General features: G+C 36.3%; 1 protein-coding gene across 6 annotated transcripts; it reads right to left on the reverse strand.

Annotated features, from left to right (window-relative positions):
- Positions 1-8370: 8370 nt before the first annotated feature.
- LOC121302445 (casein kinase I) lies at positions 8371-59662 on the reverse strand. Of its 6 annotated transcripts, XM_041232438.1 has the most exons (13): positions 59422-59662; positions 42537-42577; positions 41071-41140; positions 29517-29665; positions 28846-29080; positions 27188-27273; positions 25308-25392; positions 24822-24970; positions 24390-24488; positions 20622-20717; positions 18810-18916; positions 14128-14151; positions 8371-10987 (listed from the first exon to the last, which is right to left on the reverse strand). In XM_041232438.1, exons 1-13 carry the CDS (start codon positions 59600-59602, stop codon positions 10933-10935), a joined length of 1377 nt encoding a protein of 458 aa, XP_041088372.1. In that variant the 5' UTR covers positions 59603-59662; the 3' UTR covers positions 8371-10932. The 6 variants fall into 6 exon arrangements, with proteins under 6 accessions (XP_041088372.1, XP_041088398.1, XP_041088381.1 ...); XM_041232464.1 differs by lacking the exon at positions 20622-20717; XM_041232447.1 differs by lacking the exon at positions 14128-14151.
- Positions 59663-72089: the final 12427 nt, after the last annotated feature.

The raw sequence follows: 72089 nt of genomic DNA on the forward strand, positions 1-72089 counted from the left end.
AATCGTGAAAAGCCAAGAATGGAGACCGTCACCAGGCAGAAAAAATAAATAAATTAAATGCTGTCCTGTGAGAGCCTTATGAGAGTATATTTAATGACCCACCTAAGAGGAACGTGCTTCAAAGGAGAACAGAGTCACATGCAATCCAAAATATGGAACTGGTACTGGCATTAGACTACAAAGGCATCGCACACATATACACACAAGAAAAAAGACAAACAATACTGAACATCATTTTTCTGATAGAATCCCTGTGGGCTGTATAGATAATCCGATGAGGATTTGCAGCTTACATAATAACTGATATATTGTGCAGAAAGACCCTCTGGTCTGAAGTGAAAGAATTAAGATGAGACAGGACCTGCAGCCTCCTATAACCCAGTTCTGCTGTGTCGGTGCGTTGCTCTGAAATCACAGTGTGTGTTTTTCCTTACCAAGTCGATGCACACAATGTCATTTCTATTCTATTACACTTGAGGTATGGCTGGGTGTTACTGCCGCACCTCAGTATGTGTGAAGTCTGATATCTAAGATATATCCTATGGATTTTTGGTTTACAATTAGGTGCAATTTCACCCCATGGACACAATAACTAATTTTATACACAATAACAATTTTTTTTTTTTTTTTCCTTCTGGCATGTCTATATATATATATATATATATATATATATATATATATATATATATATATATATATATATATATATATATATGCAAAGCAAGTTCCATATGAATTCAAAAAGATGACCTTCAAAACTACGGTTTCACCGTCAGTGTTTAATGCACTCTATTATAAAATTAGATTAACAATGTAACAAATCAGGAGTTCATTTTAAATGACAGTAATACATGGATTTAATTGCAAGCTACCACGCAATAAAGATCAATGCCAATTTTGTCATACTATGTCATTTCAGCCAGCGACAGTAAAAGATGTTCAGATGTTTAGCTAATAAGATAAAAGACATTAACACAGAGAGCACACGGATATTCATTTGGATCTAGCACCATTTACAACACAACAGATGCATTTGTGTGTTGCACAACGGCTTAACAGATTGCTCCTTTTAATTTGGGATTCCCATTTGATTACTATGATGCTAGAAGTTATTATCTTTAGTACGAAAGTCTGACTTCGGTGTTGTATTTTAGTAAGTGTACAGTTGCAGGAAAATTAAGTAAGGATATCCTAGCTAGTTGGCTGGACACATGATTTATTTTGAGTGCAATAAACCTGTATTAATAGATTCAATTAATGGTTCCTGATGGTTAATTTTATTAACAGGTACTTTGAGGTCTTTTTTTTTTTTTTTTTTTTTTTTTTTTTTTTTAGTTCAGGAACAATTCATTTTATTAAGCATGCAAATTGACTGACAAGGTAATTATGTTTTTAATGCACCATCTGTAGAATGACCAAATTACATTATAAAAATGAAAATCTCTACAAAATGGAAGGTGCTTGAGTTTGAATATAAAACATATGAAGTAACAGCAGAGCTATTATAGCTATACATAAATTCATCACTAGAGAGAGAGAGAGAGAGATGCTTGTTTCAGGGAGAGATTTCCAATACGCATCAGCCAGAAGGGTACATTTTTCTTTGCCTGCCCTGCAGTTAGCTGTTTTCACGCTAGAATGGAGAAAGGTCAGCATGAACGAGCTGAAAGAAGAAGGTCATTCTTCTTGAAGACTAATATTTAAAAGCCGTTCCCCTTTGAAATCAAAGCTAGGACACTTACACTTTGCAGTTGTCTGCAGTATTTGGCATTTAACTACAAATATCATAAAAAAAATAAAGTAAAATGTAAAATGGATGCTCTAGTTAAAATGATTTTATAATACAACCTAGACAGGATCATTACACTTGTCACTGACATAAAAACTCATGGTGGAGAATTTATAAATTTGGTAGTATGTACTTTTAAAAAATATACTTAAGGAACAAGTGATCAATATTCCATCTGTAAATTGATAATTGCTTGTATTTTTGGCAAGACAAATGTAAATATTGAATGAAAAAAATGTTACTGTACACATCTTTCTTCTTTTTCCAATTAAATGTATTTTTAAATACAGCTTATGTATGATTGTTTTTCCTTTGTCTTCTCCTGAATGTGCTTTGTAACAAAACAAAATAACCTTAGGTAGAATGGAACAGTCTTCAGCAGTAATAATACGTTTGTTAAATACAGTCAATCTTTTTACAATTACAGAACCATTGCAGCTAAGTTAAAGCATGCTGAGACACAATGACGTCATCCTTTAATAATACAGTAGCCAATGCTGCCCTCAAGTGGTTAAGTAATGGAAAACATTATTAACAACATGAAACATATTTTATAGCAGAATTTCATATAATTCTACACAATATTATGCACGTGGAGAAAGAATTTGGCCATTGTGTTAAACTCTCTATAAATTTGACTTATCTTGTATCACATTTAATGGTGGTGAAAAAAACAAGAGCATCTCATTGCATTACCAAAACAATAAAACCAAGCCAACTTCCCATACATATATATACATAAAAAGATTGATCTCAATGCAAGCAGTGTTGTGGATGCAATAAGCATTATCCCTGGAAAGACTGCTGAGTAATATAAAAAAATTACTTTTCTAACCTTTTCTAACTGGTTACAGATGCCAGCGGTGCACCTGTACTGCTTCAGGCCTCTTCATAACAAAGCAGTTCTGAGGGCTGATTATATATTATTAAGGTGCTGAAAGGGCAGTCTCATAATCATCACTAAAAGCTACTTGACTCATGCTGCTTAAAGGGCTATTTCCATTTTTAGCTTTGAGGAGAACAGAGCATTTTCAGTGAGGGGTGACATTGGTTCAGAGCGGATCGTATTGTATTTTAGTCAGTGATCTAAGGCTCTTATAATAAAAATAAGTGAAATTCTGTATAAATTAAAGTAAAATGTTAATTTCTGGAGTCTCACACTGGGATAAGAATTTTGAAAGGATGCGGGGGGGGGGGGGGTAATTGGGTGCAATTCTATAGCAGTGTGTTAATATTCCTTAAATAGGAAATAAGCTGAATTTTGTACACCAGAATAAACCACTTCCATTTAGCTTGATTTTAAAAGCCACAAGAGGACAGTGAGATGAGAGACAGTTAATTAACCTATTTCCCCATCACCAGGTTCCCACTGAGCAACAAGCATCTAAATGTAGATAATTTGTTACATACTGTAAAAAGAAAGGTCATTTCATGATTCTGACAAATGGAACAAGCCAACACATAATGACTAATTTTAGTTCCTTTGTCAGATTAGAGTATTTCTGCATAGAATGAGGTAAAATGTATTTTACGGTTGGTTAATATTAAGGATAATTATTTATTTCCTTTTTTGTTAGATATGCAAATAATGAGCCATTTGTCTGTTGGCAGTAATGTTATTTTTTTGTTTGCTTTTCACACAAGATAAAAACATACAGAACCGATGTTGTCTTAAAAAAATATACACCATGTAAAAGCCCAGAATGAGGAAACAAAAGTCCATTGATACATTTCTGCAGTATGCAATATTAAACATAATTTGAACTACAGTCGTATATTGTGAATGGGCAGTGCTGTGGTGCAGCCTTTAGGCAGAGGCAAAAGGCGGCAGGTTAAACACTCTTGTGCATTTTTATTTACAAAGTGCAATGTCTCTTAAATATTTTACAACTATATACACTAGAGCCCAGGCAGAGCAAGAATATAAACAACTGGTATCATTTTAACAGGTACAGCTGTCGTACATCAATGCTGGACTGGCAGGTAGTCATCTTTTGATAGTCTGGAGGTATGTTCCTGCTTTCAGACTGAGGAGTGAAGTGGAATTGTATACTTTCCTTTCTGGTCTACAATACAGGTTCATCATATGATAGATAGATAGATAGAGATATATAGTTTTCTGTAAACAAAATGGTAAATTGGTACTGACAATATATTATAAAAAGGTTGTTTAAATAAAGAATAACACTTAATTTTCAAACAAATTTGAGCAACAACAAATAATGGGCTCATAGCACCACCTGCTGGCTAAATTTCAGATACCAACAATAAATATAATTTAATGTCAAAATTTCAGAATTATCACTGTGTAATACAGTATCATACAGTGTAAAAGTGAACTGAATTTAATATAAAACTAGGATTTCTGATTTTCAATGGTTTTACCCTGACTTTTATACTCTCCTTTAAGAATTAATTTGATACCTGTTAAACCATTGGTGTATCTCAAATCACAACTGAGAAACAATGTTAATAGTAAACATGTTAATAGTAAAACTGATTTAATTTACAGGTTTTTCCTGTGAAACAACTAAACAGACTTTTAAATCAGCTTATTTTTTATTTACAAGCAGAATGAACAAATGAGATCACAAAGCAAAAATGTTAAAGCAACTAATCTTTATTAAAGCTATAATGAAAAATAAAGTATTTTATGCTGGACACAATCGTTATGCATAACTGTATTTACATTAAGATGAGTCGCTTCTGCTTTTAAATGAAAAAGTAAAACTTACAATTCAAAAGTCCATTTTACTATTAAAACGTTTCTCGGGTGTGATTGAGATAACCAAATGACTTAACAGGTATAAATTGAATTTTTAAAAGGAGAGTAGAACAGTCAAGGTAAAACATTGAAAACCAGAAACCCTAAATATAACATATAATTTTACAATTTCAGAATGCTGTGGTTTGAGAAATTAACACATTATTCCACCAAGTGACACATGGGAGCACTAAAGGATCAATCATACATCTTGGTGGATGAATTACACCACTCAAGTCAGAAGTGATTCATTTGTCAAATCCAGTGGGAACTTCATCCTGCTGGATATCTTGATACACAGTACCCCACTCCTGTATGCACAACTAAATCTCTTTTATGTGTATAATGTAATGATTTTAAGCAGGAATCATAAACACAGTATGAACTGCAGAAATTGTGAGCACAGGCAGAGATTCCAACACTGGAGTTTTGATTTTAATAAGCAATGATGTTCAAACACAGAATCATTTATTAACATCTCCCTAGATGACATCCATTATTGCTAATTTAACATCTTATAATCAAAGTACGTCTTCTTATTAGAAGAGTTTGGTATGTCAGTGCCCTGTGGGTGGTGGTGACACATTTTAAACATCCTAAAAATACACTGTGTGCTATAGCCATTACCTTAGAGTATGCTTCTGTACTGTATGGGAAATCAGAACACAGCTATGCAGAGCTGGATGACTTGCACTCTTTACACCAGCATCAATAAATAAATAGATAGAATAAGAATGAAAGAGTAAGTACCTTCAAATGAAAACAAAGCTATGCAACAGTGGAAAACTTTGCTAGGCCATCTAGAAACTAGCATGACACCTGCACAAAGTTAGTTAGAGTCAATTATAAGTGCTGTTATTGTATTTTTTTATATATTCATCAATTGTTGAAAGATCCAGGCACATAGCTGAAGTCTTTGACAATAGGAGCACTACTGTATATTGGCATCATGTCTTCATTCCTGTTCTTACTCATTGATAATTATATTGAGTCAAACTGGTCTACTACCAGGCATGCTGTTTACTTCTCCCCCCTACTGTTTTACTGGAAAGGACACAAGTCTGTGTGAGATAAGTACAGATCAAAGACAGACACTCCCAAATAATAGCATTGGTACACGTAACTTCTCATTTCATATGAACTGTTGTACTACCGCTCCCAAGACTCTAAATATGCTTTCTTTGAGTTAACCAGCATGACAACAAAATGCTTCAATTTATGCTGGACAATCCTGTCTATCTGAGAATTGTCTTCAAAACAGAAAATGTATCAAATATGTCAATCTACAGACTCTAAAAACCAAAAAGTGTAATTAGTTATGCTGCTGTTGAAGTGACAGAGATGACGATTATTTACATTCACACACTTTAAATGGAATCTGAGTATGACTATGTAAATAATTCCAGTTTACTAGCACACAATGAACAGACGCATATTGTAAAAAATGTACTGACCACTTTTCAATCTGCTTTAATTTGCATGAATGCAGTCAGGAAAGATATACGACACCCCACATATCAACTGGGAAGCAGTCCCTCAAATATGAACAAAATAATCCAAAGCTGCCCGGGATCTAAATGACAGTCACATCATACAGATTGATGAGGACTGGCTCTGATAAAACCCTGAATATTAAAATGAATGGTTGCTGGTTGAAACACTACTGGTTGCCACATTCCAAAAGTCAAATTAAAATTGAAATGTGAGGTTTTAAAGTGCACGCGTGTAGAGTAACTGTAACTGTGTATATGAATAAAATATGTTGAAATGCAGACTACCATAAAGCAGCATTCGCTCCTTGTATTTGCACTTGTTACTCCTTAATGCTTATTGATCTTCAAAACAGAATACTGCAGTACTTTCAAGGTACAGTAAACGTCTATAGTACTAACTCATAAAGTAATTAAGATCTTAAGGCTATTCTGAAAAAATCAGCTTTACAGGTGTTCTCTGTAACAATTGACCTGTATAAAAAAATACTATAAGAGCTTGAAGAAGTAATGTTTAAATCTTATCTATAGCACTGCCGATAACATTAGCAGGACCTTGTCTGTTTGACTAACATCAATGTTGTGGAAAGATTTATGAGGAACAGAAATGTCTACCACCGAGAACAAGCTACTACAAAACCTGGTTTCTTTCTGATTAATTGTGCACACAGAAGGCTGAGCGATAGAGCGATCTTAACAGGTATTGTAAATTATATATTAGCGTACAATTACAAATGAGTGTGGAACCCTGCAGTTTGCACACAAAAGTTAATTCGGCACCGACAAAGATGTCTAATATTTTAAATATTCAACACCCTTGAGTCTCCCTCCCTTTTGCACAAGGGTGGCAGAGCACACTAATGTTCATGAAGTGTGGTATTTACAAAACCACATAAGAGATGCATATTGAAGGTTTGTGGAAAATGGACAATAGTAATATCAAAAGCTGTTATGATAGTAATTTAGAACACACCCAACTGCAGTGGTTTTTTCTCCAGTGTGGCATGGGAACTGTCTGATAAACCTGAAAGCCATTTTGGGTATTATTTTTATTCCGCAATCTCTTGTGTATTAGGTTGGGAAGAATTTAAAATGTTGTTCTTTTGAATTTGCTGCAGAAATAATGCTCATAAGAATAGTACTACTAGAACATAGGAACAAATTCAAACAGCAAAATACAAACAAGTGTTGTATATTGGTTGTATATTCATTTGTTTTTCAATACTAAATGGCCTCATTCCCAGGTAGATAAGACGTTGGTCTATACAGTTAATGCACTTTTGTAATCAGTTCATCCATTATGAATGGCTGTTTCCACAGCAGATCATATGGTAGCTGAGGAGACAAGCTTCCTGCCTTTTCTGCTTTCCCCAAGGATCCAATTTGCTGCCAACAAAGCAAAAGCATGTGTCTATATGTAACATGGACGCCATCAGCTCTCCACAAGGCTAAGGCTAATATCAGCACAGCTACTATATCCGGTTACTTCATGATTGTAATGCACAGTAATTGACTTGTAACTGCACTAAGGATAAAAAACGTAATATACAAATTGAAACGTTAGACAGTAATGGTCTTAAAAGGAAAGGTAAAAGGTCAGGTTTTTTTTTTAAGCTGTGAAGAGAACCCCCCCACCCCCCTCATAATTCTAACAGAATGTACTGTTTGTGCAATAGATTACTCTTCAGTAATCAGTTTAAACTATTAGTAAAACCCATCTTCTACCATGACGTAAGCAGGTTTCAACACTAGTGGATAAGTGCTTCTAAAGATACCATAAGAGCACACATTTATAATACAATTGTTCTGTGCTGATTAGTTACATCATGTCACATCCAAGTTTTCAGTTTTGTTTTTCTGAAAAAAATGACTATTTTCTGTTTACTGAAAAAAAAAAAAAAAAAAAAGGATTTAAGAGTCAGCATCTCCAATACTCGGGAGGTAGGGATACTACCCCTACTTATTTCCCAAAGCCACACAGTAAAAAAGTTTAAAAAAAAGTTCCGCTCTACTCAAAACACTGGTGAAGAAAATAAAAGTGCCATACACTAGTTTGATTGAAAACAACTTAAATATAGGGTTAAGATGTTTTGTGACACACTGGTGTTAAAGATACATCTAAAAACAACATTTGTTCAGGGGATATATCATTTTGTAAAAGTCATAAGGTTGTCTTTTCTAGCCTAAACTTAGCCTGCAATAAAAAGACAATTAGCAATAACAAACATTTATTTACACCAAATGGCAACCACAGCTATTTTCCCTTGCTTTAGGATATGAAATGGTAAGAAACATCTCATTTTTTAAACTGAACAAAACAGTCTGTGTTTAAAAAAACTACTTTTATTAATTGTTTCCTCAGTTACATATTCTTAAACAGGGACGTATTACATTACTTAGACAGTCAGGCATATTTGACTTCATTAGTATGCATAGGAAAGCAATGAATGCACACTATTGGTCGGCCTAAACGAAACACAGCTGCGTTACCCAATCATGACCAGTATGCAATGCCAGAAAAACTTCCTGGGCATACAAACACATTACTTGAAATATTGCTAACAAGCAGGTGTATATCCACTGGTTTCCACTGCAGCAAAATGAAAAGATTTATTTTATTAAGCTTATAGTCCATAATTAGATTAATTCTACACAGAGAGAGAGACACACACCTTGCTACCTGTGACAAGTCCAGATTGCATAAACACTGTACAGGCAAAAAGGGGGACCTACCCCAAAAAAAAAAAAAAGTATGACTGAATACAGAAATCATACTGCACGTATTTACACACAATTAGAAGGTAAAAGAAAGATTTGGTCAAATACTGCAGAGACTGAGGTGGTTTCAGTGTGGTCTATTAAGCGCCCCCCACCCTCCCAACTATATCTTTTACATGTTTTATTATTTGTAGTCCAAAAACAGGAATTTACAGCATAACAGCTTTCCAAAGTAAGACATTATTAAACATTAAAATGAGCTAGTTCTGACATTTCTGATTAAAGGACACAAGAAAACACTCCATACAGACTCAAAACAAAGCAATGTAAGATTTCCTGAAAGATCAAATAGTGTGGAGTGAATGCCACAGAGATGGAGGACTATTAGATTACAGGTTAATACAAAAATCATAAACCCACTATTAAACCAATCTACTGCATGGCTGGCTATTAAAGGGGAAACAAAAATCTACAAAGCGAAAACAAGGATCCCTGTAATCTAAATACAATAATGAATTCAAAGGACAAGGATCCCTGTAATCTAAATACAATAATGAATTCAAAGATGTGCGTGCATAGAGGCTTCAGCTCATCGTTTTCTGCACTCGAATGGCACAATACAAGTGTTAACTAGTCTGTGTCCCCATTGGGTAAAAGTTGTAAATATTGTAAAAATATTAAATTTGTGGTCTAGTTGTTTCAGGACCATTTCAATTTTAATTTTACAAAACTCTCAGCAGTCAAAAAAAGAAAGGTCTATAACCTTTTTGCACACATTTTTCCATTATTGTCCAAGTCATACCACAGAATTGAAAGTGGAATGAATTGCCTATTATCGAAGAAGAGCTGGTTTGTTCATAATGCAGGCACTTCAAGGGACTGTGTGGGGGTGGGGGGTACCAGGCCCATCTTTTCTGTAAAGCCTCTTGACGGTCAATTCTCCCTGGCAGCGTCAGAGGTTTAGAGCAGAGCTTAGGTACCATACATAGTGTATGCAGAAGGCAGTATTATCTGACCCACTTCCATTGTGTTCTTGGTATGCCATTCACCAAAACGCAAATTATTGTACAGGCGGAGTTAAACACCATTTCATGGCACATCCAGGTTGTCATCTAACGGAGGGTAATCAGTGTTGTCCAGCAACAGGCATAAGCTCCAGTTTTAAAAGACATTTTGGTCTAACGCTACGCCAACATTGTCCAGGTATACATTCATTAATGAATCCCAATGTTCCTTTTTGCTCCAAATCTCAACTTCATTCCCTAAAATGTGTAATTGATTCATGTATTTACATACTTTTTTTTTTTTTTTTTTTTTTAGTCTTTTTAGTCTTTTTTTTTTGTTTTAGTCTCTGTTAACGTACTGTATTGTTCCATCTCAAAACAAAATTCTTCAGGAAGCACAAGTCACATAAAACAAACAGTTTGTAAAACTGTACAAGCACATGCTGCTGTTTCTACTACACTGTACTTCCACTCGAGGTACAACTGAAGCACGATTCGAGTCCAGGGCCATCCCATGCTATGTGTACTGCAGAAGACGCACTAAGGTCCTCCATCTGTTGAAAAGAATCTGCATCTCTGTTCACTTGTTCCTAGGTACATCTGGACAGTGACTGTATCAACTGCATTGCAGTAAGAATAAAGAATGTAATGCTTCACCAAAACACAAAACGTACAGTACCACAATACTGAAAAAATCAAATAAAATCAGTGCAGTAATGAAAAACAAAAGAAACTGGCAATGAAGATGGAAATCTTTATATCCTCCTGCTCCTCCCCCTCTCCCCCTCTGATTGTTCTTACAATCAGTTAGCAATATATCCATGGATTTTATCATTGTAAAATTCACTGCAATGTTCCCCCTACATATATGACTGGGAAATATATAAATATATCCCCTTATGCGCTTATCAAATAACGTTGCCAAATGCCAGAGACACAGCGCGCACTGTGGTATTACAATTTAAATTCCAAAATAAATAGTAATATCTCGATGAATCTTTAAAAGCTTCCAGATGACTGGGATGAATTTATAAAAAAAAAAAAAAAAAATTAAGGAGGAATCCTTTGAGAATGTTTTTTTTTTTCTCACTGCAGAGATGGATTTAGTTATCACGAGACAGCAGATGAACATGCAAGTAATTCCCCATGGTCTGCGCTCTTCCAGAGTCATTTGTGACGTTGAATTGTTTTCCTTTTTCTTCGCTTGAAAAAGCAGCAGCACCTGTAAAATAAGGTTACAATATAAAAGTTAGACATTCGTAAATACATATGTATGCACATGCATTGAATACACATACCCGATATCCCTCAAATTATGTTCAGCATTGATCCTCAAATCAGAATCTTTTTAGTTTATCAGAAATACTATCTATACCCCTGAAAGAAATATGTATTACATAACCCATGAGGGCAAGCACCGCACCAAAGTGGGGCACATGCAAACTACAACAGGAATGAATTGCATGAATTTCATTCCCCTAAAAACCTAAAAGTATTCTCCAGATGCATGAAGAGAACAACATCACAACATTGCTTTGGTTAAAATTGTTTGAATTAGTCTTGATGGGGCCTGTTGATCTTCATCAGGTTGTTCATCCTCTGCTATCTGAACACCTGAACAAACATGTGATTTATATAAAGCTTAAAGGCACTGTGCATAATATCCCATGACCTCTAAATTAGCAACCGAAGTTAAAGAAAATACAATTAGCAACAAATAAGTTTGAAACACAGAAGTCAGAAGTACAGGCAGGCAAAAAGGTTCCTCAACAAGGTGGTGTATGGGTCTTGAACTGCTACCCCAGCCCATCCCTTAAATGATATATTATACACACACACACACACACACACACACACACACACACACACACACACACAGTACCAGTCAAAAGTTTGAGTACACTTGCTGGAAACTAGGTTTTTTTTTCATAATTGACAATGTTTTACGTCATATACGTTTCTGTAAATACTTGAAAATGAAAACACATTACAACATACAAAACAAAACATAAGGAGTATCAAAGCAATATTCAAGAAAATTGAAAATTGTCTCTAAATCTTGGATTCCTCCAACTAGCCATCATTTGCCTTAATAACAGCCTCACAAACACGAGGCATTCGGTTAACAAGTTTCAGCAGGAAATCACCCGACATGTCTTCCCAGCTCTTCTGCAGCAATTCCCAGAGATGTAGGGCACTTGTGGGTAGCTTTGCTTTGACTCTTCTGTCCAGTTCGTCCCATAGAATTTCTATGAGATTGAGGTCTGGAGACTGGGCAGGCCAGGTCATTAGATTGAGTTGTCCTTCACTTTCCTTCTTCACCACATAGTTCTTGTACAACTTTGAGGTGTGTTTCGGGTCATTATCTTGCTGAAGAATGAAGGACTGCCCAACTAGCCATAATCCTGATAGCCATTCTGGTTGAGCTTGCCATGGACTTGGTAAATATCACCAACTCTGTCACCAGCAAAGCAACCCCAGACCATGATACTGCCTCCTCCATGCTTGACAGTGGGAACCACACATGCAGAACTCATGCGCTCACCCTCTTTGCGTCTTACAAATACTCAGCGGTTGGACCCAAATATTTCAAATTTTGACTCATCGGTCCATAAGATCGACTTCCACTCCTCAAACATCCAGTTTCTGTGTTTTTTGGTCCAGGCAAGTCTCTTCCTCCTATTCTGCGCTCTTAACAATGGTTTCTTTGCAGCAATTCTTCAGGTTAGGCCAGCTTCACGCAATCTCCTCTGAACAGTTGATGTTGAAACATCTGTACTTCTAGAAGCATTTAGCTCAGCTTGTATTTCAGGGGCAGTTGATCGCCGGTTTCGCAGACTTGTGACTCAAATGAACTTGTTCTCTGATTCTGAGGTCTCCCTTGGCCTACCTGACCTTGTTCGGTCCTCATGAGTGCCAGTTTCTTCAAATCATTTGATGATCTTGGCCACAGCAGTTACAGACACTTGCAAAGTTCTTGCGATTTGTCTTAAAGATTGACCTTCATTTCTTAAAGTAATTACAGACTCTCTCTTTTCTCTTTGCTTAACTGAGCGTATCTTGCCATTTTCTGCTCCCTTACATTCCGGAGTGACAAATTTGTGCTTATGCTACCTATATTTATAGTAATCATGGACCCTCACCTGTTAACACTAATTGGTTACAAAAGGTTAATTAGGTAACAGGCTAGTTAACTTAGAGAACATCTAACAAAGACACTTTTATACTTAGGCCAGTGTTCTAACAACGTGTTATACACATTTCAGACTTTTAACGGACTTGGGCTTCAGACTGAAATCCCCTTGCTTTGGGTGACCATTTCATTGAAATTGACAAGATTTACATTTTCATTCAAAAATAAAATTTTTGAATGCAATTCACTTATGATTATCAGCTTATATAAGTACACATATCATATAATGAAATATTAAGTATTTATAGACAAGTTTATACAGCTAAAAGCATACATAATCATGAAAAACCTGGTTTCAAGCAGGTGTTCTCAACCTTTTGACTGGTACTAATATATATATATATATATATAAGTGGTGCAATCAGCAATCAAATTTATTATTTTAGGGTATAGGCATTTATCAATGATAATTGATGCACTGACGTTTTATTTAAAAAAAAAAAAAATTCTGATTATAAAAAAAGAAATACAAAGTTTACTTGAGTTTTTAACAACTGAAAACAATCTGCGTGCACCCACATCAGATGTCCTTTTAACATTGTAATAACAAAAAATACTACATTTTAACAGAAGTCATTTCTATCTGAACTATGGTTGTTTATTACTGTTAACATTTTATGTCCAAAGCAAAGCAAAACATTTTAATATCAAAAATCCTGACTAAGTTAACTACTGTACTAAATTCAGCTTCTTTTTAATAACATTGTCATATAATCCAAACACAAGGTACTGTGAAACAAAGGTAAACTCGGTAGATTTAATACTGTCATGCTTTTAAAATGATTACACATAAAATAAAAGGTATATTCTGTGTTCTTGTAACTTTTTTACATAGGGTATATCCAACGCGAATCTAGAGGCATAAAGTGTATATCCCAGCAACGCGCAGACGTTGTTTATCTACCGTAATTGCAATAAAAGAAGCGCACTCGAAGTTTTAATGCAAATCGGCAGCAGAAGGCTTCAAACTTGGTTCTAATTTGATGCATCAATTTTGTAAAAAAAATAAAAATAAAAAAATCTATCTATATCTCTAACTCTCACTCTACACACACATACATAGTTTATATATAAAATGTGTGTGTATGTAATTCCACAGAAATACAAAGACCAAGAGACCCCCTTGTTGACAAGCTAATTCTACTTTTATATAGGCTAAAGCAACTCACCACATGTTCAACACTTTCTGGCAGCTATACAAAAGGGAAGACAAAAGGAAAAAATAATCAGAAACAAAGCCCAGAAGAAAAAAAAGAAAATTTAATTCAAAGTTATACTTTTTGCAAGTAAAGATTCAATTTAATATAGGAGCAAAAAGCAGGATGTACAGCGCAGGCAAAAAAAAATCTTCCAAAAACCACGCAAGCTAAAATCATTCTGGCAAAAAAGCATAATTTTAGTGCAGCCAAAAATGGAAGGGGATATTTTAGCACAATATAAAAAGGAAGATTTTTAATGGGTAACCGACATTTGGAAGTCAGATATACACAGGGCTCATTTAAAATTCCAGTAATACCAGCCGGGGCCCACTGTTTATGCCGAGTTTATGTTACAATCCAAAATCTGATCAAATCAAGACTGTGGAACTCTTAAGTTCAACTCAGTGTGAACTTGTGTTGGAGACCTTTTCAATCGTAAATATTAATACTGTCATAATATATCATTGCTGCTCTTATAAAAACAGCAAGTTATCCTTTCTCCCACATATCTTGAACTCAGACAACTGCTTTGTTTCCCAACATTGTGAGACACGAGACGAAGTCGAGTGCCTCCACCCCCAAGAAGTCTGTACATTCAACGTAAACTGGCACCCTGAAGGGCATTATTGTATTTATAATCCAGGTCAAACTGTGGATGTGAAGAAAAAAAAAATCATTAATCATGTTTAGGGCAATTTTTTTTAAATTTTATTATATATCCTTACACCAATAAAGCAGTGCAATTTATAACTTTGAACTACACACTAAGTTAAGTGGAGTATATTAATTTTATTGGAACATGCAAAAGAAAGTACATCTGTACTTTTGATATTGTGGACACTGCCATTGAAAAAATACACCAGGGCGTGTGGTTGAGACGGCAATGAGTTATTGTTTCCCTGTCACTTTCAGTGCAGACCCACACTGTTTGCGCATAACAGATGGGTGGAATAAAAATAAATACAACGGTGTCTCGTATTTCAGTAATTTTTCAAGGTCTGTGTCTGAGAGGGGTGGATAATGTGCAGAACTGTCTTTCTGTAGGTGTTTACAAACTACTAAAAATACATTATTTTAAGTGACAAAATTGGGATGACCGAGTATAAAGACAGCAATTTTTTTTTTTTTTTTTTTTTTTGCTATCTTCCAGTTCATTTAATTGTTCTTCATCCAAATCGACATGTCTATTTACTACTTTGGGATTTTTTTGCAGGTTATTGGTCACTCGGTTTCATAGCAACAGCTGTACAAGATGGCTACTGTCCGATACTTTAAATTCTATTAGGCAGCGCAGCGAGTGACAAGGATCCAACTGTCCGTATTCATCTAATCTATGGACAGCTGGAACCTTGCTCAACCAATCATATTGCTTGTTTCACATTCCATTGCCAGCCCTGGATGGATGGAGATATATATAAAGTGGTTTGCAGAAGTATTCACTCCCCTGCAAGGTTTTCCCAAATTTTTGTCACCCGAGCATACTCCACGACGCTTTCAAATTAGACTTTACATGTAGAATCTACACAAACTATACATTGATAAAGTTATAAAAAAGCATATAGAATATAAATAAGTAAGATTTACAGAGAAAAACAGACTAAGCTCAGTAGCATAAGTATTCAACTCTTTGCTAATGCAGCCGTAAATCAGCTCAGGTGCCAGTTATTTGATGGAAAGGTCACAAAATTAGTGAAATGGTTTCAGCCTGTGTGTACTCAAAGTGGTTTAAGCTGTAGTTAATTTTCCTCGGTTATATAAAGACTTTCAAGCTGTAACTCAGATAGTGATCCAACAAAGCAACCATGAAGACCAAGGAGCTTATGAAACAAGTCAGGGATAAAGTGGTAGAGAGGCACAGAGCAGGAGATGGGAGCAAGAAAATGCAAGTGCAAGAAAGGCGCCGATTATCCCTCTCGGAGCAGTGAAGTCCATCATTAAGAAGTGAAAGATGCATCATACCACCCAGACACTACCTAGATCAGGTCGCCCTCCCAAACTGAGCAGCTGGGAAGGCAGGAAACTGGTTCGGGATGTCACTCTGAAGGCAACGATAACCTTGAGAGATCTGCAAAGTTCTGTGTCTGAGATGGGAGTCAGTGTTCACACATCAACAATAAGTCGGTCCCTACACAAAGTTGGCCTACATGGACCGGTGACGAGAAAGAAGTCACTACTCAAAAAGCCTCATCTTAAAGCATGTATGGAGTTTGCGAAAAAGCATGTAGATGATACTGCAGACAAGTGGAAAAAGGTTTTGTGGTCAGATGAGACAGAAATTGAACTTTTCAGACAAAATTCCAAGCGTTACGTCTGGCGGAAGCCCAATACTGCACATCACCCAGTCAACACCATCCCAACTGTCAAGCATGGTGATGGCAGCATCACGTTATGGGGATGCTTCACTTCAGCAGGGACTGGGAAGCTTGTCAGGATAGAGAGGAGAATGGATGGTGCAAAGTACACGAATCCTTGAGAAAAACCTGTTTGAGTCAGACAAGACTCTGAAACTGGGGAGAAAATTCACATTTCAGCAGGACAATGACCCGAAGCACAAAGCCAAAGCCACACTGGAGTGACTGAACAAGAAGAGAATTAATGTTCTTGAGTGGCCCAATCAAAGTCCTGACTTGAGTCCAATGAAATTTATGACGAGACTTGAAGATTGTAGTCCATCAACAATCCCCAACAAACTTATCACAACTGGAGCAATTTTCCCGTGAAGAACGGGCAAAAATGTCACCATCCCACTGTGCAAAGCTAGTAGAGACCTATCCAAAAAGACTCATAGCAGTAACTGCTGCAAAAGGTGCTTCTACCAAGTACAGACTTAAAGGGCTGTGTACTTATGCAACCAGTAAATTTCATTTTGTACATTTTCTTTTCAAGTTTTTCTGACATTTAACCTCCTCCTGACATAATAGTGTTCAGTTTAACCAATACAGCTTTGAATAAAAAAAAAGTTTGTTTGAAAAAACTGTGCATACATAATTCAACAAAATGTGACATTATTGGTAGGGGGTGAATACTTCTGCAAACCACTGTATATGTTCTTGTTATTATATTTGTAGGCTTTTATGCAGAACTAAATTATAAAAGCATAAACTATAGCAAGAGCACAGTGCACCATGTTATTTAATATCTCACTTTTTCATGAATTACAATTAAAATCTAACTGTAATACTGACATATAAAGACAGAGTGACAGGCACATTGTATCCCCGTATTCTGATTGTCTTCAATAATTTAAAGAATGTCCTAACCAAGATTCATCAAAATTAGTTAACTTCTGTGTAGTGTAAAAAAGTGCATCTCAACAGGTACTATTAGTAGAAGTACACAGCAAAATATGCAGCGCAAGTCACTAAGGCAGTGTACTTAAAACAGTAAGAAAAAATAATAAAAAACAACAACAGGGCCTTCATTATAGTTAGACTCAACCTGCAAGGCAAACTACGGCTACAAAAGCAATGGAAATTCATTGGGAGGGGGGGATGGGGGGGGACGACTAGTGTTAAGATAATATTAAGTTTGCTACACAAACCCATAAAACCAGAGAAATTTAAGTTAAGTGTTTACACTACAGTGTATATTTGCAGATTTGGAACAGCAAGATGGTAATGTTTTGAGATATCTACATCAAGACCCCCTGAATGTAATTACTAAACTTTATAAAACAAAGATATATGTACAGCACCTGAGAAGAAAGACTGAAGTGTATTATTTAAAAGTATTACCAGTGCTTTCTCTGTCAGACAAGCAAATGCTCCACTTGCTGTTTTCTATAGCAGACATGTCTGGAAGCAGCTGAAAGTGCGCTTTCACTGGTGTGAGTCTGATTAGCACTGCTTGGTATGGTGATCTTAGAAAACAGCAAGGGGAAAACCCTGATGGAGTGAAAGCACTGCTTATATTCCAAAGTGAATTACAGTACAGGTGTATCACAGCTGTGGCTGAATCAAGAAATATATTTGCATTGTCAATGTTTTAAAGACATACAACAATGTGAAAGTAGAAAAATATGTTTACAGTACTGTGCTAACATCATATACATCAGCTATATTTTGCCATTTATTTTATTTTTATTCAATAGTGCAGACCAGCTATTACACATGTGAGTACCTGGGAGACTCCACACTTTCCCTGTCTATGCTGCAATGCCTAGGTGGAACATGTCTCAGTTAAGATGGCTGTAGTGTAAAAACTTAACCCCAATTTTCCTAGTTTTGTGGGTTTGTGTCACAAACTTACTGTTATCTTAACATAGCTTTTTTTTTTTTTTTTTTTTTTTTTTTTTTGCAATGACTCATATCCATGTTATGTATTAAAATAAAAGACCCACATATCAAGACGGTAAAACCAAATCTGTCACAGCATGAGGGTTCTCCAGTTTACCCAATCTCCTCCAGACTTATGCAAGATAGTCTGTTGAGTATCAAGTGATAAAAGGAACCACAGCACTACAATAAATAATCTAAATGTATTTGCAATAATGTTGAAGATTTATTTTATTATCGACAACTCATTACTGCTCTGATAAAACTAAGAATGTAACCCAGTTCCTTCACATCAAAGGTAAACCCTTGTATAAAAAAAACAAAGCCAACCTCGAATAACGATGGCTTGCCTTGCCATGCATAGAAAAAGATACATACTTTGTCTCATCCACTACTTCTACTTCTGCAGGTGCTGTGATGGGTGCATTTGAGTGTCCTGCGGTTGGGTCATCTGTGTTCAGCTCCCCGTTTGTTGAGCTAACCACCTAAAAAGAAGAAAACAAGAAATCAATGATTGACTACCAGAAGTTTATTACACTCCCCTCCAAACTTCTGCATGGATGTCCAAAACAATCTTCGAACCCAGGATTTTAGAACTAGCATGACTGAACTGTATGTTGTGACAACTGATTGAAAACAAATAGATGGAGATTCATGATCACAAAATGAAACGTGCAACAAAATACTAGGCTTGCCGTTGCAATAGGCTGCACTGAACCTTTCCTGCCAATTGGAGGGGGGAGAGGGGGGGACATCACCCCCAAAGCAAGCAAAGAAGTTGCAATGAAATCTAAAGACGCAAGTTTTGGATTCCAGTTTTCACTAATTTGCTTTTAAGAAAAGCCTGGCGGATAGATGGATAAGTACATCACTTTTCCCCTTCATGTATCCCCTTGTCTTGCAAAGAGGAGCACCATATGTAATTCAACAATGCGCTTGTGAAACAAAATAATTCTCTACAATTCTGAGGCACGTTCTGACAACTTCGCCTAATGTGTACAGTATTCCCCATTTTTATATACATTCAGTTCTATTTGGATTGATAAACACACACTACCCCCAGTGGCCAAATATTGTAACTGATTTAGAAACTTATAACATGTTCCAGTATATATCAAGTGATTTTAGGAAAAACTTCCTGGCCTAAAAAAAATCCTCAAACCAGTGTGAGTAGACTAGTGAACAGTACAGTATAATTAGACAGGACTGTAATTTTTATTTATTTATTTATTTTTAATTTACAGGGGATTATTACATTATCCGGAAACTTTCTGATGCTAGAAATGAACTTTTGGGGTTTTACAGCGTAAATGTAAAATAGACAGATAATAGGGGGTCACATCAAGGTACTGCTGTTGAATCATGCTGGCTGGCTAAATCTTATATCAGCATTATTGTTCTTGCGCTCAATTAAATAGGCACAGGCATTAATAATGAGGCATGCTCACAACCTTGAAACCAGTGACATTTACACTCAGCAGGAACCTGAGAATGGTTATATTCCTATTTAACTTGATAATTAAAGCAAACCTTTTCAAATAAAAATGAACATTATGAACAGAGAATGTGGTTTCACTATGTGTTTTCCAGAAAAGGTTAATAAACCACACTACAATGAACATTGACCATTCATCTGCAAGCCGTGTAAACACACATTAGAAACAACTAGATCTTAAAAACCTTTATACTCCGCTACTCCCCCCTCTGACCGAGAGAAAAAACTGAGGTTACACATTACCACAGATATTCCACTTAACCACCAAGACCCAATTTAACCACAATGCTCCCGGCCCTGTCTTTACAAAACCCTGCTTTAAGTAGCTGCACCTTTACTTCCAAATTAGTTTCAGGCATAACATAAATCGGTTGTTGAGTACAGTAGGTCAGTGGTTAAAACCTGTATTGACAGCTACCTCAACGTGATACTTTAGACACTGTTCTACGATGACTATTTTCACATTAAATATTTTCTTTCTTTTTTTTTTTTGGTCTCGGATAGAGCAATTACGAAGGAAGCTTGAACAAAAGGCAATCTAGGGAGACAAACATACAAGTGTAAGTGAAGTGTAAAAATACAAACAAACTAAAATGAGGCTCTGTTTTGTAAACAGGGCATGCTAGGAGGTCGGGGAGACTGTGGACTGTGGATGCCAGTGAGTAAAATCGGTCATGCGAAGAAGCAGAAAATACCTGTACCGAGCCACCATGTCTGTCAGCTGCTAGATGAGCTCTCAATTGGTGAGAATTGGTCTGCTGGGGCTCCCAAGCTGCCCTGTGTTCTGTCGACTGCCCATTTTAATATGCATATATCATGCACAAGAAAGGAGGAAGAGAAAACCCATAAGAGCATTAAACACTCATGCTCACACTTGAAATGAGTGAGAAACAACACACATACAAACTAAGAGAAAAGCACTCGAATTGAAAAAAAAAAAGAATGATGGCACAAAAAAAATCTACAATAAAATAAACCCCTTACTTTAAACATACACTGCAGCAATTCATGCAGGCCATGATCAAGCAATGAATGATCATGAAGACAGCTTAATGGATTTATTCCTACAACTTGTATGTTAATATCCAGATTAATCTGAAGCAATTCGTGGTATTTAGTGATGTCTTACATAAAGAGGTTGGATTTTGTTTCCAGCTATAGCCATCTGGGAGCAACAATGCAGAATTAACAGAGCAGACACACATCTTTATATCTTTGTTTCATTAAAGTTTAATTTGGAACATTAACATGAAATATGCAGATCCTCATTAAAATGAAACTAACTTCAAAAGGCCTGAACACTATACAAGGACTGCCAGTATCTATAGCTTTCCAGTCACTTAGTCTCCTACAGTCTATTGCTGTGGTCGGCAAATGGCGGACGTGTGTCGTCTGGCTCTCGGAAGGGCTGAGCGAGACTGGAACTTCTTTTTAATATTACCGCATGGGGGCTGTCATGGGGGATTCTTGAAAGTAACCTGAAAATGTATTTTGCAATATCGATTCCAAAGTACTTGCTGATTGTGATGACACATTTATGCCTCGCTATGGTACTGGAATCCTCATACATAAACAAGGACACAGAATAAAATAAAACAAAATTAGCATACATTTTTATTTTAAATGCTTCAAAGCGTTATGACAAATTCAATGAAAAAATGGCACTTTCCTTCTGCGCTCAGCTTTAGAGCATCAGATGTGATAGACGTGACGACGATACATAGGTAGTCCTCCGAAGATCTACTGTCAGCCTGTTTCGTGCACCTGTTTTATTGCATTCCCTGTGGAGTAAGTCGCTTTGCATGTGTAAGTAGAGCGAAACATGGAAAGCACAAACAGAGCCAGCTTCTTCATGGTCGCGTAGTTCTCTGGACATAATATAGACGGACCAGAATGATTCCAGATTGGCTATGTTAATGAATTCAGTTTTCAGCAACGACTGTGCCAGCAAATCTACTAGTTTCAGTTGCAGAGCTGCTTCGTCAACTGCGGGAACACTTGCTTCACATGGGATGAGAAATCACCATCAGGGTTGATTGAAAACGGATCACGGACAAAAACGATACGTACCTGGGAATGCTGAAGTTGTCAAAGCGAGCACTGAAATTGTTTTTCAACTATACAATAAAGCCTGTCATAAGGCCAGTGGCTACATCATTAGCAGCAGCTTCCTCTTGATGTTTGCGTAGCCAGTTAAAGTGCTGCAGCCTTCCCAAAAGCATCCAGTTTTTCGACCAGGTCGATGATGAGTTTGTCTCGTTCTTGTAGTTGTAGATTGAGAGCACTGAGGTTGTAAAAGATGTCGGCTAGGAATGCCATCTTTGCAACGAAATCTTTGTTTTCAAGCATGCCGAGAAACTCTTCTTGTGGTCTTTTCTTGGCACACCCTTGGTTCTGAAGCCCACAGAACCGCTGCAGTGAATTGCCCTTGCTCAATCGTTCATGGTGACATTTTCCAAAACGCATTTTGCACAAACGAAATGAGTGCACTGAGAAGAACGGAAGATACAGCCACAAACCACTGGCAATCTCAACGTGTACATACAGGAGGCTTGGTGGTCCAGTGGTTAGGGAAAGGGGCTTGTTTCTAGGATATTCCCAGTTTAATCCCAGCTCAGCTATGTATTTATTTTCATCTTGGTACACTATTTGCAGTACTATTTGTTTACTTTCATTTTATTTTGGTACAAATTGCTTGCTAGTATTGCAAACAAAATACATCAATATATAAGATGACTCAGACACCGGAAGTAAAGGAGAGTTTGATGTGTGATCGTTTTTTTTTAAAACAAACTTTTTGTGAAAATGATGATGAAGACATGGAGCTGAAACCATCCTTTGGTTTTACACTGGCATACACAGCAATAGAGCAATGCACTGCGCCGTCCATCTCCCCATGCTTTCAAGGTGTTCCCATTCCTCTGTGCACTCGCATCGACAACAAACAAGCGAGCACGCCTCATATAGTAATAATGCACATTATTGTTTATAGAAAGTATTTTTTTATTCATCACAAATCTTGCATAGGCTTTTTTTTTTCCTTCAGAAATCTTGTGTTTTGTATGTATTATAATGTTAACAAACACATTGTTTATTTTATTGTTCATTGCACAAGTTATTTATAAAAACAACATTTTATTTTTATTGTGTATGTTCGTGTTATTCTTTTCAAAAATAAATATTTAGTGTTCTTAAATATAAAAAGTGCATATAAAATGTCAGCACCTTTACGTTGCAATAGAAGGGAGACAAGATCAAAACAATAAAACCAATTTATAACCAGGTCTAATGGGATACAGGCCTGCTACAACTGGCCCTAAGCAAATATCATTTAAGCAGAGCCATTTACTAACCTGTAATAAAGGCCAATTCAGGATGAAGGGAGTTACAATTATGCAGGTAACTCATTTCTAATAAAAACGATAATTATAAATATAGTCCACCAACCTCTTCTTTTCTCAGTTGTCGAGAAACACAATCCTACAGCTCTGAACTCCCTTAAATCTAGATAGTCTGGAGTTTTAATAATTTCCACCCTGCCAGTAATCATCCCAAAGATAAAAATGACCTACCTAATTTCTCCCAATAAAGACTATCCACTCGAATGAAGAAAATGTAACAATCCAGTCATGCAATTTTCATTTCATTCTGAGAATACAAAAATTCTCTAACCACCGTGACCAGTTTTTAGCACACTCACTCTATAATTTATAATACTATATAATTAATGTTAGATCACAATAGAACAGAACTATCAAAATAGAAATTCTAGCAGAATTAAGTACACCTCTGTATGGAGTTGATTCAGCTGAGATGTATGTCCAGTGAAGTACGGCTGTTACTTAAGACCTCCCAAGAAAAGATATAGTAGTGAGATACGCAGCACTGCCACATCAGTGCTATACCAGTTTGCTGTTGTTTTATTACTTTCCATACATAACTATTACACACCCAACAGTGCTTCATTCAGAATCTGATGAAGTTTATTTCAGTATTTTTAAATTGATAACTTTCCACCGTATTTATTTAAACTATTAAGTTAACCTGTACTGGTACACTGTTTGCAAAGCTACTTACCAATACAGTCTACTGTAGTTCATGCCTTGTTACTCAACAACAACAACAAAATATCCTAAAGTGGACTACGATACAAATAAGAAAAAAGGCTTCTAATAAAATAACCACAATCATATTATTACATTCAAAGAAATCCAATGAAAAGAAGAATGGAGTCTTCTATCAGTATGTACAAGTGTGGGGAGGGTCAGATCAATGCAATGTGTTTCATTGTATTACCCAGAGTAAAATGTGTATTATTGTATTCAAAATACCTGAACAAGACCAGTTCTTTTGAAAGCTATATACATGTCTTATGGTGTTAAATAAAATAATAATAGCAGTAGCACAACACGCAGATGAATTCAAATGTGCATAAATCAGTGATACCACCTCCTGCCACTTGCCTGAGTTTTGGCTTGCTGTGTTTTATCCTTGTGCTGATGTGCATCTCTGGTTGAAGAGGACAGAGCAGCATCTGTTTGAACTGGACCCACTGGAGTCGGCTAAAATGGAATAACATCAGTAAGTAAAATAAATAAATAAATAAATAAAAATACATTTAGAAACAAAAACTTCTGAATAGCTGAAATATTTACTGCATGTCAGTCGTCTCACGTGCTCATTGGATTCTGGCAAAATAAAAATCTTTCATCATAAAAAAAATCAGCTATTTAGCTATTTTGAACAGTGACTTTAATAAGTGTTTTTTTTATATCTTTAAATTATAATCTGAAATGCATGCCTTACAGATGAAAAGTGATCTTAAAACAGTTCAGTCTCAAGCTCAGTGATTTTCCTTATTATTAAAAGATATACAATAAATATTGGATACTTACAAGCTGTTTGCCAATCCAGTCGTACTCGTAATCGAACATAAAACCCCTTCGATCAAGCAAGTCTGTAAAGAGCTTCCGCAAATAGTCATAGTCTGGTTTTTCAAAGAAGTCCAACCTTCTAACATAGCGTAGGTAAGTAGACATCTCCTCTGAAATTAGAAGAAAAATAATTAAAATAAAATATCAGCTGATGATTAGTCTTGCGTGGGTCAAACGAACAAATGACATTTTTTTTTTAAAATCAGAAAAAAAAAAATATATATATATATATATATATATATATATATATATATATATTATATTATATATCTATATATATATATATATATATATATATACAATTATATATCCTAAAAATCAGACATCATCAGTTTTCTTCTCTGACAATTTTCCAATACATCGCTTTTTCAGCATCGAGTGCAGTGTTGAAAGAGTGGAAATGCTCATAATCAACTGTGAAATAGGAAAACAAAGAAGTAGGCCTACCTGGAAAATTCTCACATAATACTTCTATTGGCGTCGACCTCTTTGTGTCCCCTATTTTCTGATACCTTTCTTTTAAAGTGTCTGCCTAGGTGACAAAATGATAAAACACACTTTCAATTAGTTTCCAAAGAGAGATGATCAAAATGATAAATCATTATTATTAAATATATAGTGCCTTTCATAGTGGACCACCATCACAAAGGCTTTACAGAGGTAGGCTGGGAACTGTGCATTATATATATGCAGAGTCACTTAGAATAGGACATTGACCTAGGATGGAGACAAAGAGGTTAAGTATCATAGATTCCTTCTTCATGTAAGCACTCCCTAATCCATGTACATGCATTTCCTTGGCATGAGATACCCTGAGATACTGTTCCTATATTGAGTACAGTGTACTTTGAACAAATCACAGTCCATAGGTCAATTATGGACAACTTGACATTGTTTTGGACAACCAAATGTCGAAAATGGACTGCCCGAAGGGCAAGTACCATTACCAAAATTTTGCGAGCCCTGGAACGAAGAAATCTCGTCTTGGACATTGTTTGAACACTTTGTGAACCTGGCTAAACTTTACCGGGTTACACTGCTATGCTGTCTGCTTGTGCACATGCATTTGCCTTTTACTCTTGGTAGTTAGAGTTCGGGTAATCGAATACACAAAAATGTTGCACCCTTTGTATTCAAATAGGAAACTATTAGAAATTGCCATTCCTAATCCTAATGATAAACACTATTAAAACAGATACAAAATAATAACAATCCTACTTAGAGTGCCAATCTTGCTGAGTGATACCAATGAGTCCTGGAAAGATTATGAATGGTATTTTTGACCTGAACACATTGGATCCCAAATAAGTTTGACAATTCGATCGCGTATGTGGGTATCCATCAGGACATCTTACTGTGAGACTGGATAGGATGTAAAGGAAATGTTGAAATAACAAAAAATAAAGCTGCTGTTTTATCTGCAAGTCTGGGAAACTGAACAAGGCAGACCGTTACTTTTTTTTTTCTTTCCACTGTCATAATGAAGCCTACACTCTAAATGTTCATCCTCATTTTTTTTTCATAATTACTTTCTTTATGATTTATTGATTTCAGTGCTTTCCTTTTGGCCTATTGTTTGCTTAGTCGTAGAAAACTCAATTTGTAAAAGATTTGCCATGTCATAGGAACAAGTACCAACACAGCCCTTCCGCAGGCAGTCTCAGATTCTGGCTGTACAACAAATATAACGTGCTGCAGGAAAGTTAGGATAAGTTCGTAGTTATGTTTAAAAAAAATGCTTTGTAAATTAATTTTCAGCTTTTTAGCACACTGGCCGATTTTCCTGGATTCATAAAATGGAAGCAATGTGCACTCATTTTATATATATATATATATATAGTTTAAATGTAACCGGCCCAGTCAGGCCTGTGGTGCATCATAACTGCCGCCAAACTACGATCTCTACCGGCCTTGGGCCGTCAGGCCATGGTTAATGTTGAACACTGGTTTGGGATATTCAATCTATTTAAAACAGTAGGTAGATGTTTATTTTTAAAATTATTTAGTTAATAATATCTTTATTTTTATAATAATGGACCAATAATCTTTATTTTTATATAGCGCCTTTCATAGTGGACCACCATCACAAAGCTCTTTACAGAGGTAGGCTGTGAACTGTGCATTATATGCAGAGTTACTTACATGATTTAACATTTCATCTGCAGGATGGAGCACAAGGAGGTTAAGTGACTTACTCAGGGTCAAACAGTGAGTCAGTCAATGGCAGAGGTGGGATTTGAACCAATGACCTTCTGGATCACACTGCCTCCTATAATATTCCACTTAAATCACAGAGAAACTGTTACAAAATATTTTAAAATAATTACCTTTAGACCTTGCCAGGGAAGGCTGCCTCTGAGAAAATACATAAACATGTGACCTAGCGCTTCCAGATCATCTCTCCTACTTTGTTCTATAACAAAAGACAAGAAGAAAGGCAGAAACACAGAATTAAACACTTAAAAACAAAAGCCTTTATAAGCAGGTCTTCTGTAAAACCAACAGGAAGAGTATTAATTTAAAGGGTACATAACAACCTTTTTTATTTTATTATGTTACATATTCCCATATGTTGCGACAACTGTTTACCTAAGCTATGTGGTGCTGTTTAATTTTTTTTATTTAATTACATTTTTTTTATAGTTTTTTTTTTTTTTTTTTTTTTTTTTTTTTTTACATTTGACCACTTTTTTTTTTTTAAACTTTGACATTGTATTCCCTGCCTCAATATGGCTTCCCGTCTACCTGCATGGACCTCTCAGAACTACATCTCCCATCATCCTCCTGCCCATATGTGTAACTGAGATAGATTTACCAGTGAGCAGGAGGATGATGGAAAATGTAGTTCTGAGAGATCCATTCTGGTACATGGGAAGCCATCTTGAGGCAGGGAATGCAATGTAAAAGTGGTCAAAATGTAAAAAAATATACAAATTAAAACAATACACACACCTTACATAAACAGTTGTAGCAACAAATGGGAACATGTAACACAATAATATACAAATTAAGGTGCCTAAACACATCTATCCTGGAATATAATAGATTCATTATATTATAGTCTCTTCTCCAAAAGCTCATACTTTTTTTCCTTGAGGATAATCATATTCAACAGGCCCTCTTCTACTATTTCAGTTGTACAGGAACACTGCCAGCAGATTATGTCATTCAATGTGGCATATTTCACATTTCTGGTAACTACTACCATTAGAAAATATCATCATACAAATTATATGCAAACAGTCATTTCTAATTCTACTAAACAGGCACTATCCTAGAGCTTGCTCTAATGATGTCAGCATGAAACCATTAATATCAGGGGTGGATCGAGCTCCATCATTTAAAATCTGCTACGGTATCTCTACTGGTACTCATATCAGTGTTTTCTGCAAGACCTTTCTCGGTGATAGGCCTACGGATAGAGCGTCATGGAAAAAAAACAAAAAAAAAGGAGCAAATTGTTATTCACTGAGCTCCCATGGCCTTAAAATTCCCTAGAGAAGACACACCCCTAAATAAACATGTTTCATCCATTATGAAAAATATATCAGAGGGTTCAGGCAGCTTCATATAATAAGATATGGTTTTCAGAGCACTCTTTCAGAAGAGGATCCCCCCTGGTTTTATATATAATGTATTTGGTATTGCAATAATATTACTCTCACACACAAATGACAAGATAATGCTGGAATCCATTTTATATTACAAAAATGAAAACATTCCTCCAATTACATAATGCTGTACATACATAAGACATACTATTCCAGCAACTCAGGTAATTGATCCCGCCATTTGAACCACAACCATAAATCAGATAAAAGACAATTCACCTCCTGACACATTCATTGTACCATAAATAAATGGAACTACTTGTAAATCACCACTTTCACTCAGAACCTGCTACAGTACAATAATCAAGAACAGATGGTGGTTCTCCCAAATGTTTCACCAATTAAAAAAAGTAAATACACCCATCATAGCCTACCTTTTCCTAAATGGGTGTTTATGCTCATGTATCTGGCTGTTCCAGTAAGGCTCTTGTGTTCTCTGTAAGGGATGTGCTTCTTTGTCTCTGGATCAATGTATTCCTTTGCAAGACCAAAATCTATAATGTGAATAATTTGCTGGTTTTTGCTACCCGGTCTTCCTATTAAGAAGTTCTCTGGTTTAACATCTCTGTATATCAAGTTTTTTGAGTGGACGTACTCCATTCGGGTAATCTGTTTGGAGGAAAAAAAAAAAAAAAAAAAAAAAAAGAATACATTTTTCACAACTACTGCTTTACAAAACACATTAGTTACTATCTTACTAGGTTCTGCATCATAGTTAATTAAAATGTGTTAAATAGAGCACAGTACGTGTATGAAGAAATTACATGTATTCTATAGCTAGCTACAGTTTGTGTTGAAAATAATAATGAGAAAGGATAGGGTTGTCCAAAATGAATAACATATTATTAAAGAGTTATCAGTTGTATTCATGAAAAGGAGAAAAATCTGCAACTTTTTCAGAAACATTAAAATTAGAAAAAGGCACTCTCGTGTAGCCGGAGACCCTTAGTAATACACAACGCAGTAACTAAAATGAGACTTTGTCATAAATTAATTATAAACCCTTTGTAATTTGTTTGAAATATTATGAATACACAATACTTACCAGTTGTATCACTATCATAAGAACTGTTTTAAGTGAAAACGTCCTGTCACAGAGATCAAACAGGTCTTCCAAACTAGGTCCCAGTAGTTCAAGCACCATTGCATTGTATTTTCCACATGGCCCGAAATAATAAACCTGAGGTACCCCATCTGTGGAGGAATGGGGCGATGTTAGAGATGTAACATACTTACATTAAAATTGAGGTTAAAATTATTTATTTGCTTAACAAAAAATAGAAATACAAATACTGTTGGATGTCATAATTGCCACTGTGATGGGTGACATAGGTCAAAATGAAATGTTAGCCTTAACAGGGCAAAATGAAGCTTATAAGAAAATCTGTACAAACTCTTTGCACTGTATCATACAACATGGGTTCACTTGCATTCTTTACAACGTGGCAGACCAGTCGTTGAAAATGAAAAGCAGAAATGACAGCCAGCTAATTACCTGTCAGTACCTGTGTATACTGTTCTAGTTATCACACACCTTCCCATAGCAGTAGCGCTGAATCTTAATAAGGTTTGAGAGACTGAATACTACAGAGAGATCTCTGCCCAAACACACTTAGGATTCCAAGAGCTCACAACACCTACAGCAGATTAGCCACAACTGGAGACAAACACAGCAGGCAAGCCTCTACCAGCCTGCTACTGTACTAAATCTCCTCATCTGGTGGTGAAATAGTTAGCATTCTGACAAATGGACAGTTAAAAAATCAGCTCTCAGCTACGGTAGCTAATCTTGGGAGTTTTCCTCAAGGTTTTTATTATTAACCAGCTTTCCCAGCTGTAAGCTGTACAGCACAATTGAGAAGTGCACAATCTAATGTGAAATTAAAATTTTCAAAGCAATTAACTGGTTTGATTCATATTACTTGTGACTGCTGACACTGAATTGGGGTTTTGGCTGAAGATTTACATGTACAGCAGACAATGCACACTTCCATGAAACACAATGATACCTGTTAACATGGTGAGTTTGCTAAGCATGAGGTTCTCAGGCTCTTATTTCATTAACTGTCAAATAAGCCATATTGTGTTTTGGGCCATATTCACAATGCTTTATTTACTATTTATTTATTTAAATAGTACCTTTTGTTTTTATAGATAAAATACAGTACATGGTTTCATGAACATACTGTACCATACTATTAATTTAAGAAAGAAAATAATCGCTTACATTATTTTCAAAGTTGCCACTGCAAATATAGTGTATTACCATAGATCACTGCTTTAGATATTGCAGTATGTACAGTTAGTAAGGAGACCACACAAATATTAAAGACCTGATTGGGTATTCCTTTCTTCAGAAGCTAGTTCAAGCCTTCTAAAAAGGTACAAAATAAAAGTATAGAAAAGACATTTCCAATATGGCTGTGTGAAAGTTCACAAAATATATTTAATTAAATATTTAATAACGTATTTGTTTATTTAAGCTTGTAAGATATTATAATACAGGACAACAACACAATGGCAGGTCAAATTAAAATGATTCATTCAAAACAGAAGGGCCAGTGTGACCAAGCTTGGTCTATATCTCTACATACCAACTGAGAAAAAAAAAAAAAAAAAAAAGTAACATTACAGCTTCCTCTCTTCTCTCTGACACTCTCTTGCAAAGGACAACAGGATATGAAATGAAAAGCCACGGACAAAGCTCAGTTCTGTCCCAGCTGTCAATATATTCAAAAACTTTAGGAACTGTCATTTTAGGACTGCTTAACTTTTTTTAAAAATAACACCCGATATAAATGGATTTTCATTAGTTTTGCACAAGCATAGTAGACCATACTTCACGATGAAAAACTGAATATTACAAATCCAAATGTAGAAAGGCTTACTGTACTCTACAGTTTTAAAAATGTAATAATATAATAATAATAATAATAATAAATAATAATCACTTTTATTGGTCCACGACACAAAAACATAAACTGGAGAAAACAGGAAGAAAAAGTAATCTGCAATAGAGTTGACTTTATGTCTAGGCGATGATACAATTTCCTGTTACAGGGTTAACCACTCTGAAACTGTATTCAAGAGGATCAAATGAAATCAAATGAAACAGGAGTATAAGCGCAGACTTATTTTGACACAGCCTGGCGCCACAGAAGAACACTTTAAAAGTACACCTGTATATAGACATAATTGGTATGTAGAAACTCAACTTTACATTTAGCCTAATTACTAACCTTTCAAAACATACAGAACATGTAGCAATTCAATTGCATTGTCCACTTCTTCTTCACCCAGCAGTTCCTTTGCTCTGAAATATGTTTATTCAGAGCTGACTAGAATCCTGGGTGTATTTCAGTACCATTTCCTACGACTGCTGTGTACTTTGTGGGTACTGTACTTTTGCATGCTGCACTGAAGAACAAAGTAAATGAATGGCATTGAATCAGGGGCAAGAGCTCTATTGAACGCTGTGTTTCAGCCACACCTTCAGACCCACTTCCCCAAATCTGACCCACCTACTGTACTCAAGAGGCCTACATCATGAAAGTATAGTTCCCAAGCCACATAACAACTATTCCTGTTTTACTAGATTATTGATAAACTGTGTATTTACAAATTGATTCCTTTAAAACCAGAAAGACACTGCAAAAATGAAACTATAAAACTATTTTACTGTATTGTCAAAAAGCTGATGTAAATGTGAATGAAACCTGAGAAAGGTTACCATCACAGATCTTGTTTGTTTAATGCATTTTTAACCTTTTTGGTTATTACAATAGATTCAAAAGATCATACTGCACTTGCTATTGAGGGAGCAACTGCTGTAAGTTAAAAATAAATAACAGTGCTTCGCTATATTCTTTATTCATCTTAAGATTGTAAATGTGTTAAACTAGAGATTAGATATTTAACAAAATCAAAGCATCACGTAATGGATCTCCAGCCCTGGTCCTGGACAGCCCCTAAAAGGTTTTCTAGATGTCTTTATGTCATCAATGGCTAAAGATCTAGAACACCTTGACTAATTAGCCAATAATCGGAACAATTAACAAACTAAGAGCTTGGTTGAAACAAAATCTATAAGACCCAGTAGCTGTGCAGCACCAGGATTGGAGACCCCTGAGGTACAGTGTAAAAGAAATGGCACCTCCTGGAAGGAAACAGGTTAACAATGTACTTGTGTTTACAAATGTTGAGACAACATCTCAAAAGTGTTTGGTATTTATTATCTTGAAAAAAAAAAAAAAAAAAAAAAATATATATATATGCTAATTATTAATATATATATATATATATATATATATATATTAAAATTTTTTAATTGTACTGTAGGCTGTAAATGAATGAACAAAATCCAGATGGGGAAAAAAGAAACCTGAACCCAGGCTAAGGGGTGGTTTAACTTGAAAAGGTTCTGGCCATTAAAACAATACACTAGTCTGACAAAGAGATCTGGAATACAGTATTTGAAATCTGCTAGAAATGGAATTAGAAAAAAACACTTTACTGTACACTCACTTCATAAAATAAGTAGCTTACTGGAATGAGGGCCTTAAGGAATGGCGGGGCTCCCAACTGTTTAAATAATTTTCATTATTAACATCCTGACAACATTTTACACTTTAAAGTCTGTTTCAAAACTCTTTTCAAAATGGCCGTTCTTGTGCACTTGTTTTAAAACATGACACAGCTCTCTGGCTTTTCTGTTACGTACCACATCATGGATCGTTATTGCTGTGTTCCCGGTTTGACACCGTGGGCAATAATCCTTACGTGATCAGTGCACCAGAGTGACCATTTTGAAATGAGCTTTGAAACAGACTTTAAAGTTATGTGTAATAAGTTGTCAGGGTGTTAACAATGAAAATAAATATTACAGGTACGCTATTTAAACAGCTGGAGCGACACGCGTAACGCTATATTTTCCTGAACCTCGCTAATTACTCTAATACTAAAAATCTTTTCAAAAGCTCAATATAAATACTTAAGAGTACAGCCCATTCCTTCAGCTGAACTCTCACTGTTGTTACCCTGTGATAATAAATTTGTTGGTTTAAAACGCAGAATTAAATGTAGAGTACACCAAATGCTCCCATGAATTCTTACTCCATCAAAACACACTGTACAGCAAGAATACATCTTTTAAGGAAAAAAAAAAAAAAAACTTCTATAAAAACGACCTTCTGACATTTCCTTTACAAACAATAGGTCATTCTCACCCACAACCCCATCCTGTTGGGTTTACAATGCAAGCGAACTCTACAGCGCTGCACAAGGTAACTTGATCTGTGATCACCAAAAGCCAGCAGCATTTAGGCAGCTGCACAATCATCTGTGAACCGCAATTACAGCAAGCAACTCGACATTCTCATCACAGCAGACAATGGCAAAACGTTTGTTTAATAGCATACTGCACTTGAGGTTGAGCGTGTAACATTATGCTACAAACACAAACAATCGGATGGGTTTGCAGATTTCCTTTCTGCCAAATGTAGAAAATCAATAGCTACTTTCAATGTAAATGTATGACCACAATTACACCTTTACCTTTTGAAGCACAGAATTGAAAGCACATTTTAAACTGCTTTAAAAAAAAATGCAAAAAAATGTAAAATCAGTTTCAATTTACAGCACTAATCATGGCAAAGAATAACGTGGCAATGCAGAAAACTATTAATGCACTCAGGTTTTGCAAATAATGCCCTAAGTTTCTGGATCATCATGGCTGCAACCACAAGTAGGAATGAATAAACTTGAAATAGAGGCAATTTAACATCTGTTCCATTTAGGGGAAAACAAATCACTTGTTCATATGCTCACCATCTGTACTACAGTGCTCTGAGGACATGAGATTAACCATATTTTACCATTGTTCGTGAACAATGAAATTAGAATCTCCATACAGGCTACATCATGGAGTTGGTCACTTTCACATGCTAAATGTTGCCCTGTAACTGGCTTCATATGAATGTTACCTCCACTACCCCAGCACTGCAGCAATACAATTCCAGCTCCGAGCTAGAAAACTACTACTTCCTGGGTGAAGTCACAGATGCTATTGATCGTACAGTAGATCTAGAAACAGGGATGGGGTGGATGGAAAATCAACAGTTACCCAGAGCTATTAAAAATCTTTATCAGAAACTGAAATTATTGTTTTCTTTTAGTTGCTCTTTAAACAAACTTGAGGCCAGTGTCTGGTACTTTTTCAGTTGTATTCTGTTCCCTGCAAGAATACACTGAACAAGGAAATAGTGTTTTTAGGAAATATGTATTGATGTGATGAGGTCATGTCTTGTTTTGCAGATGTGTGTAAGAGATGTGTAGCATTTAAGTAAATGGTGTTTCTAAAGTACCATTTTGAAATGCGAACCTTGTGGTTTTGGTTGCAGCTCTATCTCTCCTACTTCATGGAACCAGTTCTTGTGAAACCTTAACATGTTTGGCCTGGTACAAAATAAAATAAGCCTAACGACCTAAATGAAAAACTGAATCAATAAAGAAAAATGTTATGAAAGACCGAAATATTTTACAGTACCATAATATAAACACTGCTATAAAAAGGATGCTGCAGGAACTTGGAAAGGGCTGGTAGCCCAAAGGCAAATAATGAAGTTCTGTACCATCTCTTAGTATTAAAATATCTCTTTCACAGACATATAGTATGGACTGGGTGTCAAGGCAGCCCTGTGTTGGGATAATTTTAGTGCTACAATAACCCTAGCTGCTAACTCAGCAAATCCTTCCCCCACCCTCTGCATATTTTACAATCAGCCAAATAAGGACCAAGCCCTGCAGTTTTAATGTATGTTATTTTTTTAACAAGATCCGAGCTCAGTGGATTCCCATTCCAAGAAAATTATAGAACACAACCTCAGATTATGTGCATTTGCAAAGCAGCTGTTTCTCTTGTTAACTCATTGGAAAGAGGGAAATTCTGCACTGTTATTATCAGCACTGGAAGATTGAGAGAGAAATCTGTCTTGTTCGTGTCAACTTGTGTAGGGCTACTGATACTTTATTTAAAACATTTTCTCTCTATGCACATTAAGTGTAATTACTGACATACTAAAAGCTGTCAGCATCAATCATTGAATTGACAGCTGTAAATAATAATAATAATAATAATAATAATAATAATAATAATAATAATAATAATAATAATAAAACAACAACATTTCTGCATTTGACAACAATGTAAACTGCTGAAAGAAAACCAGCAGTTGTACATGATGCTATGGTGACAGCCTACCCGTATACAGTATTGTCACTGGGTAAATATGACATTACTTAAATGTGGGTATTCTCAATATACTGTAGCAACAAAAAAAATGATGTACTGTATGTAGTGATGTGTGGCGTGCTCTGCCCCTTTATGAATAGGTATATAAAAGTTCTCTATTTTGATTATTATTTGCATTATTATTATAGAATTATAGAATGTGGCTGGAGCCTTAATGAGGTAACTGCTTGACTGACGGGTAGTTAAGGCTCCAGCCACAGTATAAAAGAACCCACTCTGGGCTCATTAAGGGGGTGGTTGGAGAAGGAGAGAGAAGCACAGAGACAGAGAGCCAAACAGACCATTGCTACTAGTTTTGTGAAGTTTTTACAAAGGTACTCGTTTGGGTAGAATTGTTGTATTTTGTTTTGTGAACCTTTTGTTTCGGCCTGCGTGCCCTTTTGTTTTGTGTTTGTTTTGGTTTGAAAAGTCTTTTGTTTTTATTTAATAAACATACTGCTGTGTTAGTTTCAGCTCCGCATTCCAGAGTTCTGTGTACTTCCAAAGAAGCAGATGGTGCTTGCATTTTAGATAATTGAGCATTTAACTTGTTGATTTACAATACGAAATAGTTGCAGAGATTACATTGCACGTGGTCTCGTTTAACTTTTTTCTCGTTTAACTTTTCTTCCACGTATTTTATTATTTTTTTTTTTAATGATGCCACTTTCATTGTTCATGCCCTCCCTTAGCCAATAGCAGAGTTAGGTAATAAAGTGCACCCACCTCCCTTTCAGTTATCAGTGGAGTTGACAATTGTAGTGGCTGATCACTTTTAGCTTCCTCCTCTCTCAAATACTGTGCCACGTTTGCACATTTTTCCATTTGTTTTAGAAATGAATGAGTATTCGAAACTTGATCAAAGTATCAGAATAGTACTTGAATATCCGGACTCATCCCTAAATTTAATTTTAATAAATGCAAGCTTTTCAAGCCGGTTTCAATAGTAATTTATGTTGACAATAGGCACTTTTATCTAAACACAAGGAAGTGTGGGCTCCTTTTAAAGAAATCAAGTAAATCAGTTCGATTCGTTAGTAAATTACTATTTTCAGGCTTCTTTCATTCTCCATTTAACAAATTCTCTCTGACACGCAGTGGTGTTCAAGGCAATCTCCCGAGCAACAGCTGGTTTGAGTTCAGTAGACCTGCGTCAGTGGACGGCTTGATCAGGAAGAAAGAGGATAAGAGGACAAAACTACATGAGGAACAGATTGCAAGTACAGTACAGTAATTACAAAGCTCCAGGGATAAACCCACCCTATGTGCAAGTGAGAAAAGCAAAAATGAAAATCTCATCTCTGAGTGGGCGCTGCGTGCAATGTGCTGTGGCTGCACAAATCCAATGAAATGCAGTTAGATTAACTTTTGTGATTGAACTATAAGCATATTACAGTAAAACAAGCCTGTAGAAACTTGGGATCTAGTTACACAAATACAGCTATGGCCAAAAGTTTTGCATCACCTAGAATTTTAGAGTTGAGACCAAAAATAAAACAAAAACAAAACAAACAAAAAAAAAAACAGTACATTAATATAATTTAGATATTTGATGTAGTATCATGTAAATCAAAGAAACAACAAAATGATAACGCAAAAGTCTACCGGAAGCTATAACTGTAGTACAGTATTTCATGTCAGATTTTGAAATGTCACAATTTACAATTACAGTTTTTCGTTAAGTTTGGAAAACTACAAAGCGTTATGAAATTCAATGTGTTGACATAACATTATTCAGCAGGTTCCATCCGACTTTATGAAGCAAAATTAGTGAATTATATAGGGTGATGCAAAATTTCTGGCCATAGCCATTGCTGTACAATGTAATAATATAACAAATCTTTAGGCAGGTGGGGGAAGGGTTGAATTATTCAAAGCAGTGATGTACTGACAGCATTAGGCAACAAATCAGTGCACTTGCAGTCATAAAAAAAATGAGTGTCAAGCTGATCAAGCAAGTCACTTAACCTCTTTGTGCTCCATCCTGCGGATGAGATGTTAAATCAGTGTCCTATTTTAAGTGACTCTGCATATAATGCACAGTTCACAGCCTACCTCTGTAAAGCGATTTGTGATGGTGGTCCACTATGAAAGGTACTATATAAAAATAAAGATGTGTTAAAGGTGTTAAAGGTTTAGCAGCATTTCAATGGGGTTTCAGACAAACCTAATGTACTAATTTTACACGACCTATTAGTTTTTTATACAAATGTTTTTGGGCTGGTATGGAACTCCAGAGGTAAAAGGCTTAAAATTTCCATAGGACTTGTATTTCATATTTATTTGTCATCTATACAAATGCATGTTATATTTAGTAGCTCAGATTTTTTGACAGCCTCCAGAATCCACTGGCCAGCGTCTCAAGGGCCCAGAATGAGCTAGAGTTTGTGATTCTGTTCGGGTTATAGAGCTGAACTCCCACATTAAAATCCTCTACAGGTTGCTGAGAAACCTGAGATTAATATTGAACATTAGTTAGGAAGGTACTGAGACTAGCTCAGAATTAAACAAACAGCACACTTCGCACTGTACAATATGGCCAGAGAGTAGAGAGACAAGAATGCAGTGCAACATGAGTCTGCAATACACATGTCAATGTTTTGATTACGATTTTAATCACAATTGTTTAAATGGGTATTTATTTGTAAGAAAGGTAAAAATTATTTGCTATATTATCCCAACTAGACATGAGCGCAATGCACTAATGGCACAGTTTATCAACATCAACGGTTCCTTCTGTAAATCTGTACTGGTTGAAAAACGTTAGTCTGTGCCACTGGCATATGATAATTACATGCATTTTCAGGCATTTAACAATAATAAAGAGAGATTAAACACAATCATCAGTAATTACTTTGTTTTAAACAAATTAAATTGTAATGCGAAATTCACCAGGGACTTGAGAAGATCAAAAGGGTGAAATAATCAGTTACAGCAACACAAGATAAACATAATCATAAACAAAGTACCAGAACCAGAATTATACTGTACTGTTTTATACTCATTACAAGGAGTAATAATAATAAAAGGCAGGTCTGGTGGGGTTAACCAGGGTTTAATGTAGAACAATCACCATTCTCTTCAGAAAATTGGTTGCTATTTCATCAAGAAAATAATTAGGTCATAACACCTTACATTTACACCCAGGCTGTTCAACTGGAAATGAAGACCTGAATTTGAATAAAACTGCAATGGTCCTTGCTCAACAATTATTTGATTCAATTCTGGCCACTTGTATTTACATGCAGACTCACAAATTCTTCAGAAGAGTGAAAGGTTTTTTGCTATTACGATATTTATCATGATGTTCAGGAATGCATTTTGTCCCTTTTATGTATTTGCTGAATCTTGCAGCAAGTCAAAACTGGTCGGTATAATTGGTCATTCAATAATACCACCAATCGAAATGTTTTGTTCAACTTTTTCCAAGTGGAGCTAGATGTACAATGTACTTGACTGTTCATCAATAAGGCAGGTTAGTTACTGGGTTGATATAAAGGGCTTATATGAAAAGGCATAAAAAAAGTTTGTTTTTTTTGTTGTAAGTTTAGAGAAAATAAAAAATGTGAGGCTAGACAAAAGACATAAGCCACCAAATCTCTTGAGGGGCACGTTATGCTTAATTTGTTTCAAATGTGCTGAAACCTAATCCATTTAATGTACTATTGCCATAAACGGATCTTACAGAGATAATGTTTTGGGTATGGAATATGTACAATAATTAAAGATTCCACCTCTGTATACAGTAACCGACCAAATACAAGTCAAAATTCAGAAACATCACAATATTAACAATACTACAGTAAATGGCAATAAAGTACATGTTAGTCATCAACAATATATGAAGCATTTAACCCTTCAAAAACGGAACCTCAACCCCTACTAATCAATAATGTTTAAAAGGTACATCAAAGATGAGCTGGACAAGAGCTGGACGTTTTATTTTCACATTCACAGTTATAAAAAACAGCAATCTGGGATCTGTCTCTTGAGAACTGAAACTAAATTAAACTCTTGTTGGTTGATTCTGTTGCCACTTGCTAGATAGAGCACAACCAGGAATGTACAATAGCAGCACTGTAGTAACCTTCCACAGACAGCCTTTTACTAGACAACAGCCCTTGTTCTTGAGAGCCAACACCAGTCCTTTGACATAAGGGAGCACAAATTAAAAAAAAAATAAAACTAATTATCAAATCAGTGCACATACACAACTCGTCAGCTATAAACTATGAGAATGGCACATTTGTGTACAGTATCTTGACATGCTGAGAAGAAAAAAAAAAACTGAAAATGTTCTACACGTTGTTTTTCGGTACGAGAGAGACCGGACGTGCAAAAGTCACAGTTCTACATTCTGTACAGTTGGGTGATTTGTTTAAAAAAAAAAAAAAAAAACTGTTTGAGAGACCTCTTGCATACATTTAGGTAGACTTGTTATTCTGCTTCACAGACTCTGGTATCAGGTATGCCACTATTACTCCAGCTCTGGCTCAGTGAAAAGCTTTATGTTTTGAATCTATGAAAACAAGCAATCACCCTGCAAGGAGAACAGGCCCACATAGAAAACACAGTTACTTTGATCTCTGTTTATAACAACAACAATGCTCTGCACTTGGAAACAATGGCCTAACAGATATATTCCATTTGTTTTAGTTTTTCTGATACAGTTCTTTCATTTGATGTTCAGTTTCTTGTTTAATCATCAAATGTAGTTGGTATACAGTAGAACTGTCCAAACACAAATGCACAAAAACATGTAAGGCCAAGTGATACTTCAATTCCTACTTTGCCATCCACTAGCCATGGTCCCCTGTCTATATAACCTGTGAGAGTTACAACATATGACCACCAGGTGTTTTTTGAAAATTAAAACTCCAATTAAAGGAAAAACACCTTACAATGGACAACAACAGTAATCCCAATGTAATTTTAATGGCATTTGAGGCTATCACAGTTAAAATGGCAAAAACATGTGGCCCTTAGTTGGGGCTCTAACACTTACTATACTCACTATAAATTCACTAATAAAGTGAATTTCTAGTGAAATGTAGCTTAAAAGTACATTTCTGCAGTTTTCTAATTTGATACATTTTAGGCAGACTGTTGTATATCCAAAAATAGAATAGGTGTTGGTTACAAGCCAGCACAGTTAAAGAACTGGAGCATCCAAGGAGTTAGATTAAATAGAAGTGTAGGGGAGCTCTTAAAAATGTAACCAAACCTATGGTAACAGAAAGCTTTGCCATTAACAAAATGCAGGTCGAGACCCCAAAGCATCCCCAAGCCACACATTTTTAACAATCCTTACCTCCTGATCCTAACTGCTTGTAGAATCTGTATTCCAAATGTAATTGTGGTGCTCTGGACTTCATTGGTTCCTAGATGAAAAACAAAAGTGTCATGTTTAATTCATTACACCATGTAACAATTTTTTTTGTTTGTTTTGGTTCCTGGGTAGTAAGTGTTATTTCCTAATTGCTTATGCCTCAAAAGTATAGAAAATGGCTATTATTCCCCACAAACTTTGCTTTTGTGACCAGGAAAGTGATATTTTGAAATTTACCTATTTTCCAGAACATTCCAGATAGATTCAGTGCTGAGTAAACTTGGAGTAACTTCTAGAACTTTCTAGAACTTTCCAGTAATATAAATAGTAGTATAAATACAGGGGCCTTAAGCCCAGCAGTTCAGTTTAGTTCCAGCTGCCTAAGTGGATACATATCTGCATTTTTCTGGGAGGTCATAGGAGACTTCAAAATGGTGGCATTCCTGATGGGTCTCCAAGGCGGTTTTACCAAGTTTCCCTGCTATCTTTGCCTTTGGGACAGCAGGGACACCAAGGCGCACTACCACAGGCGGGACTGGCCACAGCGGACCGAGTTCTCTGTGGGGAGGAACAACGTCAAGTGGGAGCCACTGGTGGACCCCCAGAAGGTGCTGATGCCACCACTGCACATCAAATTGGGCCTTATGAAACAATTTGTCAGAGCTCTAGATAAGGAGTCAGCAGCCTTCAAGTACCTTCAAGACTTCTTCCCTAAGCTGTCTGAAGCAAAGGTCAAAGCCGGTGTCTGCGTCGGACCACAGATAAAGATGATCCTGGAGTGCAATGAATTCCCCAAGAAGCTCACTAGTAAGGAGAAAAAAGCGGCTTGGAACAGCTTTGTCGCAGTGGTTCGGGGCTTCCTGGGCAATCACAAGGCCGAAAACTATGTGGAGCTGGTTGAGACTCTGGTGAAGAATTACGGCACAATGGGCTCTAGGATGTCCCTCAAAGTCCATATCCTTGATGCTCATCTTGATAAATTCAAGAAGAATATGGGAGCGTACATGGAGGAGCAAGGCGAGCACTTCCACCAGGATATACTGGACTTTGAACGCCGCTACCAAGGACAGTATAACGAGAACATGATGGGAGACTACATTTGGGGGCTGATTCATGAAAGTGATTTACAGTATAATCGTAAATCTCGAAAAACTACTCACTTCTAAATCTTTTGTAGTCATTTTTGTATTACTTTAGTATAAATACATGTTAATTTGGATTCATATGTTGTTTTCTCATTGGAAATAGGTAAATTTCAAAATATCACTGTCCTGGTCACAAAAGCAAAGTTTGTGGGGAATAATAGCCATTTTCTATACTTTTGAGGCATAAGCAATTAGGAAATAACACTTACTACCCAGGAACAAAAATTGTGTTACATAGTGTTATTCTTTACATAATAAATAGCAAAGAAAAAAGTAAAACAAAGATAGACAATGTTTACTTACCAGCTTAATTGCAACATATTCATTTGTGTACAAATTTTTCCCTAAAATAGAAAGAAGAATTATCAGTTTCCACTGTTGAATTTTAAATACGCAAGAAAATTGACAAAAAGCAACGTTCACATCAAACATTAATGAGAGGTTATACTCCGGTGCTTTTAAACTTGGCAAGATGACCTTATTGACAGAGCAAGACAAGGAACGAATGGAGTTGTTTGACACTGCAGTGAGCAGTATTTACTGTGCAATTCTAAAGTGACCAACTACAACAGTGAGCACAGAAAGGCACTTGAAGCAGCTGTGTAAAAAAAAAAAAAAAAAAAAAAAAAATACATTATATTGTTCATTCTCCTGGGCTGATCGACGGACAGAAAAGACCTTATTCAAAATAACAGTGTACAATTCATTGTGCATAAAGACATCACCCTCTTATTAAATGAATGGTTATGACAAGTAGGACTATACCATCCACGCTGGCAATCATATCAAATCATAGACCCAGAAAATATTGTATGCAACAATCAAGTAATGCAGTATTGTTAGGAACAGATGTTGATGAGCATCAGTCGATCCAAATTCAGATACAGCAGTTTCCAACCATTTCAGCACCGTTCTTTGGAATACAATCTACACACCTTTGGCACTTTCACACACCTCTAATACAGTACTACAGGACAGCAGCAAGAGAGTCAAAACATTAAAATAAAATCAATTTGTATTGCAATTCTATAATCATTTAATTGAACATATACTGGGGCTCCAAAAAGTTTGATCGAATGCCACCATATACTGTATCAAAAATAATGCATATGCTGTATTTTTTTTGTTTGTTTTGTTTTATTGACAGTTCGCCAAACAAACAGATAGGGCCATAACTCATGGCAGCAAGTTTTCCTGGTTGATAGATCCTTCAAGGAAGCCCATTTTATGTTGTTTTTTATGGTACAAGCTATCTTCCATAAACACTGAAAATTAATATATAGTACAGAATATAGTACAGAATATCTTCATGCCTTCTTCCACTATATATGAAAGTTATTTATTTATTTTTTTGTTCTTATTTCTTTTTCTGCTGCCTCCCAATCCTAATCTGGTGCATGCAAATCAGTAGGGAACAGACCATAGGTGATTTTGATAATATGCTTTCTATTTATAGTCCTTCCTTATTAATCTTCCATTACTGCCACAGCACAAATGGCAGATATACCTTATCAGGGAAATTGAAATCTGTAAGGGAATTAAAGTGTGAAGATCATTAAGAAAAATTGTTTGATTTTATCTTTGTTACTCATGTCACTACCAATTTTTTTTTTAAACTATTTTTAGCAGTATCATTAGCATTACTACTGTCTACTGTGACGTCCTTGTCACCGGGTTTGCACATCTCGAAGATAATTCCTCAATTGTAGAATACATGTACAGTAAGAATTCCATGCTCCTCAAAAACAGACATTTAAAACCAAACTCATGACTTTTATATCTGACATGCTACTGGCAGGCATAGTAATATATAGTGCCTACAGAAAGTCTACAATCCCTTGAACTTTTTCCACATTTTGTTGTGTCAGTGCCTCAGAGTTTCATGCATTTAAAAGAGGATTTTTTTCCACTTACCTACACCCCATACTCCACACTGTTTAGGGGAAAAAAGTTTTTATTGAGAAAAAAATATACATTAAAAATAAAAAACTGAAAGATCATAATTGGAGAAGTCTCTAGCCCCCTGAGTTAATACTTGGTGGAAGCACCTTTGGCAGCAATTACAGCTGTGAATCTGTTGGGATAGGTCTCTACCAACTTTGCACACCTAGATTTGGCAATATTTAACCATTCTTCTTTACAAAACTGTTCAAGTTCTGTCAAGTTCCTTGAGGAGTGTTGATGGACAACAATCTTCAAGTCATGCCACAAATTTTTGATTGGATTTCGGTCGGAGCTCTGACTGGGCCACTCGAGGACATTTACCTTTTTTTTTTTTCCTTAGTCACTCCAGTGCAGCTTTGGCTGTGTACTTTGGCTCGTTGTCATGCTGAAATGGTGAACTTCCATCCCAGTTTCAGCTTTCTTGCAGAGGGCAGCAGGTTTTCCTCAAGGACTTCTCTGTACTTTGCTCCATTCATTTTCCCTTCTATCCTGACAAGTGCCCCAGTCCCTGCCGATGAAAAACATCCCCATAACATGATGCTGCCAACACCATGCTTCACAGTAGGGATGGTGTTCTTTGGGTGATGTGCTGTTTTGCGTTTGCGCCAAACATAACGCTTTGCATTTAGGCCAAAAAGTTCCATTTTAGTTTCGTCAGATCACAAAACTTTTTGCCACATGGCTACAGAATCTCCCGAGTGTTTTTTTGCATAATTCAAACAGGATTCAAGGTGGGCTTTCTTGAGTAATGGCTTCCTTCTTGCCACCCTACCATACAGGCCAGATTTGTGGAGTATTTGGGATATTGTTATCACAAGCACACTTTGACCAGTCTTGGCCATAAAAGCCTGTACCTCTTGCAAAGTTGCCATTGGCCTCTTGGTAGCCTCTCTGATCAGACTCCTTTTTGCTCAGTCATCCAGTTTGGAGGGACAGCCTGATCTAGGCAGAGTCTTGGTGGTGCCATACACCTTCCACTTCTTAATATTCGTCTTGCCCATGCTGCAAGGAATATTCAAGGCCTTTGATATTTTTTATACCCTTCCTCTGATCTGTGCCTTTCAACAACTTTGACCCGGAGTTCTTTTGAAAGCACCTTGGTGGTCATGTTTGAGTCTTTGCTTTGAAATACACTACCCAGCAGAGGGAACCTACAGGAACTGCTGAATTTATCCTAGTGTCATGTGAACCACTACAATTTAACACAGGTGGAGGCCACTTAACTTGGTGTGTGATTTTGAAGGCGACTGGTTACACCTGAGCTAATTTAGGATTGATATTACAAGAGGGGTGGACACTTATCCAACCAAGCTATTTCAGTTTTTACTTATTAATTTTCTACATATTTCTAGAAATTTTTTTTACTTCGAAGTTGTGGGGTAGAATGTGTAGATACATGAAAAAAAAATTATATATCTGCTGTTATATGCATTTTAATTCCAGACTATAAGGCAACAAAAGGTGAACATTTTGAAAGGGGGTGTAGACGCTTGTACTTAGGATTATCACAGCCTTTTCTGTGTGTGTTGTACTACTGAATGCTCCCCTTGCCTATGATAGGTTAAGACTTAAGTGCTGTATTACTGAAGGAAACAACTAGACTTGCAGTACTATACTAGAATTCCACACTAACCCCACAACAACCTAGAGAAAATCATCCCCCCCAAACAAGAAAAGAAAATGTCATGTCATCCACTAGATCTATATAAGATGTGCGAGACAGCTGTAATAACGCATTATTGTGGGTGCATGTGTAACTGGCTCATCCTTGAACATACTGGCGGCAATTACCTTTAACATTGGACAAGACACCTGTTTTCACTCAAACAAAGTGCTGGGAGGTACACATTGTGGGCTTTCGCAACAGGTCACCTCTTTTTATAATGCTGCTTCTTGGAAACTAATTTCCTCCTGCAAATACAAGAGTGCTGGGACAATTGCCCAAATATTCAAACCAGTATTTATTGACATGTATTCGGATCAGATGTTCACATTTGCTAGAAATTACAAAAATACCTTGCACTTATTTACCACCTCACCAGACAGTGCAAGTTTGAAAAATGGCAAATGAAAAAGAGAGATAAAACAGAGGATCAACACAGCAGCTTGAGCCTCGATTTGTTTCAGACAGCAAACAGTAAACAAACCAGATTATGCATGCGCACACATAGTGATCTCTGTGGAAAGCCATCTGGGTCAAAAAGCGTTCTGCTGCTTTAGAGTGAGTCTGACTCATGGAAGACAGAAAAAAGGCAAGCACGTCATTCAGAATTGTCTCGCCTTAAACAGTGCCTAACTTGCTGGAAATGTTGTGTAGTGATTTTTATATCCAATGCCGAGAAAAAGTTTGTGAACCCCAATGATAATTATGGAATTTCCACAGTTTTACCAGGATAGCCTTCTTGAATTAAAACCAGTCTTTTCTTAGGCCACTCATGCCTCGGCTAATGTGAGTATTCATGACTCAACTATCAGAAAAAGAATGGTGTTCATGAAAGGATAGCCAGGAGGAAACCACTGCTCTCTAAAAAGAACATTGCCGTCCGTCTGAAGTTCGCCAAACAGCACATAGAAGATCCACAAGACTTCTGGAACAATGTCCTCTGGACAGACAAGTCAAAGGTAGAACTTTTTGGCCTCAATGAGAAACATTATGTTTGGTGAAAACCAAACATTGCGTTCAAACAGAAGAACCTCATCCCAACCATCAAACATGGTGGTGGGTGTGTGATGGTTTCAGACTGCTTTGCTGCCTCAGGACCTAGACGGCTTGCTATCATTGACACAACCATGAATTCTGCATTGTATCAGAAGATTCTAGAGGAGAATGTCAGGCCATCCGTCCATGAGCTGAAGCTGAACCAAAAGTGGGTCATTCAGCAAGACAATGAGCCTAAACATATTAACAGATCTACAAAAGAATGGCTGCAGAAATTCTGCGTTTTACAATGGCCTAGTCAAAGTCTGGATCTAAACCCCATCAAAATGTTGTGACAGGACCTGAAGCAAGCTGTCCATGCAAGGAAGCCCTCAGATGTCACAGAGTTGAAGTCATTGCTGCTCAAGGGGGTGCCACTAGTTAATGAATCTAAAGGTTCACATACTTTTTCACACATGGATATCGAATGTTGAATCATTTGTGGATAAATAAATGTTGAAAAAGTATCATGTTTTTGTGTCATTTGTTTAATCAGGTTATCTTTATTATTAGGACTTAGATTAAGATCTAATAACATTTTAAGTTTGAAATATGTGAAATATATGAAAATCCTAAGGGGTTCACAAACTTTTTCGGCACTGCAGATTGTATATATTATTTATTTTTTGTTGCAACTTTTTGTTATGTGGAATGTAATAAATGAGAACCGAAACAGTGAGTTTTTCCCCCTTCATTTCACAAAACCATTTCCATGTTTGCTTTATTTGAAGTGTTTAAATTTCAATTTCCGTTTGCTTGTTCAGATACAAAAAGGCCTCCTGTTATAACTTTATGAAAATGTGACTCCCTTTTTTATCAGAAATTAATTGCATGCTAATTTGCCATACACTAAAAATAAAGCCCCACAAAATGCTATACAGTACATGCACATTTTGTTCTAAGTACTGGATTAATTTTCAGTCCACAGGGTATTACGATAATTATCACTGTATAAAATGAACTTTGAAATGATTATGCTGCTTCATAGGGTTGAGATTGCTCTAACATGTAGATCAATGTTGGTGTACTCAAATTGGTCATAAACTAGCAAAAACATGATTACTGTTAGGATTTTTTTTCAGAAGTTTTCAATACTAGTGCTAATAGGATACTACATGTAAAACTAGTGCTGGGACGAACACATGATTTTCATGTTCGGATATTCGCTCATAATTTAAATATTTGTTCGTTTTCAAAAAGTAAGAAAAGCCATTATATTGCTCTGAATGCAGGCAGAGACAGCATAGCACCAGGGGCAGGGGGTTTGGCCATGGACCCTGTGTGTGAGCCTTTATTTTAACAGAAGACGTTACAATATGTAACACCTTAAAATAGAAAAATATCCCAGGAGTAAAGAATACGTTAGGACTTACTTTACCCCAGTGAATTAACCACAAAACAAAGGATGCGAAATAGCAGTTCAAGTTAAACATTGTTTTGTTTATTCCCGAAATAAATAGTACATCAAGTTGATACCACATTTTCATTTCTTGCCATTGCCGTTTCTTCACAGTAAACAGTGGCCATTCACACATTTTCATAAACAAATAACACAAGGTTTACTTGTGCCTTCTTGTACCTGAACATGCAAACGGAAACTGAAATTTAAACTTTAAAAACTTCAAATAAAACAAACCGTGGAAATGGCATTGTAAAATGAAAGTGAAAAAAACAAACATTTTGTTTCTCATTTATTGCATTCCACATAACAGAAAGTCACAACAAAACATGTATAATATCAGGGCTGGAAGCTAACTTTTTAAGGCAGAATTGAGGATTTCAGATCTGCCTGGAAAGTAGACAATAAAATGGTCTTATTCTGTAGCATTTTATCCAGTGTGTTCCAGTTGTTAAAGTCCAGGGCTTGTAACCAGAAGGTCACTGGTTCAAATCCCACCTCTGCCATTGACTGACTCACTGTTTGACCCTGAGCAAGTCACTTAACCTCCTTGTGGTCCATCCTGCAGATGAAATGTTAAATCATGTAAGTAACTCTGCATATAATGCACAGTTCACAGCCTACCTCTGTAAAGCGCTTTGTGATGGTGGTCCACTATGAAAGGCGCTATATAAAAATAAAGATATATTATTATTATTAAATAATTTTAAAAATAAACATCTACCTACTGTTTTAAATAGATTGAATATCCCAAACCAGTGTTCAACATTAACCATGGCCTGACGGCCCAAGGCCGGTAGAGATCGTAGTTTGGCGGCAGTTATGATGCACCACAGGCCTGACTGGGCCGGTTACATTTAAACTATATATATATATATATATATATATATATATATATATATATATATATATATATATATATATATATATATATATATATATATATATATATATATAAAATTAGTGCACATTGCTTCCATTTTATGAATCCAGGAAAATCGGCCAGTGTGCTAAAAAGCTGAAAATTAATTTACAAAGCATTTTTTTTAAACATAACTACGAACTTATCCTAACTTTCCCACAGCACGTCATATTTGTTGTACAGCCAGAATCTGAGACTGCCTACAGAAGGGCTGTGTTGGTACTTGTTCCTATGACATGGCAAATCTTTTACAAATTGAGTTTTCTACGACTAAGCAAACAATAGGCCAAAAGGAAAGCACTGAAATCAATAAATCATAAAGAAAGTAATTATGAAAAAAAAATGAGGATGAACATTTAGAGTGGAGGCCTCATTATGACAGTGGAAAGAAAAAAAAAAGTAACGGTCTGCCTTGTTTGGTATCAGTTTCCCAGACTTGCAGATAAAACAGCAGCTTTATTTTTTGTTATTTCAACATTTCCTTTACATCCTATCCAGTCTCACAGTAAGATGTCCTGATGGATACCCACATACGCGATCGAATTGTCAAACTTATTTGGGATCCAATGTGTTCAGGTCAAAAATACCATTCATAATCTTTCCAGGATTCATTGGTATCACTCAGCAAGATTGGCACTCTAAGTAGGATTGTTATTATTTTGTATCTGTTTTAATAGTGTTTATCATTAGGATTAGGAATGGCAATTTCTAATAGTTTCCTATTTGAATACAAAGGGTGCAACATTTTTGTGTATTCGATTACCCGAACTCTAACTACCAAGAGTAAAAGGCAAATGCATGTGCACAAGCAGACAGCATAGCAGTGTAACCCGGTAAAGTTTAGCCAGGTTAAGTGTTCAAACAATGTCCAAAGACGAGATTTCTTCGTTCCAGAGCTCGCAAAATTTTGGTAATGGTACTTGCCCTTCGGGCAGTCCATTTTCGACATTTGGTTGTCCAAAACAATGTCAAGTTGCCCATAATTGACCTATGGACTGTGATTTGTTCAAAGTACACTGTACTCAATATAGGAACAGTATCTCAGGGTATCTCATGCCAAGGAAATGCATGTACATGGATTAGGGAGTGCTTACATGAAGAAGGAATCTATGAAAATAACCTAGGAGTTTATGTTGACTCAGAAATGTCTTCATCTAGACAATGTGGGGAAGCTATAAAAAAGAGAAACAAGATGCTCAGATATATAGTGAAACATGTTGAATTTAAAATCCAGGGAAGTAATGTTAAAACTTTACAACGCATTAGTAAAACTTCATCTAAAATACTATGTTCAGTTCTGGTCACCTCGCTACAAAAAGGATATTGCTGCTGTAGAAAGAGTGCAAAGAAGAGCGACCAGAATTATTCCGGGTTTAAAAGGCATGTCATATGCAGACAGGCTTAAAGAATTGAATCTATTCAGTCTTGAACAAAGAAGACTACTCAATAATCTTATTCAAGCATTCAGAATTCTAAACGGTATTGAAAATGTCAACCCAAGGGACTTTTTCAACCTGGAAAAAGAAACAAGGACCAGGGGTCACTAATGGAGATTAGACAAAGGGGCATTCAAAACACAAAATAGGAGGCACTTTTTTTTACACACAGAATTGAGGGTCTGGAACCAACTCCCCAGTAATGTTGTTGAAGCTGACACCCTGGGATCCTTCAAGAAGCTGCTTGATGAGATTCTGGGATCAATAAGCTACTAACCACCAAACGAGCAAGATAGACCGAATGGTAAACGAGCAAGATAGGCCGAATGGTCTCCTGTCATCTGTAAACTTTCTTATTTTCTTATTCAACATCATAATTTCATACTTTTTCTAGATTTCCATTTGTTTTTACCAGACTTGTGTTTTAGCTAGTTTCTACTATTTTTTATTTATTTTTTTTGATAGCTATCCACATAGGCGGGCAGCTGCAGAGCATTATATCTTTTTGATCCAGAGCAGAAGTTGCTCCTGGTTTTCTAAAAGTATTTGTCAGAATCTGGAGGTGCATATCTAGCAAGAGACAATGCAGGTATGCAAAAGAGAAGTAAGATACAGTCTAAGAAATGTCTAATATTTGACAACTACACTGCATTATTTACAAAAATAGGACAGAATAATGGTACCAATAGTATACTAAAACCAGACAATTTTGGCACAAGTATACTTAAGTATACTATATGCAGTATGTTACTTTTTTGTAAGGGATGATACTTTTTTGTAAGGGACTTTTTTATACACTCTGTTAAATGTTGAACACTATGGGTCGTGAAAAATGAAACAACAAATGTGCACACAATATATATTAAAATGTGCAAGTGTCATCTATTAAGCATATAAGTCAAATACTAAATACACTACACCTTCGCTATAGCAACCCTGTTTGGGTCCAAAACCTTTTGTTCGCTATAGAAAAAGGGCAATCCAAAAAGAACAATATAAGCTGCTGGAGTAAGTTAAGGAAGTCACCTTGGATAAAGGCATTGGCTAAATTATTAATAATAATATTAGTACTGTTTTATTCTTTGATTTTCTTTATTATTGGGCACTTGCCATATAAGGGATATTTAAAAAAAAAAAATACTTATATATTTTTAAAATGTGTAATAAAACATTAAATAAAGTGGTACAGAGTCTATACCTCATGCAAATGTATTTCTTCTAATTTTAATTAAATTGCTATTTTTTTTTTTTTTTTTTTTTTAAAGATTTTAGTTCATAATTGCCGTGAATTTGTCCTCTGGTGTGATGGCAGACTTTTTTGATTAAAAATAATAATAATAATAAATATGTAATAGTAGTGGAATGTTGATGATTTTGGTTCCTTTACTACATTAATTATGCTTTTAATTGCAATTTAGTGAAATAAGCTTGTTTTGGGGGTAAAATATTTAAAAGGAAGTACTTTTTTCATCAGAGAAACAGCCAAAGTTTTTGTAATTTCTGGCAAACGTTTCATACATCTATGATATAATCAGTATGTTAGGATAACATTCAAATGTACATATTTGTTAAACAACTAGGTGACTCAGTCAGCAATACACATGATTTTGGGGCCTTTTTGGACCATCACACCAAAGGACATTATGTCACGCCAAAAGACAAAACATAATGAGAACTGTGGTTTTTGACAGTTTTGACAACAAAAGATGTAGGCCTACACCCGAAAAGCACTACAGATGTGCTGTCCAATGGATCAAAGCTTCAATCAAAAGAAAAGAAAGACGCAAACTCAAATGCACTCCAGAAATAATGGAAATTTTATTTAACAAACACGTTTAAGAACCTATTTTTAAGCTACAGTAACAGCCTTCATCAGGGTGACCGTTCATTACGTTTTTCACAGTTTAGCGGTCATACATTGGAATACAACTTTAAAGAAACAAATAAAAAAACACATAAAAAACAAGGATATTTTCTTCTAGTAGAAAAGCTATCTGATGTCAAGTAGACCTATTTTCAATGTAATTGCCAGGTTAATAAGAAATTATCTCTTTTTTTTGTAAAAAAAAACTATAAACATTCTATCTCAAGTTCCTAAAAGACCTCATTATTATGACGAGGTCTCACTTAATAATTACATCTGATTGAACAGCATCCAGTCAAAGTCTGCAAGCTTGGCAGAGCGACGGGATGGCTCTGGCTCCGATATTTTGCTCACAATATTGTGTAACATGTAGCATGTACAATCTGGTCTCTCCAGCCAGACACAAGCATTTTTCTTCCCGAGCTGTACCATGCAATTCACCTCTACTTCTTCACCACCAAGGATCTTGGTTATCTGGCCGACATATGGCTTATCATCATATTTGACGATCACAAAGCGTCCCACGGCATACTTATCCGCTTCATCCTCTTTATCAGCAGAGCTAGTGAAGAGGTTATCTGGCTCATTACTGTGCTGTGGGCCCTCTACACGGGGTCCGCCTTTGTCTCCAAAATCAAGTTTGGTTGGTTTGTAGCAGGAGCCGATCCCTGGGCATTCACAGAAACAACCGACATCTCTACAGAAGATGACTCCTGGTGAAGATGAGAGGATTTGGGGTCTATTAATTATCCCAGTTACTTTCTTCACAGTCTGGAAGCATTTCATTGTGCCGGAGTATGTCAGATTCCTCTAGCCATTTAAAGTTGATAGTGTTCGATGATTTTTTGCTGAGAAACTCATACAGTTCTTTGGGAGTCTGCAAGTCATTGCCACTGTTTACATGTTTGTCAGCCATCCTTTTTACTGCTCATCGTGCCGTATTGACTGAAATTGTTGCATATGACTGCAATTGTCTGGATATGTATCCAACAACAGTGTGAATGGTAGCTTGTTGACGATTTCCACCAAAATGAAAGGCCTGGATTTCAGAATTTAGTTTGTAGGCGTAGTTTTCGGAGAAGTCAATATGCAGGGCTAGTTCATTTTCCATCAAATATTCTTTTAAGTGCCTGATTTCTCTTGACTGATGAAGCCAGTTGAACTGGTGACAAGCAATTTCTTCAAGCTGGTTGTTGAATTCACTGACCAGTTGTTCCAAACTTCCATATTGTGATTTTTTTCACCCAGTTTTTATAAGTTTTATCACCAACTGTCACATCTTCCTTCTCCCCTTGTTCCCATTTTACTTTTTCATTTGGGTCATGTTCTTTTAGTTCAACTTCATTGTAGCAGCATTTTGTACACTCCCGATCCATGCATTTTTTGTCCTCTGTGTCACAAGTTATTTTTTGAGAGAAGGGTTGATATGCTTTTTGTTGGTATAATGCCCTTCTGAGCCAGTTTATCAACAATAAGATGTACATTCTCATGCTGGCAACAGGCACATGTGTTGTGATCACTGTTCTTCGCTTCCGTGATATACATAGGTCGATACCTCACAAACTGTCTGTATGACATAGAAAGTCTACCACCAAACTCTTGACTGTACTCGGAATGTAGTTCCTGAAGGGACTTTAATAAGATCTGTCTTTGATTTTTGATTTTCCTTTCAACTATCTTTTTTCCAGGGAGAAGTCGACTACTTTCATCCCTTGACAAGAACGATTCTACTTTTTGTTTTTTTCATTGGCAGTGTTTTTCGATGACCTTGGCTTAAATCTTTTACTTAATTTTAACTGACCTTTTGGACTTGTCATTGTCAGATGTTCATTCCTTTTTTTGTATTTTTTCTGTTTTTCAATTTCAACCTCTTTTCAGAACTTCCTTTTCTTTCTCCAGTCTTCTAATTTTTTTCCTCAATTTACTTTCCGCTGTTTGTTTTGGGTGTTTGGGCTTAGGTGTTGATGCTCTCGGTTCATTCATAATTTGGGGACCTGGCTCTCTAATTTCCATTTCATTAATTTCGGGCACTTTGGGTAAATCTAAATCAATACCCTGTACAGGGACTTCTAGAGATGGTGAGGTCAAACCCAGCAAAGCATTTAGTTCCCTCTCCTTTTGCCTTATTCTTGCTTTTGCACTTCTCCATCTCTTTAATTTCTGCTTTTGTCCTTCTGACAATTTCAGAAGAAAACAAAACAATGTAAAACCCCATAATTGTGATTAAATATAAACTACAATGAATGACTCTCTGTCTGAATACTATTCATAATTATTCTGGCACACGAGAAATTACAAATTGTCCATTTACTTCATGCGTCTCTAGTCTCAGTAGCACCTCCCTCGTATTAGGATCTGTGCTGAGTTTCTCCCTGTACTTCTCTCTGCACTATTTCCAGTCATTCTGATGTGGTGTCTGACTCAAACTGATACATAAGGAAAAAAAAAAGAGAAATGATCATGTTTTCATTCATCTTTTATGTTACTGTAAGTAATAAAATGAATGAAAACATGATCATTGCTATATTATATATAGTTATATATTTTTCACATTATGAACAGTTGATAGCTATTTCCACACTAAAAAAAAAAAAAAAAAAAAAAAAAAATACTTATTGTAAATGTCTTCTTTTTAAAGTGTGGGAGTAGCTATCAAATGTTCATAATGTGAAAAATATATAACTATGTTTATTATTATGAGAAGCAGCAATTTTTTTGCAAATATAATTATACCGACTCAAAAAGAAGACAACTGGTCCTCTGTTGTGACGCACAACATGCGTCACACCAGAGGACATATGGGGTCACACCAGAGGGATTTACTGACTCTTTGTTTACTTAAAGGCCTCATTATAGCCAGCTACACAATTCAGTTACATTGGAGGTATTCTGTAGGGTTTTTTCTTTGATCATATCATTTATTAGCTGATAACTGTATTATTATATTAATATTTAGGGTGTCGCACCAAAGGACATTAAGTTGATACACAATCAGAAGGGTATCAGAAAACTTCATTATTTTGATATTTCAAAGACAAAATCTCACCTTCTCCTCACAGCATGTGCTCTGCCAATGTCTTCCGGACTTCCTGTTCGAATGGGTCCACAATTCCAGCATAGGCGTCCAAATAAAATCAAGTTTTTTTTAAACGCAAAACTTGTCACGCCAGAGGACATGAGTTTGAGGGACAAAACTTAATAAACTGGTAACATGTATAGTTACCTAGTTAAACACAAGTAGCTAAGATTAACTTTATGTGTTTACAGGACAAAGTATGAATTTGTAAAATTATGCCAGGGACATAAAAATAGATTTTATAACAATTTAAGTAGATTTATTACTGTTTCACTTTTTACAACTTTGCTCAGGACAGTCACACCAAAGGGCATTTCACATGTTTAAACCGATATTATGCAAAAACTGAAAATATTTAAATATTTGTAGATTATGTCTGAAATAGATCACAATGAGCATTGTCATTATATAACACAGTTTATTTTCTACTTTCCTATATATTGCTTTTTTTAATTTTTTATTGGGACATCAAAAATGGCATGGCACGTCAACTGCCCTCCTGTATTTGTCACTACTAGCACTAAATAAGAAGAAGAAGAAGAAGAAGAGTAAAATTACAAGTACAGTACCCTATTTGTGGCATGCTACATCCAGTATTCTGGCTATATCCTATTCATTGAAGAAAAAGCGCATCAATAAAGTTTCAGTTGTGTTTCAATTGCAAATGTTAATTGAAATCTTGGTTCCTTATTTAAAAAAAAATAAAATAAATGTTGCTTTGCCGTGCTGGTTGCTAGACCTGTACGAGCCAACATCAGCAGCAGTTTAACTTTTATAGTTTAAAAAAAAAATAAAAAATCAGTATTTAGTTGTATAATTAAGGCCATATAGGTGAGGATGTAAATTTATTATATATATATATATATATATATATATATATATATATATATATATATATATATATATATATATATATATATATATATTATTTTAAGGTTGTTTATTAAATTCCTTATGGGAAAAATCCTGGGTTGGGAAATAACGTTAACGATTTAATAAAGGTAACAACAAGATAACAAAATGTGAATCTTGATGAGCAGAGTACAGTAGCTTGTAATTCCAGTCTGTAACTTTGTTTAAAAAATCATAGCGTTCAATATAAAAGTATATACATTGGCTGTCGTAGTGTCCGTTTTACACTTCGTTTCACTGAGCAGACACTGTCACGTGACATACCAGCGCGCTGACTAGATAAGATTGCTTGAGTTGTCAGGGGTGTTACATGGGGCAATCCTCGCGGGATTTTGTCACAAGCAATGTGTATGTGTACGTCACCCCGGAAATCACTCAAGCATTACCAATGAAAAACATTGATCCCTCTAAACGTGTTTTACCGGGATGATGTGTGAGCAGAATCTCGATTGGTAAACCGCTATTTGATTAAAGCACAGAAAGTTATCTTGTTATAGAGTAAAAAAAGATCTGATTGCCCGTCGGGTATCAGCGATGAAAGCACTATGAGCTGCATTCTGAGCAGTTCTGGTTAAAATAAATACATAAATAAATGAAAGTAGTGCTGGATATTTTAAGAGCCGCAAGACTTTATTCTCTCGTACGTGATTCTCGGAAACCATCTTCAAGGATTATAGAAACTCAGTACACTGCAGTAAGTAAGACAACATTAAGTCCATCTAGGTGTTGTTGATCTGAGTGTAAAGAGTTAAAAAAAAGAAAGACCCTTTTCTTCTGCTGCAGCAAAAACTTCATGTCAGGTAATGGCAAAAGAAATGGAGAGTGCTCTATCTCAGTGATGAACAGCTGTTAGTCCTCCTGAAAGCAGATTATTTTAAAGCAACACCAGTGTGAATGATGATGTAGTAAAATATAAATAGTTTTCTATATGCAAATGTGCCTTTTTTTTGCCGCTCTAAACCCTCCCACCCCCCCCTTAAACTTTTGGAATACCACCCATTGGATGCAGCATAGGGAGGAATTCACCCCAGCACACAAAAATGAAATTCAAGACCTGTGTATATGTATGTATGTATATATGGGATGGGTATAAAAATAATATCAAAGGTCTTGAATATCCCTTGGAGCATGGTCAAGACGATTATTAAGAAGTGGTAGTAAGTAGTGATAATCTAGTATAAAAAGAAAACAAAGAAATGAATGTACCTCAAGATTGTACTAAGTGTATTATTCGTACTGATTAAACAAGGAAGAAATTTTGATAAGTAATAATTCTCTACCTAGTGCTGTCTAAAACGTTTAAATAGAGGTTCAAGGGCTGCTGGGTTGATCCACTTTTTTTTTTGTACTATATATTAATCATTAATTAATTAATTAATTAATCTCAGCTCGTTTTCATTTGCCATTTTTTTTTTTTTAAACTGCCGTGCAAATTCTGTTGAGGCTGTAAATAAGTGCAAAGTATTTTGGTCATTACACCCCCTTGTACTGTGTGTTCAGAATCTCCAAGACTTTATGAAGCATTAGACTGGAAAGGATGGGGGGAAGAAAAAAAAGAAAAATAAAGTCACTGAATTGATCATGAACAAAAAAGACAGTCCTAGGAAATGTAGTCAAGTACAGTGTTGAAACCCCCTCTTTTGTGTTGTTTTCAACTGGCTAACTTTGTTATCTCATTGAAAGTGAATTACCCAGTCTAGGAGACAGCTGTGCTAGCTAGACAGACACTAAATTGTTTGATATACTTAGCCCAATTTACAGAAAAGAGTATAGCATACTTGTTGTATAAAAGATGCAGACAATGAACATCCTATTAGTTAAAAGCAAGAATGACAAAAAAAAACTCTTAAATGGGAGATGCAAGCTGGTCAAGTCACTTTGCAGTCAACCAAGCCTTGATTCCCTCTCTCTAGACATGAGTCAGACAGCTGTGAAGAAACAGGCTTTGAAAGCCTTTTCTAAATCAAATTACCCTCTTTGTTAACAATGTCATTTTTTTAGTAAAGCTCCCATATTCCAGAGTGTGTACCGCACAACATCTGCAGGAAAGGCAGGACCATTCTTAAAAACACCACAATAGACCAACTGCTCAGTCGTGTCCAAATATTGTAGCTAAAAGATTAGTGCAGAGGACTGTGAGTGACTGCGACTCTGAAAATCTTACTTTAATCACTGGCTTGCTTGGACTGAAATCCACACTGGTAATAACAGGGTGATTCAGCTTGGAGTCCCTTATTCTCCAGTATGTCAGATGGACTGCACAGTAATCTTATACATCACGCTAACCTGAGCAATTTTGAAAAACCTGTATGCGGAGATTACTTATGCCATCTGTCACTGCAGTGCAAAACTGCTACTGCAGCTCAGCTATAAGTGGTTAAAACCAGGCCCTAGCCAGAAAATTCTGAAAATGTAAACTGTTTTAAATATGCATGCAAGAGAGATCGGGGTGGCACCAGTGTTTGTCAGGACAACTTGGTTGGTTTTGTCACTTGGCCTCACTTTTCGGAGCATTTTGATTGAGCCAGCGCAGAGAGATAGGCAGGGTGGCAATTCAACTACCATCTCCCATGGTGAGGCTAAAAAATGGTGAGGGAGGAGGAGGTAAAGTCAAAAGCACGGCCCAGACTAAAAGTGAGGTTTAAATGTATCTGACAAGAAGACAGCTGATAGCTGTCACTGAAAGTCAACATGGATGTGGGAGTTATTTCCTTTGTCGAATGTCTGCTTGACTTGATGGTTGCAAGAATTTTTGTGTCAAACAAATGGTCACATTTGCAGGTGTATTTAGTTTCCTGCCTGAAGCTGTGCATAGCTCTACATTCTGGTGAGAAGTAACCTAACAAAGGAGTGTGCCACTGTGATGTACAGTGCATACATTTCATATCTTCATGTAAAATAAAAAAAAGTTTTAAAAATGGTTACCCCTTAACTTACCTAATCGAAGTTCTCCAAAATTGCCACATCCTATTTTTTTGCCCACACGAAAGTTGGGTCCTACCATGAGGACTCCCGAGTTGGAGGAGCTGCTGCCCCGCGAGTTGTGACCACCCGACCGTCCACTCGGCCTAGCCATCCTCTCATCAGGTTTGTCCTTGTCTTTCTTTTTACTGTCCATATCAAGTTTACGGTACTCCACTTTGAAGAAAATGTTCTAATCCGTCGTGCCCCCTCCCCAACCCCCCACCCCCCCCCCCCCCCCCCCACCTCAAAAAAAAAAAAAAAAGCTCAGGCTATAAACCCAGGCATTGGGAGCAGGACTGGGAACCGCAGCAGCCTGAGTCGTTCAATCACTAAAGTGCAGTCGAGGGATAGCCCAGAGCAGCATATTCATCCCATTCGAAGAGGGTTGTCTTTAATCTTCCAATGCAGATGAATGGAAGATCCTGGGATTACCCGCGATACAGCACACGTTAATCCCACCAGCAAATGGTTCTGTGCTGTGAAGGCTCTGTAAAACAATAAATAAATTAATTAATTAATGAATTAATTAATTAAAATGTGAGTTTAAACAATACTACAAAACAAGGGTTTTGTGAACAAACAAAAAAAACATCCCTGGGGGCATAATGAAAGAGGAATGGCATTCCTGATAATCCACAAAACGGGTTAGGCCTACATTATCTTGTATAATACCTGTAATCAAACTTGACCTAAACAATCATATAATACAATTTCTATATAATGAAGCCAATATCTAAACTTTTTTTTTTTTTTTTCAACAAATTAAAGTCACATGACCACAAAGCATCAGCTATTTTACATCACAGGTCAAAGTGAAGGGTGCTGTTAGATGTTCCCTGACATTGACAGTTATGATAATTGTCTACCGATTGTTAGTATTTTGTTTTATTGTAACATTTGTATAAAATACAGCCAACTTTCCCCAATCCAAACCAGTTGAACCAAACACCGAAAATTGTACAGTTTCACACATTTGTATAATCATATTTGTTTTTAACAGCTGCCACCATTATCAGCATGCAATTTATTATGGCTTGTTTCGAATTCTAGGTCAGAACGAGCAACTAGGGTGTGGATCACTGAGATGGTGCTGCGTTTTAAAAACATGTTTTCAGTGTGTCACTGCAGCCAACAAGGTTACTTTGTTTGGACACAGAAAACCCCAAAGTGCAGCTTTAATCATTATGTTAACTCAGTGGACAGACGCTGAAAGTTAATCTTTGTTATACCCCAGTCATAATATGGGCATTTAATTTGTGGTTTGCAACATTCGTTTTGTCAAATTGTGTTTGCTGAATGTTTGATAGCGCTAGACAACTGGTTAGCGAAGGAACCTTCTAACCTTTGAATAAATGTGCACAACCCTAGTAGTATTCACGCCCCATCCACCCCATTCATTTCTATTTTAAACAGCATGACATTCAACAGATCCTGTAATAGGAAGTCACACCTACAGAAAGTCAGCAACCTGACCTATCTGCTCAGCAAATGACAATACTGAATTAGTGCAGCATGAAGGTCTCTAAAGAAATAAGCAAATACTTACAGTTGAGGTGGGGAAAAGAACATTCTGTTAATCTAACATCAGAGAAGTTTCACTTAACAAAAAATTCCAAGATCCCAACTTTCTGACAGCAAGATTATGGCCAATGGTTGGCCTTCTCCCTACTGTATGACTGACACTGACAGTTGCTATATAACGTATCTATATATATATATATATATATATATATATATATATATATATATATATATATATGTGTGTGTGTGTGTGTGTGTACCAAAAAGATTCCCATTGTTACAACAGTAGAGTTAGGCTGAGCTCATATTTACAGTAACAAACAGAAAACAACAGCTCTGCAGATAACTATCATGTAAGTGATATTTCCAATGCGGCGGCATCTGCGTCACAATTAAATGCACCTCTACCTATTCAAAGTTGTTAGATGTACGCACACCCAACTCAAACACCTGTTGATACTGTAATAGACATACTGAAACCAACCCCCCCCCCCCCCCCCCCCCCCCCAAAAAAAAAAAGAAAACGCTATTCGCTACTACTACATGAGAGATGAAAATCAGTGACACTGAGAAAGTCTGAGATTTGATCGCAGGTACAGCCTGCATCACAACAGCAGTGCAGCAAATATCCCAGCAAGCCAATTAACTGTCTGAACACATAACTAACCGGTACCTGTATGCATAAACAAAGCGATTGGACCTCACAACAACACCGAATAAAATGCGACCCTCGAAAACCAGGCAATTCTGAAAACACACTATACAATTCAAGTGCACGATCATAATGAAACAAACCTAACACTGATTGTACTTATACAACGATGCAATGTTTTGTTAGTTTTTTGTTTTGTTTTGTTTGTTTGTTTTATTTTATTTTTATTTATTTTTCCTCACGACTGATTGCCACAGAAAATGCAAAGATGAATAATGTTTACCGTTATGGATTTCAAGCAAGCAGCCAGAAGGTTGTCATTGTCCTTATTGGGCGGTGACAATAACAAAACAAAATAACAAGCTTCTCTTTTCTTATTTTGAAGTGACAAAGTGAGTGTAAAAAAATGGCCAATCTGGGCAACTTTGAAAACAAAACGTTCCGAGTCAAGAAAGAGCTGAGCGGAAATAATCCAGCAGCAGGCGGGAGGGGGTAGGTTAGACCGGGGAGACTGACTGGATAAGTATCCAATAAGCACTAAGTCAGCGGAAAAACACGCCGAATGACTGGGGTTTCAAGGAATCACAACACAGCTAAGAGGCGTGGACATAACAGAAACGCTTCGTTGGGCCAGAGAATATGCATAGCAACGGCCTGACAGACAGAATGAGAGACCTACTGAAAACGATTCTGGGAAAGGCCAGGGCTATAAAAATACGCCCCCCCCCCCCCCCCCCCCCCCCCCAGCCCGTTTACTCCAAAGCACTAAAAACATGTAATAATTTCCCATCAATACATAAATGCTTGTGGTTGTCAAATTAATTGTAATACAACCTTGTCTCGGAGCATCTGTTTCTTACTTTGAACATACAAATAAATAAATATATAAATAAATAATAATAGACAAAACATTTAATTTATATCCAAAAATCCTGTATCAGTGATTTGGGCAGGGTTTGTTTAAGACAGTTTATACATTAGAACTGCAAATGAAAAGCAAAGTCAATACTGAGGTTTATGTTTTTTGATCTTAACATTCATTCTCTGTATGAATTTAATTCAACTGAGGCTTTCATTCACTTCAAAACTACTTATTTGGCCTTTTCTCGCTGCAAGTTTTTTTTTTTTTTTTTTTTTTTTTTTTTTTCCAACTTCCAGCTGATTATCTAATGCACAGGTTGCTAATGTTTTCCAAATGTTTTGTAATTCTGGTACTTAATGCACAGTACTCCAATTAAAATAACTTAGCTATATATATATAGCATTATATATATTATATATAATATCTATATATATATATATATATTTCTATAAAGATATATATATCTTTCTAAATATATTCACTTTGTGAAATAATAGTTTAATATAAATCTCTTTCTAAATATATTAATGTGTGAATTTAGTTTATTATAAAATTAATTAATTTGCTTAATATGTATCTTAATTTACAACATCTCAGTTGATACTCTGAAGATATAGATCAACCTTTTAGTTTATCTCTTAATGTACAGATGATCCAAAGCGGGTAAACTATACCTCTGTCTGCAAGTTCACATTCTGAAACATTATCTGCTCTTGGGAAAAGTCCTGTTTGGGCAGGATTCACATCCATTGAAATGCACAGCATGGTACTTAAAAACACACCTATTACTGTTAAAATAAAAAATAAAACACCGATGTTTTACCCAAAACCAGTTATATGCCAAATGGCATAATTAAAACATATTTTAAGGAGAATTCTTAACGTGTCACTTTTCTTTGTTACAATTACTACCTGTCTGAGGGGTTGGGCAGGGTTACCAGATTTCTGCAGAGTTTATAACCAAAAGTCACTTTAAAAATAGCCCAATTATTCGTTTTAGCTGAAAGCAAGCTTATTAGGTCTATGCATACAAAATTAACCTTTCGTAAGAAAAGATACCTGTTATAAATGTAATAAAAACTTCAAGACCCAGTACAGCCACTATCAACAAATGCGTACGGATGACCTAAAGGGACAAATCAACATTCATACCACACCAGCAACCGAATTAACCGCCGATCCCTTTATTGAAATACTAACTCTGGCGCTGTATCCCAGACAATATTGCAAACATGAAAACAGTTCAATCTTTTAAAGTTATACCACTAATCTAATTACATTATCAACCCGCGACTCATTAATATTTCCCGCGGCTGTGTTTTTGCCGTTCCAATCCTTGTCCGTTTTTCAGGTAACAAACAAGATACAATATCAAAAATACATAGCTGAAAGGACTGTGTTTTAAAATAAGTAGGCTTCCATTTAGATGTACTGTATAGGTTTTGTTGATACATTACTATATTTTCAACATAAGTAGTATTTTAAATCATAACGATTAGATTCTGAAAATATCACTTGCCAAAACAGACGACACATGGGCTGTAATACAGTACATACTTTTAAATCCAGTACGTATTGTAGCAGTATGTAAAAATCCCCATTTAACGACCCAACAGCAAAATGAAATCAAAATATTACCCATGCACAGAACTTCATACAACGTAAAAGCAATGCAATTTAGCAAAAGATTAAAAAAAAAAAAAAAAAAAAAAAAAAAAAAAAAAACAGTTTCCAGAATTAAAACAGTATCCAAAGTCTGTATTCAAATTTGCAGAATATAGTGCTTGATAAGGCACTAATGACATAGTTCACTTGCAAATGAAGATGCACAAAAAACTAAAGATCACAGATTTAAAAAAAAAATTAAAAATACATCACAGTATCTAAAACAGTTTAATGATTAACTGTTACATTACAGTAGACTGTCTCTTCACTTTGTTTTGACTGCATTTTCCTCAGGTGAAACTGGAGGAAGCACTGTACAACTACACAGACTGATTTGGCATGCAGATAGAAAAAAAATGAGGGCTCTGATGGATATTCAAATAAATTGTAACATTGAGATGGCCTTTATCAGAAAACTGGTGACACAGTCGGAAATCACGTGTGACTGTAAGTGCATTAACTTTGTTACTATATATATATATATATATATATATATATATATATATTCTATCTATATATATATATTATTATATATATTTATTATATAAATAAAATGATTTTATTCCCTTATTCTCAAGTAAGGGCGGTAAAAGGTGACTGATCTTTGTATCAGGGTAACAGATATCCTGGTGCTGACTGTGGATATATATATATATATATATATATATATATATATATATATATATATACACACACACACACACACACACACACACACACACACACACACACACACACACACACACACACTACCGGTCAAAAGTTTTAGAACACCTCCATTTTTCCAGTTTTTATTGAAATTTACGCAGTTTAATGTCTCAATGTACTCTGAAATTAAAGCATAGAACAAATAAACAATTGGAGATAAAAAAGAAATCATGGAATCATTTTGTTTAACAAAATTTAATCAAAATTTTTGACTCAAAGTAGCCACCTTTTGCAGATATAACAGCCGAACACACTTGTGGCATTCTTCTACAATGGAAATCAAATATTGTTCGGAAAGTTCTTCCCAACACTGTTGCAGAAGTTCCCACAAATGTGTTGCACTTCTAGGTTGCTTTGCTTTCACCCTTCTGTCCAGTTCATCCCAAACCAGCTTGATGGGGTTTAAGTCTGGAGACTCTGCTGGCCACTCCATGATTTGAAGCCTACCGTCTTGGTCTTTTCTTCTAAGTTAGTTCTGACATAGCCTGGAGGTATGTTTTGGATCATTATCTTGCTGTAGGATGAACCCCTGACCAACTAGGCGTATACCAGAGGGTATTGCATAGTGCTGCAAAATGCTGTGGTAGCCGTTTTGGTTCAGGGTGCCACTCTGTGCAAGTCGCCGACTCTGTATCCAGCAAAAGAGCCCCAGACCATCACGCTTCCTCCTCCATATTTGACAGTTGGTGTCACACACTGAGGAACCATCCTTTCACCTACTCGACGGCATACAAAAACCCTGCATGATGAACTGAAGATTTCAAATTTTGATTCGTCGATCCATAAGACCTTCTTCCAGTCTTCAGTAGTCCACTGGCGGTGCTTCATGGCCCAGGCAAGCCTCTTTTTCTTATTTTGCCATCTTAGCAATGGCTTTCTTACTGCCACTCGACCTGTCAAACCTGCAACTCAAAGTCTTCTCTTCACAGTTGAAACTGAGACTTGCTTATTTCGACCAGTGTTAAGCTGTGCTTGAAGCTGTTGTCCTGTGAGCCGCCTATCACGTAAGCTGTTGACTCTCCGAAACTTGTCTTCTGATTCTGTTGTGGCTTTGGGTCTGCCAGACCTCTTCCTGTCTTTCCTTCAAGTGCCTTTTGATGGTGTAGGAAACTGTACTCACTGACACCTTGGCTTTCTTTGCAATTTCTCTAAAGGAAAGACCTATACTTTTTACTCTGGAATGTACATTATTTTTCAGATTTTGGTAACCTAAACTTTTTTTTTTTTAACCTCTGGTAGTTTACTGCTTACCTTTGTACCATTTGAGGTTATTCACTGGACTTGAACTGCTTAAATTTCAATAAAAACTGGAAAAATGGGGATGTTCTAAAACTGTTGACCGGTAGTGTATATACAGTGGCTTGCGAAAGTATTGACCCCCCTTGGCATGTTTCCTATTTTGTTGCCTTACAACCTGGAATTAAAATTGATTTTTATTTGGATTTCATGTAATGGACATACACAAAATAGTCCAAATTGGTGAAGTGAAATGAAAAAAATAACTTGTTTCAAAAAATTCTAAAAAATAAATAACGGAAAAGTGGTGAGTGCATATGTATTCACCCCCTTTGCTATTAAGCCTATAAATAAGATCTGGTGCAACCAATTACCTTCAGAAGTCACGAAATTAGTTAAAGATAGTCCATCTGTGTGCAATCTAAGTGTCACATGATCTGTCACATGATCTCAGTATATATACACCTGTTCTGAAAGGCCCCAGAGTCTGCAATACCACTAAGCAAGGGGCACCACCAAGCAAGCGGCACCACGAAAACCAAGGAGCTCTCCAAACAGGTCAGGGACAAAGTTGTGGAGAAGTACAGATCAGGGTTGGGTTATAAAAAAATATCCGAAGCTTTGAACATCCCACGGCGCACCATTAAAGCCATTATTAAAAAATGGAAAGAATATGGCACCACAACAAATCTGGCATGAGAGGGCCGCCCACCAAAACTATAGGCAAGGAGGGCATTAATCAGAGAGGCAACAAAGAGACCAAAGATAGCCCTGAAGGAACTGCAAAGCTCCACAGCGGAGATTGGAGTATCTGTCCATAGGACCACTTTAAGCCATACACTCCACAGAGCTGGGCTTTATGGAAGAGTGGCCAGAAAAAAGCCATTGCTTAAAGAAACAAATAAGCAAACACGTTTGGTGTTCACCAAAAGGCATGTGGGAGACTCCCCAAACATATGGAAGAAGGTACTCTGGTCAGATGAGACTAAAATTGAGCTTTTTGGCCATCAAGGAAAATACTATGTCTGGCGCAAACCCAACACCTCTCATCACCCCCAGAACACCATCCCCACAGTGAAGCATGGTGGTGACAGCACCATGCTGTGGGGATGTTTTTCATCGGCAGGGACTGGGAAACTGGTCAGAATTGAAGGAATGATGGATGGCGCTAAATATAGGGAAATTCTTGAGGGAAACCTGTTTCAGTCTTCCAGAGATTTGAGACTGGGACGGAGGTTCACCTTCCAGCAGGACAATGACCCTAAGCATACTGCTAAAGCAACACTCGAGTGGTTTAAGGGGGAACATTTAAATGTCTTGGAATGGCCTAGTCAAAGCCCAGACCTCAATCCAATTGAGAATCTGTGGTATGACTTAAAGACTGCTGTACACCAGCGGAACCCATCCAACTTGAAGGAGCTGGAGCAGTTTTGCCTTGAAGAATGGGCAAAAATCCCAGTGGCTAGATGTGTCAAGCTTATAGATACATACCCCAAGAGACTTGCAGCTGTAATTGCTGCAAAAGGTGGCTCTACAGAGTATTGACTTTGGGGGGGTGAATACTTATGCACGCTCAAGTTTTCTGTTTTTTTGTCTTATTTCTTGTTTGTTTCACAATCAAAAATATTTTACATCTTCAAAGTGGTAGGCATGTTGTGTAAATCAAATGATACAAACCCCCAAAAAATCAATTTTAATTCCAGATTGTAAGGCAACAAAATAGGAAAAATGCCAAGGGGGGTCAATACTTTCGCAAGCACACATTTGTGGAAATTACGCAAATAAAAAAAAAAACCTCTAAAACAATGTAAGTATAAAGGTTTTTGTTTTTATTTTTATGGACTATGTGTGTTACTTATTGGTGAAGACGTGTGTATTTAAAACAGGAATTTTAATATGTCACATTTCCCCTCTTACCGGTGCTTTTTTGATACAGACAAGAAGTTTATTCAAATATGACACATCCTCTGTCTTGCATGCTATCTTATTTATCTATACAAACACCCCTTATTGATTTACAATTGTTTTGTTTTTACATTTTACTAGACAAGTTTACTAACCATACATTGGTAACCCCTTTTAAAGAATTGACCTATATGGCTCATTATTTGTAAAATGATTTGTGTGTGTGATACATCATTTCCCTTGAGTGAGGAAAACAAATTGATCTGTACCTTGAAGTGTCTGGAAACTATGAAAATTAATCCATACATTCTGCCTCTCAGCTCCTGCCAAAGGGCTTGCTCAAAATGCAAGCAGATGAAGGCTCATCTAGTTTAACCACTGGACCACAGTAAGGTGGGGAAAATGGTGAACTATTCAAAGCAGTGATGTACTGACATCATTAGGAAACACATCAGCGGATTTGCAGTCATAAAGAAAATGAGTGTCAAGTTGATCTATATCAGTACAATAATCTACTATAGGAGGCAGTGTGGTCCAGTGGTTAAAGTCTGGGGCTTGTCACCAGAAGGTCACTGGTTCAAATCCCACCTCTGCCACTGATTGACTCACTGTGTGACCCTGAGCAAATCACTTAACCTCCTTGTGCACCATCCTGCAGATGAGATGTTAAATCAATGTCCTATTGTAAGTGACTCTACATATAATGCACAGTTCACAGCCTACTTCTGTAAAGTGCTTTGTGAAGGTGGAGCAATTAAAATATATATATATATATTTTTTTTTTTTAATATATTTTAATGTTTATTAACCAGAAGTGTCATAATATTCTACAATCAGCTTGAAGATCTCATTCGGATTATCTTCTTTAAACGGTGATGACCCGATAAATCTTTTTTTTTAAATCAGACACAGAGATTTGACTTGCTGTTTTGATGGTAAGGAATGCATTGGCTTTCCAGTTTGATAGACCGTCAGGTCGAAACAAGACACCCTCCCTCCCCCAGAAAACTAAAAACCACACCAACCTTTTCAGGTCATAGCTGCCAACAAACAAGTTGAGTCAACAAAGTACCATAGCCTGCTGTGAGAAACTCATGGAAGCAGAAGGATTTACATGTTTTCATATGTGCTGCTGTTTGTGATAGGAAGATCCCTCCATGGTGACGTTTTGTTTTTGGCGAGTTGTTACTGTACTATATGAAAAGGCTTACTTCTCCTCCTGAAAAAATGCTTTTCTATAAAGGTAATTTCATGTGACACTAACCAAACATGGTTTGGTTGCACTACCTCCTCTCATTACATTTTTCACACAACTAGAAGTTTCGTTTAAAAGATGCCCCCGTATTTTCAATATGCATTAACTGTCTGTCATTGACAGTTTACCACCCCCACTGAACACTGACTTACAAATGTGTTGTGTAACAACAGCAACTTGTGCAAGCTTTTAGTACACTTCATGTGGCTTTACAATAAGATCATTCCTGCCCACTTTTACTTAAAACCCATAAAATGTACAGTCTATGAATATAGCACATTTTATAGAGATTTTCTTTTTATACCAGAGTCTCAGACAGACAGTCAATGCCTGTTGAAGCCCAATATTTGTGGCCTGACCCTTATGCCCATACTGCATCATCCCACAACTCTTCTGGAGTGGAATACAGTTGTACAAAATAAACAAACAAACAAATAAATAAATAAATGTAAACTGCTTAATTAAAAATGTAAATGTAAAAATGAACACACCTCGAGATTACCATTACATGAGCGTAGATGTTAAATCATGCTGATTTGAAACTTGAAAATTTTATTTTTATTTTTTTTTTTTTTTTATAAAGAATCGATAACTGTGGTACTGTGGTACAGCAGTGTGCAATGCACTTTACTATCCACTACTTTGGAATAGAAATTTTAAGGTAAAAGGTCATACAGTACAAGTATTCCTACCATGATGTTTGTGCTTTACACAAAATATATACAGTTGCTTTACTACTGTTTAATACATTTGTGAATGAGTACTGTAATGCTTACCCTGTAAGCCCACCCATCATTGCCACATTGTTAGGTTTGCACCATACATAGCGCTTTGAGTTTTGCCATACATAGCGCTTTGAGTTTTGCCCAAAAAGCTCTATCTTGGTCTCATCTGACCACAAAACCTTTTCCTTTTTCATGCTTTCTGGCAAACTCCAGATGTGCTTTCAGATAGTACTTTTTGAGTAACGGCTTTTTTCTTGCCACTCTCCCATACAGGTGTTATGCAGAGCTCATGATATGGTTGACTGGTGCACCATTACTCCACTCCCAGCCACTGACTCTGTAGCTCCTTCAAAGTGATTGTTGGCCTCTCTGTGGCTTCTCTCACAAGTCTCCTCCTTGTTTGAGCACTGAGTTTTGAGGGACGGCCTTTTCTTGGCAGTGCCTGGGTGGTGTGATGCAGCTTCCACTTCCTGATTATTGATCCAACTGTGCTCACTAGGATATCCAAACACTTGGATATTATTTTGTACCCTTTCCCTAATCTATGCATTTGTATTACTTTATCTCTAACTTCTGTAGAATGCTCTTTGGTCTTCATTTTCCTTCAGATTCACAGCCTTACCAATGATCCTTCAACAGTGGGGTTTTTATCCAGAAAATGTGACAACACCTTTAATGGTTCATAAGTGGAGGCCAATGGTAAGGTAACTGTGTCCTCGTTAGGGCAATTTCTTTCATCGGTGCAAACTGGGAGCTTCCACAGCACAGGGGTTGAATACTTGTGCAATCAAGATATTTCAGTTTTTTATTTTTCTTAAAAATATTTCCCAACATAAAACCAATGTCACCTTACAATAACTGATTCTGAGTTTCAGTGTTTTAAAATAAAATATCAAATAGAACGAAATTTCAATGTACCATTTGTAATTCGGTAATATGAGAGAATTAGTCAGGGGTCTGAATACTTTTGCAAGGCACTGTGTGTTCGTGTACTTAATTACTTTTCAATTCGGGAAGCCCGGGCCTGTACACGAAACGCACCTGTGAATTAAAAGAATCAGCCCTGGACCAACGCCCCCCCCCCCCCCCCCCCCCCCCCCCCCCCCCCCCCCCCCCCCCCCGAGTATCCAGCAAAGCACTATAACAAAACTGTAAATTTCAAGAACTGTGAAACGATACAAAGTCTCTCAAATGTAAACATTTAACATTATGTACATCCAACAGTTTATCATTGTGGTACTGAGTTCCCCATTGCCTGACGAAGTTTCTATTTCAAGTTTTTTTTTTTTTTTTTTTTTTTTTTCAAAGCATGCGTTGCTGATACAGGTTTAGTAACAGCGATTAACAGACTACAGTTGCGCTGACTGCAGACCAAACAACTAATTTGACCACTATCATTATTAAACTCCAGCCATCTTCAGCCAGTTTGCTGAAAATCTATATTTTTTTACACTTTCCCTTTACCGATATTGCTTACTTGTGCTGTTTTATCACTAAGTCTGTATTTAAGCCTCTAGTCTAGTCTATGTATTAGCCAGTGGCGTGTGACCGAGTTTAGCAAAAAAAAAAAAAAAATACCCTGAATATTTATTTTGCATTTCTTTCACAGCTGCTGTGATACTTCTGAAAAAAAATAAACACATAGGCCTATCAGCCAACTTTAATTATCTGTGCACTCCTACATCACACCTCCATTTTCCATAACAGACTTGCCTTGTAAAAAATAAATAAATAAATAAATAAATAAAATAAAACAAAAGCGCTCGGTGGAAGTAAGCTAACTTTTCCACAGTTGTGGTAATAAGTACATAATGTACGGTATATCGAATATGCCATCAAAACACAAGTCGCGGTGTTCAAAGCGAAAAGAGCAGTAAAGGCAGCTAGAAATTTCCCAAAAAGAAGCAGAAAATGCTAAAATAAAATTTAAAAAAGTGTACAGTAAATGGTTTGAAAGTGGGCCGACAACAGTACATGGAAATATAGCGCAGCAGCAGAACTACCAACCTCCTCCATGCACGAAAAATAAACAGTTGAGCCAGAGGAAAGACGTGAATCAGAGACACTGGATTGGAAATGTACAACAACAGCAAATACAAGGTACTGAATCAT

This window comes from Polyodon spathula, chromosome 2 (assembly GCF_017654505.1).
Source record: "Polyodon spathula isolate WHYD16114869_AA chromosome 2, ASM1765450v1, whole genome shotgun sequence".
In the NCBI taxonomy this organism is placed as follows: domain Eukaryota; kingdom Metazoa; phylum Chordata; class Actinopteri; order Acipenseriformes; family Polyodontidae; genus Polyodon; species Polyodon spathula.

Excerpts from the sequence above, each read along its gene's own strand:
- LOC121302445 (XM_041232431.1), bottom strand. The coding sequence starts at position 59,602 with ATGGACAGTAAAAAGAAAGACAAGGACAAACCTGATGAGAGGATGGCT. Across the intron at positions 41,141-42,536 it reads AATATGTTGCAATTAAGCTG|GAACCAATGAAGTCCAGAGC; the intron begins GTAAGTAAACAT and ends TTTTTCATCTAG. Across the intron at positions 25,393-27,187 it reads TTCCCTGGCAAGGTCTAAAG|GCAGACACTTTAAAAGAAAG; the intron begins GTAATTATTTTA and ends TTTGTCACCTAG.